The sequence below is a fragment of the Terrapene carolina genome, unplaced genomic scaffold, assembly GCF_002925995.2.
Source record: "Terrapene carolina triunguis isolate 2854851 unplaced genomic scaffold, T_m_triunguis-2.0 Scaffold66, whole genome shotgun sequence".
Taxonomy (NCBI): Eukaryota; Metazoa; Chordata; order Testudines; family Emydidae; genus Terrapene; species Terrapene triunguis.
This window is the reverse complement of record NW_020664417.1, coordinates 4,201,354-4,272,525: the sequence shown is the minus strand read 5'-3', so window position 1 is coordinate 4,272,525 and position 71,172 is coordinate 4,201,354. Positions and strand designations below refer to the sequence as shown.

At 39.6% G+C, this 71,172-nt stretch overlaps 1 protein-coding gene across 1 annotated transcript; it reads left to right on the top strand.

Annotated features, from left to right (window-relative positions):
• The first annotated feature begins 10,797 nt into the window (after positions 1-10,797).
• On the top strand, positions 10,798-39,682 carry NDNF (neuron derived neurotrophic factor). The gene is made up of 4 exons (XM_024212721.1): positions 10,798-11,251; positions 34,501-34,689; positions 36,030-36,154; positions 37,679-39,682. Exons 2-4 carry the CDS (start codon positions 34,502-34,504, stop codon positions 39,070-39,072), a joined length of 1,707 nt encoding a protein of 568 aa, XP_024068489.1. The 5' UTR covers positions 10,798-11,251; position 34,501; the 3' UTR covers positions 39,073-39,682.
• Positions 39,683-71,172: the final 31,490 nt, after the last annotated feature.

The window sequence follows — 71,172 nt, the reverse complement described above, 5'->3', positions numbered from 1 at the left end:
CTGTCCATTCCTTGCTGGTCTTTAGGACTTTGGTTGTAAGCGTGTCTACACAGATTTCCTAATATCTTTAGGAATATAAATATCAATGACCATGGGTTCTCCATAAGACCACACACACATCTTCAGTTTCTTCTCCAGTTCTCTTTGCTAACTGTCCATCATCTAGCAATCCTCACTGTTATCAGGATTTCCAAATAAATCTGTTTTGAATATCCTTTGGTGTGCTGCGGAGCTTCCCCCAGGAAAGTGTAAATAGAATTTCTCTCTGTTGTCTTTTGTTCTTTATGAAACATTAATAATAAGGGAAAACCCCATTAACAATGTTTACTAACTATACATAAACACGTATAGCTAAGCCTTGCATATCTTGTTGCTCTGGCTGATTTCTGGTGGCTCCCATAGCATAGAACACAGTGAGCTCCACTAGAGGGCTCAGGAAACTATTTAAAGGGCTACCACTCTATTCCTATACACTACACTCTTTTTAACCAAGAAAAGATTGCTGGTGTGGTGGGTATCCATAGTCTAATTTTTCCAGTTGTGTTATGATTGTGTATTCTTTGGATTTGCACATGTACCCAGGTACACTGTATTGGGCAAAAATAGGGGGAAAATATTACAAAATTAAATATTAATTATTGATTTCCTGGCCAATAAAGTCAGTGAAGTGTTTGTTTTTTCAATGTAGAATTCATTTGTAATCTTCTGCATTGGCTTTTAACTTCCATTCATTTAAGACAGGAAGCACAGATCCTTGAAAGAGCTTTTGTAAGTAGACTCAGCAAAATATCTGTAATAGTAACTAAACACTGACTCAATGTCCTATCACAGAATTCACAACTATAACAACAGTCTTAAGAACAAATTTGGAAACTCTCTCTGGAATATCTGAGTTGTCTGTTTGTCCCATTAGGTGATTCTTAGTTATATAGAGAGGCCGAATTTCTAGAGGCTAGAATAGGCAACTGGGAATGGTTTCCACTCCTGATTCTGTCACTGACTTGTGTTACCCAAAGCAAGTCACTTACTCTCTCTCTGCCTCATTTTCCCCATCAGTAAAATGATAATACCTGCCTCACAGGGATGTTGTAAAGTGTATTTAATATTTGCAAAAAGTGCTACTCTGTGCTATTTTGACCTTTTTTATGATAACCCACTAGATGGAGCTGTTGTTTTGATGGATAAAGCTCTTCTGAAGAGGTTGCTGGAAAAGCTGATAAAATAGGATGTAGAACAGATCTGCACTGAATTGTTCATGTCACAGAGCTAAACTGATCAACAGTTCTGACTTTTAGAGATGCTTGCCTTTAATGGACAACTCCATTGGGGTTAAACTTTCATATTTGAGAAAGAAATGCTTTTCTGCGGCCATCCTTATTTGTCTGCTTCAACCCTCTTTGATTTTTTTAATCTCTAGTTGGGGGACCTGCTGAAAAGTTGCTGTGTTCATTCTTCCTCAAACATATCCCTCCCCCACTTCACGGACAACAGTTTAAAACAACTTAAAACACCTTAGTTATAAAACATGTCTAAAATCTGTGCACTGAGAAAGCTTGCTTAATGAGTTAGAGAGAGAAATATACCATTGGGAAGGGGGAGAAGGAACCAACCCTAAGCTTACAGTGCTTAACAAAAAAGTTATTCAAACCTTTAAGTGTGAGAAAGAAAACAAGGATTAAGTGTGATTGTCTATTAAGCATGTTTGTCAACTTTTTCCAAAAGAATAATATTATGGTGTATTCAGAAACCACAGATACATCCACACACCACTGCCACCGATACCTCCGCATATGCTATGCGGGTACCCATGGCTGCTCACAGAACTGTCTCAAACCTTTTCAGAAGCACATTTGTTATCCAGGTAACCAAATAACTAACTTAATACATTACTGAATAGTGTAAACAGTTTGCCTGTGAGGGGGTTAAGCTTATCTTCAACATGGGTGGTGCAGACAACAATGAGATTACCCCCCCCCCCCAAGAGTATAATGTGTAGTGACCTGTCCTAAGAATACTTCACCCTCTTCAGATAAAGGGGACACCAGTTATACAACATTCTAATACGATAGTCCGGAAATACTGGCTAAATTCTGTTCTATTACCCTTATGTAACCCTTCTAACATCAGTGGAGTTGCTCTGAGAGCAGAATTTGGCCCATTGGTTCTTAGGCTTATTTTAGGCTTAGAGTTTAAGCAAGCAAACAATGTTTAATCTTTCTGTTTAACTATCTGATTCCATGGCAACAAATTTCCCTGGGACCTAGATCAGACCCAGTGCCATTCAGATTGGGATTGCAGAGCTAGGAGTGTTTTATGGGAGAATTATTTGGTACCAATAAGTAGCTTCTGCCTCATTTGAAGCTACCTAGAATGAGTTTTCTAAAACTGAAAGCTGTTAGACACAAATTCCAAAGTTCAAAAGCATCTAAAGTATCTTTCTGTAGCCCAAACTTCCAGAAGAGGCTTTCCAGAATCCGGAAACATCCAGAGCAGGCTTGCATGAATCACCCCAGGTTCTCTCTACAGTTCCATGACATCCATGACACTCTTATAACAGCAGCTCTCCTTAGTTTATAACATTTGTCTCCACTTATTTTTCCTTTTTTTAAATGTTGGATGTCAGAAAGGAACTAATATGCAACGTTTCAAAAGGAAAAATAGTAAATCCCTGTTCTATGGGGAAAGTGTGATGCAAGCCAACACTTCAGAGAGAAATGAAAAGTTTCAACCATGTGGTGAACTCTGCACAAAGCACCATGGTTTCAAAGGCACTTAGGGCCAGATTTTTAAAGGTATTTAGGCACCTAGTGGGATTTTCAAAAGCACCTAGGCACTAAAACTCACTTATTTCAATGGGTGCTAGGCAACTAGATGCTTTTGAGAATAGGGTCTAAATATCTTTAAAAAACAGGCCCTTGCTGATTATCTACTGTATTTATGTGTAATGCTTTTAATTCTTATGTTTACTTCAGTTTGTCGAGATGTTAGTCAGATGCTGCTCATAACCACCAGAAGTATGTTCATTTGGCTCTGTATTTGTACCTCTGAATTCAATCTTAAAGCAATAGCCTCTCTTCAACAATGCCTTTGCTGTAATTTGCTAACTGGTATGTCGAACCTTTCTGTCCTTTTTCTGCATAAATGAATGTCTAGCACACATGAAATGTTGTAATTAGTTGTTACACCCAGTGGGAACGCTTGGGTGAGAGAAAAAGAAGTAGGACATCTAAGTTAACATAGATGGATACACTCTTTGATCTAAGTGCTTTATAGCTGCTAGTTATTTTATAGAAGCCACATGCTCTATCATGCCTAATTTAGCTGTGTTTAGTTGCTAAAGTTAATAATGCAGAATTTGAATTAAAACAAATAAGGCTGAAGCCCAGGGGCCATTTTCTTTTATTTTCAGTCACTCGGATAACCCCTAGTCATGATACCAGCTTGTCGTCTTCTATTGTTCCATGTCAATAATTGGGGAGAATCAAATATGATTTGAACTCTTCCAGACAAAGACAATAACGTTACCTTATTTTCCAGGATCCGGCCAATAACCAACTATTTTCCTTTAGGTTCTTTTTTGGTGTTCCCCATAAAATAAGCTGTTCCTTCCAGACTGCGTGTTCAGATTTTCTCAAACATAGTTGCTCATGAATTAAATAATCCTGTCATGTGAGCTTGATCAATGTATTTTCAGTGTTATCTTATACAGTGCTATATACATTTATGGTGATATTGTATACAAATAATCCTCCTAATAATTCTGAATTTAATTACCTGTGGTCTAGGCACTAAATGATCCCTTGTGGATCCTGGTTTTTCTGGGGAAATTATGATAGAAAAAGGCCTTCACTAGTTAATTCCAGAAACTTTTATGCAGTTCTGATGAGGTCAGTTTTCAGACTGTTTTCCCAATGTCACTGGAGTTACCAAATGGTCTTAAAATGACAGTTCAAGATGCCTAAGGACCGTATATTGCCTTGAGATCAATGGAAGTTCCATGCACAAACTGAAGGCAATATATAGCCTTTAATGCCATTAACAGGTACCAGATTGATATTCCTTGGCCTTGAGAGTGTCACAAATGCCTTTGTGGTGTCATAGGTTCTATACAATAGCTATTCCTTCTGAGTCATAAAATAAAACCAAATCCCCAGTAGTTTAAAACTATTCTAATTTTATGTTTGTTTTTTACCTATACATGTTAAGTAAAACCATATATAAAGAGGGAGGGAAATGTTTAAGGGGGCCTTAGGCTGGGCCTCAGAACTGTAGATGTCATTTTCACATTTAGGATTTTTCATATGCAAAAAGTCAAACTTGTGTGTGCAAGCTGCGTTTGCACGTGTTAGGTAACGAGTTTTGCGTACAAGTTCATAACTCGGGTTTTGGGTACACAAAAATTAGAAAAAACAATTTGGGATACAATTTTAAAAGCCACGTCTGAATATCTGGCCCTTAGTGTCAAGAAATCAATTTGTTGGCCACTGCGAGAATATGATACATAAACCACTTTTGACAAAGGGCTTAAGAAGAAAATTAACGAAGGAGAAAGTACAATAGGAATCTTGGCCTGGAGTAGCTCTATGGGGGAATCTAGTTCCATCAAAATTAAAGAACAAGTGCTCAGGATCAAAGTGGCCTACACCTATTATTTAGTGCACTGAATTCTCACACCACCTCGCCTTTAACAAACTCGCATGTTTTAACTAGAGCAATACACATTCTTACATCAAATTTTAATGGGGCCATCGTGTACTTGAAATAATTTAAATGATTCATAGACAATTTATTACCCAGAAAATCGTTTAATCTTTTTTAAATAGCTTGATATAATGCAGTTCTTTTTTTCCCCTTCCCCTCAGAGTGTAATTAAGATTGAGAAACAGTGCTTGGAACATGAGGAGCCCTGTTTCTCATTACCTTGCACATGCAGATTTTGGATTTTACAGTGAAGCCACTCATCTTTGATCTGGTTTTATACTATTATTCAGATTTGGCAAGCTAAAACAAATACCCACACATTTTTTTTCACAATAGATGTTTTTCAGTTGAGATGTGACAGCCCTATGTTAACTAGTCTGATTTAATAAACCATATTTTGGTGTTTATATTAATCAGTTCATAATACAGTAGGATTTTAGGGTGAATATACTGTAGATATAAAATTACCTGCATGAAGAGACTTTAAAAGGTGTCCCAAATAAATAGTGTGTGTGTGTGTGTGTGTGTATATATATATATATATATATATATATATATATAAAATATTGTCCACATTTTATTAACAGATTGGATAATGAGTCCAATACCAGCTCCAGATAAAGAATCAAAAACAGCCCTCGTGTAAAGTGGTATAATTCCATTGATTTTAAATGTTAATATGACAGTTTAAACCACAGCTGGATTTGGCTTATTGGGTGTGTCTTAAATTTACATAAATCACTGTTCACTGCTGAGTCTTCTCATTTCATCCTGACCTTCACTCACACCAATGCATTTAAGTAATGCAGTATAAATATTCTGTTGAATCACAAGCTGTGCTCAAACTGCTGCATATGATTTTGATTTGTTTTCTTGCTCTTGTGAGAGAAAATAAAATCTCTCATTAAAATCTATACGAAACTATAATTGAAATGACAGTAGATCCAAGACAACATCTACAGAATTATTATAGTCCTGCCATTGATTGTAGTGGTTGCTGTGAAGTATTATGATCTGAGTGGAAGTGTTAGACACACTGCTTTATGCTCTTTGAGGATTGAATTGTCAAAGTGGCAGTGCAACTAATGCAAAGATTGAAATAACTCAACAAATTTACCAATCTGATTAAAACTTATGCAGTGTATACAGAGGCCATCATTTCATCCATCTCTGAAATGCAACTACCTGTCAGGTGCGTGCAAGTCATCATACTTCAAGCCGCACCCGCTTCAAGCCACACAACAGTTGAGAAAAGAAAGCTGATGTCTTATGCAATTGAAACTACAGGACAGCCTTAAGTAAGCCAATATAATTGCCAAAGTAGAATGTATTTAGGACACTACCATTAACACTTCTATTCTAGTGAAAAGTGCCATCACAAGGTCTTTCAGCTTATGACTCATGTGAAAGACAACAATAGCCAGAAGGATGGTCCCACTAAGACATACCATGGCACTAGTTCTCTGCTGAGTTAGAAAAGTGACAACTAGAGAATCTCAGGTTTCAGAGTAGCAGCCGTGTTAGTCTGTATCCGCAAAAAGAACAGGAGTACTTGTGGCACCTTAGAGACTAACAAATTTATTAGAGCATAAGCTTTCATGGGCTACAGCCCACTTCTTCGGATGCATATAGAGTGAAACTCCTAGATTTCTATGGAGGCCTCCACTTGGACCTGCTTTGCTTATGTGATGGAGTGATCACAGCCTGAGGTGGTATGGCAGCAAACCTTGATGGTCCATGAAGCATTCCCAAAGCACCTCATAATGGACTGACATAAAAATCCTCTAATTGCCCATTATGCTCAGAATTTGTTAGTCTGCCATCCCAATGGTTACTTGGGGAATCCTTAATTTGCTGAATGTTGGCACACTAGACTGTAAGTGCTTCTGTTTTGTCAACATATATTTAGAAAATTTTAATCTATGGATAATTGACATAATAGACCTTCAGTAGCTACTTAACTTTCATGTAGATGCTAGACAACATATTTTGAAAAAAAATATTGTCACTGCAAGCATGGGTGTTAAATTTCTTTTGGAAAATGCCCTTAAGGTAAATTAGCACAGAGAAAACAATTTACAATGAATTATTTAATGGATGAATTCAGCCTCTTTTTCTGCTTAATGGAATTTTCAAATGCTGATTTACATTTTCTCAAAAGTATTTGTTCAATTTTATTCAATAGATGTATTTCTGAACTCTTACTCCCCTTTTTATAACAATAATTAATACATTTTTATAATGGCAGCATCTAAGAATTCTAGTCTAGTAAATAATAATAATAATAATAATAAAAAAGTCAGTTCCTGTTTCAGAGAGCTTGTGGTCTACTCCATGGACTTATTGCAAATATTCAAGATTTGAGATGTTTATTTGCAGTTGGTCAGATAAGTCACATGGTATTTATTTTCTGTTGAATGAATGCTCAACAGCTTCTAATGGCAGTAAATGAACATGTGAATGCATCATTTGATTTCCATTAATACTTGCATGTACAACTTTGACACTTTTACTGGCAAAAATACTCACAAAAACTTGATTGCTTTAAAGTTCATAGTGAACACAAACAGGGAAGAAGAAACATGGCCAAAGTAAATTAATTTAAAAGTTCAAAAAATTTTCATAGAAAATGTTTTGTATTTTACTCAGCTCTACTGCACATACATAAATAACTGCCTTTCAAACCTGCACTGCATTGCATACCATTAGATGCCATACTCTGACTCCAATCCTGCAAAGACTGTACCTGGTGAGTCTTTGCAAGATCCAGGTGAATAACTCCCATGGTCACAGGTGCTTTAAAAGTCCCTAACATCAACAGATTTTCAAAAATCTTTGTCCAATAGAAATATTCCCTATTGTGGATTAACATCATTTAATTTTTTAAAAAAATCAAAAGTGGGTATTCTTACTGGTAGGTATTGAAACCCAAAATGTCTTTAGACTACAATTCTATATTTCTGCTGTCTAAAAAAGGTTTGTGCTTCCTAAATTTACAAAAGTATAATTGTTCTTTTGCCTGAGAAACTTCATGCCATCCTTTCCAACCCAGCAAATATTAATAGCATTGTACACATCTAAAACTTAGAAATCTTGTTCTTCCCAGCAAATCACATCCCTTGTGTGTTATCTTACTTCCACTGAAATCACAAATAGTCATACACTCCAAGAACAATAGCACTAAAAATTGTCCTCAGGTTAAAAATAGTCTGCTTGTTTGTGTTATATGCACAATCTCATGAACTGTGGTTTTTTGTTTGTTTGTTTGTTTTTTCTCACCAGCGATATTTTACAATTGACCTCAGACAGGCAAAATCAAAGCCAGCCGTAGTATTTTGGGCAGGCTCTAAAAATATGTTGCTGCTATCTTCCCAAATGTAACTGCTGCCCCTACTCTGATCAGAGAGCACTCCAGTATGTTCAGGGCTGGCCTGACGGTTTAGGAGAGGGTTAGTGAGATCATTCTTTATACACACTCCAAATTTAACTGACTCATTTTACATAAAAAGTGTGCATGCAGGCGTTCATAAGCGAGAGATCATTAGGTCACCTGAATCCCTGAGGCAGAAGTGAAGTCTGTCTGACTTGATCTGAGATTCTGGCAGATATGCCATTATTTGAAAAGATTTCTTTTTCCAAGAGCAGTTGTCAAAATAAGAGGGGGTCTTGGAGTCCCTGCAGGGCTGTGTATGAATTCTGGTGACTTTTAGGTTTTCTACAAACAGTCACAAATTAATTATGAATGCCTGTTGCCACCCACCATGTGAATCAGATAAATATTATCCCAGTTTTTAAAATAGGGAAACTAAGGGAGAAAAGATCAAAGATTTGACCAAGGCTCTCAGAGAGGCCTTTTTCTTAATCCCATATTTTGTATTTTTGAGCTACCCCTTGCAAGAATTCTACCAGTAGTAGAAGAATTAAGTCACCTTCAGGTAGCCAGGTGCAAGGAAGTTTGCAGCAGTCCTAGTGTCATTAGCAACTATCTGGCAGAATTGGCCCCCAGAGCACTGAATTTTCTATTATAATATATTCTCAGGGAGGTGAGCTGGTGTAAATAATTTACACTCTGATGATCTTCCCCTAGATTTATATTCCAATCCTCCCCCCAATCCATGGCTTGTGTACTCCAAAGGCCAAAATGTTGGAGGGCATAGGAACAAGAGTGAATAAACTGATCTTTAGGAAAAATCAGTAGCAGACTTTTATTACTAGTGATTAGTTTAAATATGTTTGCAACAGTTCATATTTTCAAAAATAAATTACCAAGAAAAACCAATACAGATTCTCTTTCACATTACTGCCCCCAATAAATAATAGTGAGCCATGTGCTTCCTTTCACAAATGCCAAAGCTGTCTCTAGTTGTGACATCAATGTGATAAATTCCATTTATCATGCACTCTTGACTACCTCACCTGCTCTTTTCTAACTCATCCATCTCTTCTGGGATGTTTCCTAACATTCCAACAACCTGAGCAGCTTCAAACCATCTCACTTGGTAAAGAAACTAGAGCAATGTTTCCTCTTTTATCCCAATTTGCAATTTACTCCCCAAGCAACTCTGGCCTGAGTTTCAGGATGAATAATAGTCCTTTTCCAGTCTGACATCTTGATATATAACAGGGATAGAAATGAGTTATATATAAGGCCCTACTTAAATTGTGGGATGACTGTCAAAAAATTGTAGCTGAATTGTGGACAAGCCATGGAAAATTGCAGAAAAATAATTATGGACCTTATTGTTTGCAGTAATAAATTCCATTATTATTTCTCTGAGATTTTTCTGCTGTTGGCTGCCTGGGGCTGAAAGCAGGAGCTCCCACTGTCAAAATTAAGATGGAAGCCTAATATTGCAGAATCTGCAATATTGCAAGTTAAGTAGGGGCTTAGTGTTATATCATTGGAAAGTAGAGATTCATATTTCTAAAAGAGCTGTTGGATTTTTTTTCCTCTGGCATATGCAGAACCTATGACAGTGTGGTGGGGTATAATTATTTTTTTTTGGCACTCATTTGGAATAACTCATTGTTTTGCCACTCTTGAGTAATGTTGCCATCCCAAGCTTTCATATCAATCTAGATCAATACAGCTCTTCTAGAGATGGGCCTGAGCCAAACCTCCAAAACTGATCAACCCAGAATACTGGGAAGGGGTAAAAGAGCTCAGATCAGAACTGAGGTCAGCTTCTAAACTTCACAGCTGGTCCCCATGTCTTTAGTAGACTGAAGTAAAAGCATGTCTCCAAACACCCACAAACTTTAATAGATTTGAATCCACTCATCTTTTTTACAAATGAGGGCCTCCTTCAATCATTATTTATACAGCGCTATAAATGAAACGTGCCTCCCTCCCTGACTTACTGTGTGACCTTGGGCAAATCACTTAACCACCCTGTGCCTCAGTTTCCCATCTAAACAATGGGGATCCTATTAATGACAATGCTAATCATAATCGTTTACCAACCTGGGAAAGGTGCAGCAAGGATACATTTAACTATATATTAGTGAGACAACAGTGGGCTGCTCTATGGACACGGGTATGAATGGCGTTAGTTAGCCTGGTCCTGCAAAGCTCTACTCTTAAGAGCAGGCCTGTTGAAGCCAGCGGAACTATTCTTGCCCATAGGCACTGAACCTGTGAGCAGTGGCCTGGAGGGTCAGCTCCTAGCTAACAGAGGAGCCGAGCCCTGCCCTGCTCCTGTTCTGCATGCCAAGTGCCGTGCTCTAGCCCGAAAAGCACTCACTCCCTAGTGGTGGTGAGGTGGGCTATAGCCCCCTCTCTCGCCCTGCCCTGCCTAGGCTCTCCAGCGGGGGGAAGCCCTGGCGCTTCTCCTCCCTGGCAGAGCCCCCACCCTTGTTCTCCAGACGGGTGGGCTGCGTTCCCTGCGGGCCGGGGCGGTGATAGGCTTTGCCTAGCTCGGTGTCCCTGCGCTGTGTGTGTGGCAGCGAGGGGAGGAGGGAGGGGAGCGGGCTGGCTGGGGGAGCGGCTCTGCGCTGCACCAGTGACACTCGGTGCGAACACGCTCCTCACCCAGCAGCCGGGGCGCCGCGCAGCGCCGAGAGCGTCACCCAGCGCTTCGCGTGGCAGCCCCACGCCCAAAGCATCTGCCGGGCGGCGGCCGAAGGACCCTGCTCGCCCAGCCTCCGCTCCCTCTGCCCGCGCCGCAGCATCCTCAGCCCCGCACCGCCGGCCGGCGCTGCCCCTCTCCGCCTCCGGCTGATGCTGCTCCGGCCGGGGGCTCGCCAGGAGTTGCAAAGACCCGAAAACACCTTGTCGCCGTCTGGTGCGGTCCCGCCCGGGCCACTCGTGCACTTCTGGAAACTTTGTCCGCCCGCCTGCCCCGCTGCTCTCTCCGGGGGGCTGAGCTTCCCTGTTCCCGGGTCGCTGAAAGGCAAAGCGGGGACTCGCCTTCTCTTGTGGCTGGGATCCTGGCTGTGCTTGGGGGGAGGGAGGCCAGAAAGCAGGAGGGACGTTCCCCGTGTCCTGTAACCAGCACCTGCGAGCCCGGGGCTTTAACACATCTCCCCGGGAGGAGCAAGACTTTTAAAGGTAAGCAAAGCGGAGGGACGTGGAGTTCCTCTTGTGTGTGTCCCGGGGGGAGCTGAGTCCAGACCCGGGGAGAGGGGGCTCATCGGGGGCGTTAGAGAGGAGGGTCCCGCATGGATGTGGGGGGTGGGGAGTCATGCAGCGGGTGTCATGCATCGCAGGGCTATGAAGAGAGGGGGACCATGCATTGGGCGCCAGGAGCATTAGGAGAGGTCCGATGTGTTTTAGGCAATCGCCCATCTCTTCCCAGCACTGCCCCCCAGTCTGTGCGCAGGGCTAAGGACTCTGGGGAGTGGGATGAACTCTTGGGCAGCAATGCAATGGGGAGTGGGGCCCCTGACTCCTGGGAATCCCGGGGCTGAGCAGCAGCGGCCCGAAAGTTGTGTTGCCTGAGAATTACCTGAATTGGGGGGTAGGAAGACGGGGCGATTGAGTACCAGGAACGTTCCCGCTTCATCAGGCACCGGTGCTGATTTACTCCAGATTTGGAATGAGCTTTGGAAAGCAGGTTGGTGGATGGGGACTGGTTGGTTAACCTTGTGTGTGTGTGTGTGTGTGTGTGTGTGTGTGTCCCACACACACACCTCTCTCTTCCAGCTGCGGGACGCTTCACATAACACACCAACCCAACCCACGGGGATCCAGTGGCAGGAAACGTTTGCTCTATGAATAGATTGAAGCAAAGCCCCCTTTAATGAGCAAAACCTCGTGTCTGTCTGCCCTGATCCTGCGTCTGCTATTTTGTGTCTTCACCCGCCGTGGCTTCTTCCCTGCAGGGGCGGAGGGGTGAGAATTAGCCCAGCCACAATTAAACCCCCTTTAGCTATTCAGAGTGCCAGCTGCCATGCTGGAAACTCTTTGTAAGGTGCTGTTGTTTTATGGGTACTTCTTACTAAGGGAGAGCGATGATACGGGTGATGAGATGCAGACAGCTCAGCTAAAGGGATCAACACAAGTTCAACCACTGGAGGCCTCTATATACCAGTTGCAGATACTTGTCTAAACGGGATGCCATCCGCTCCCCCACGGGATTGGATTCCCCCCTCTCACAATCCTCGATCCAATCCCATCCTGTCCCTTCTCTTTCTTCCCATCCTATGCAGGGTCAAATCCCTGGGGCCTCAGGTGGGGTTGTGGACCAAGCGGTCACACAGCTTCGGTTGTGGAAGGCTGCCTCCTAAAGTCACCAGGAGCATGCGGCTCTGATCAGATTTCCGCTTTTCTGTGACGTTCGATGGTCTTGTTTTGTGTCTTTTTCTACTTTCTCTAAACTCCCAGTGTCTCTCCCTGCATTTCTCTGCCGCATCCCAATACATTCACTTGAGAAAAAACACTTTGGCTCCCTATATTCTCTTTCTCTCCCGCCACCGGGAGCAGTTGTTGGGGATTTGCTGGGGTTTCCTTTTTTATTATGATTATTATCCCGAAGAATAGGATGGATGGAAAGGTGAGAAGGAAATAGGCAGGGATATAGGCCAGGGAAAGTCATGCTTTTTAATGTACTTTTATGCCCCCCCCCCCCTTTTGTCAAGCTCTGATCAAACGGTGCTAAAAGATCTCTGGGTATGACACTTTCCCACAGCTAATCGCTTGCTGCTCAGAATAAAGATCAGACAAACTGCATTTTAACGCTGAAGTTGGAGTGATTACTTGAAATGCTGGGCTAAGGTTTTCAGTGGGATCTAAATGTCCTTATTTTTCTCCTTCCTTTTTTTTTTACTTTTTATTTTAACCCTAAAAGGGACAACTACATTATTTACATTCCCATTTTCAATGTCAATGTGTTTTAGGGATTATTTTGAAATTCTTCCAATACATTTTTATTTTGAAAGGATGAGAGGAGATGGTTTAGATAAAGTTATATTCAATCCTTCTGGGAAACACTTCTATTCAAGAGAAAGAAAGCTGGCTGCTGACACCTTACCCCCCGGCCCCCGCCAACTCTAAACTATGAATCCTTACCAAACACACTAGAAACAAACATTGTTTTCAAACAGCCTATGTTGTTTTTATTTTTGTCTGCACTTTTTTAAATAGAGTGAACGGGTACATCAACTAAGCAAGCAATTCAGGCAATCACACCATTTGAATTAGTAACTATAATTTAAAAAGAAGGCTGTAGCAAGATGAAATTGCTACAAATTATGTGTAGTTTGGGTTACACATTTACTTCAAAAGAACAGAGACAAAGACTAAATAGTATCTTTTAATCACTTGCAGATACAGCTGTTATCCCTTTTAAAAAATATTTAATTGAAGGGTGTCCCTAATCTAAAAAAGCCAGTTCCACAAGTTTATTTGTTCTGGACCCTTTTAACATTCAAGTGGTAAAGCATTGTGCTTTCCCCAAAAGCTGGTTCGCTTATTGTTATGGATAAATGTAATATCCTTGCCAGTGTCATAATGACAGAATGCTGCATTAGAAATAGCCACAGTGGGTCACTCTAGGGATAAGGTAGTTTCTTTAATTATTGGTTTCAGGAACCTGCTGGTGCAGTTTTCAGTGCCTTCTTCCCCAACCAAAGAGTGGGGAAGAGTGTCTTCTTCCCCAGACTGACAGAATTATATCATTATAATTGCTTTTTTTATTGATGTCTATTAGTGTGCTAGACAAAATCTAGAAGAAGACAGGGGCCCTAACAGTGATTTGTTTGTCAGTCGATATCAGACAAGGTTTTATGACTCAAATGGAGAATCCGTTCTCAATCCTGGGATCTATGCCAACTCCCGTGTAAGGCAGTGGTTACTCCAGTTTTACACGAGTGTAATTCTGCTGATTTTTAAATCTGATGAAATTTAAATCAATAGTTATATCTGGGTAACACTGGTGTCCTGTCACAGTGAATCAGATACAAGATATCCAGTAGTAGGCTAATATTGAGCTATTATATCAGCCGCTGACAGGTAATGCTGATTTAGTCATAGTCTACCTTGCATAAAATAGCACTTAGATCTGTGGTGATGAATGCTATCAGCATGTGGAATTAGAGATTTCCAGATCCACTTTAAGCCCCATGCTCCTATTCTATCCACTCTCAATTGCTGCGTCTTACCTGTTTTAAGAATGGCAAGTTTCAATTGATTCTTGTCAGGAAAAACTTGTGCTCCCCACACCTTTCTCATATTTACTCAGGAGATATGTACCTGCAGAAATAGATCTGCTGAGGTCAAGCTCACAGTACCACTGAAAAAGCCCTTTTTATGTATTTGGAACATTGTCAAGAATTTGTTAATATTTGAGGGTGGAGGGATTTTTGACTGATGTTGCCTCCTCTTTCTCCTATAGTTTTGACCTTGTTCTTAAACAGAACTTGACACTACAGAATATATGCACAATCTTGTTTCTACGTTTTATGCTATTTAAAGGGGAACTGTAACAACGTTTCTTAGACCTACATTCTGATATGTCAAAAGATGACAAATACGTCTCAACTTGAATAAACTCTAAAATGTGTCAGAAATGTGTTGGGTTTTGTTGTTGTTGTTTGGTTGGGGTTTTTTTAGTGTCATCTTTAGGCATAGTGTCATATTTCCAAGATGAGAACTAAATGGTAGAGCTCCCAGCAAAATAAAAATTGTTTCTCTAATTTTAGGGTGGGGAATTCAGCTCTTTGTCATATGCATGTAAATGAAGTGAAGATATGTCACACATCTGTGTATAGACTGCTACGTGCTATCTAAACTGTATCAATCTTATACCAAATTAGCAGTGACATTTCATGGCATACGTGACATGTCAGAGCCAACAGCATGTGTATGACATGTTTTTCATTTCATGGAAATATACCTCATGCTACACAATGCTGCAACCAACTTTCTTTCTTTTGGAAGCTTAGCACAATGATAATAAGCACAATTTAATGGAGAACAGAAAAGTTACACGGTCCAGGGTTGAACAGCATCTATGTTGTGGAGCAGTTACTCATGCGAGTAGTTCCACTGAAATTAGTAGGGCTGTTCACCAATATCAGGAAGAGTTCCATAGTTAGTCGTGTGTGACTATTTAGTTTTGGCTGACTGCTTTGGAAAACATTATCTGAGTATGGAACAATATTTAGGTTTGCACAACATTTAGGTTGCAAACAGTCAAGCAAGCTGTTTAAAATCATGTAGTGCCTGTGCTATGTCGCCAATTAAGTTTAGATGCATTATCCACCAAATATTTGATATTCGGCTGATAATTGAAGATCCCAGCATAAAACTGTGGGACTATCTGTCCTATTTCCAGTCTTTTACAAGATGCTTCTGATTCTCATATCAGCTCCATTGGAGGTTCAGGATTAGACCGAGTCAGATCTCCGAGTATTAATTTACTAAAAGGTCTAATCCTGCAAGGTGCTGAGTAGCAACTCCTATTTAGGGCAGTAGAAGTAGAGGATGCCTAAAGTCTTTTAGGTTCAAGCTCCAAAATTGTAAAGGCAGAGTGGTGTGTTTAAGCTCAATCTGTCACCCACTATGTCCTTAGTCTTTTTTGTTTGTTTAATTAATTAAGGACCTTAAAACAGTTTACTAAACGAAATGCCAGTTCATTTCTGCAAGTGGTTACACTTCAAGATGGCATCATACAGATCTGTAAGAGACCACCTTTTATGCCTCTCATGTCAGTTTAAAAGATTGCTAGAAAAACAATCCAAAAATCTGACCAGCTTTGGATAAAGGAGAGCCAGTAATGTGTTTCACTGTATGTGGTACTTTTATGCAATGAAGCGACAGATTTAACCACAGAACATCTGGGTACTGGCTTCTGTTACAGTAAAGATTTTTAGGGGAATAACAAGCCTTGTTTGACTTTGCATTCATTTTGAAGTCATTAAACTTTACATTAATAATAAAAGCCATAAAACCATTACATCGCTATTTTCAAGGGGTAATGTCAGTCTTCCCTCAATATCTTACTTTTCAGAATCTGCATTTGTTTTGCTATGTGTGTATTTATCTTTTCACTCATTCTTCAAATTTCTTTTCAGGAGGTAGACTTTGTAATTTATGCCAGTGGATACAGTACAGATTTAGTGTTTCTACACATTTTTGCTAACTTGGCACTTTTTCTCCATTGTAGGTTGTCTAATGGAAACAGCACATTTAACATTGTTCAATACATAGAAAACTTAATTAATGTGGAACAGTATGTAGGTTCTTTGGACTGCCTTTTCAAACACTAATATTTAAAATAAAAGAAAGTATTTGGGTTGTTTTTAGCTTTCACTGCTTGATTAAGAGACAGAGCAGAGTGGGATTGAAATAAAGGATAGAGGGTGTGCATTTTATGAACAAATATACTTGTAAAAAGCAGAAATGCCTAAGAATACTCTTGAGATGTATTGTTTTTATTTAATTACAAATAAGTAATATGCAGCTGGAATAAGGGGTATATATTATAATGCATGCACTATACATATGATGTAATGCTTACAAACGTGGTGAAGCTGATAAGGTCAAAGTACTTTTAAATTGTACATTTCAATATCTTTTAGTGTGCCTTATTTTAAATGAAAATAGAAAATATTCTCCTTTCTCTTACATCAGTGCAAATCAGGAGTCACTCCATTCAAGTCCATAGAGTTACTTTATTTTTACATCTATGTAAGTAAGGCTAGAAGAGAATCAAGTCCTGTGTATTTAATGTTTATAAATGTTATATTTTCCCAAATGCACTTTTCTTCATAACTGGAAACAAACTCACTGATAACAATGTTTAGCCCTTACAAAACAGAAATATCTTCTATATGCAGATGCTTTACAAGGTGAAATAAATGATAATTTCTTTCTGAGACAAGCATTAAAATAAACTAATGATGTTATAAAGAACTGTGAAGGCTGAGGAATGTTTTATTTTTGAAAACTTGAATGAGGGGGAAGTATTTGCCCCTTAATTTGGGGAATGAGTTAGAGAAATCAAAACTCAATAAGAACATTTTAAAAGATGAAAATAAATGAAGCTCTAGGAGGTCTGCAGTTACTCTGAAATCTGTAAAGAACAAGAGTAAATTCAAAAATAATTTGGTTATTTTAGGATTAATTACTTAACCTTAGCTTTGTTAGTTCACCCACTGGACTGTAGAAGAATCAATGTTTTAGCACACTGTAGTGAAACGTAACCAAAAGAAATTCATATGAGTGACATAGATGGCTTTGATTGTACTCTTGCATGCAGGTCATGTGTGAGGTATGTCAAAAGCACAAAGTTCTTGCCAGGGACGACAACATATTTTTTCAGAGTAACTTTCTGAGTTTCAAAATGCATGTTTAAGGAAACAGGTGTGAAATCTAATACTTCTTTTTTGAGAGAGAACAGAAGTGTTTTATGGGATGGATACTCAGTGCACATAAATCAGCATAGCTCTATTAGTCAATAGATATATACCAATTTACACTAGCTAAGAATCTGGACTTCTATTAAGTATTCCGATAAAACAAAAATGTATTTATGTTAATATGTAATAGCTTGAAAACATCAAATTGTCTAACACTAAATGTTACTGTATACTTAACAGATACCCAGTATGACTTTCATTTTCTGCATCTCATGGGTACATTGAATAAATTCAGATAATTGAGATAATTTTCATTGTAATTAATAGTCTGTTGAAGGATACATGAGATTGTGATAACTGAGGTTCTGGTAATTATACCACCCTGTTTTTTGGATAATGGAATCCAGTAATTGAGGAGATGTTTGTCTGCATTATGGCTGAGATCAGAAGCAGTGGTGCTAGCCCACAACACCTGGAAATCTGAAAAACAAAAGGCAATAATTTATTTCTTCCACTTCATTCCCCTCACCACTGGTCCCGGATATGAGTGCCCTTCTAAGTATGACCCTCAGACACTTACAATGTGACACACTAATGAAACTGACACTTCTACCATGAATCATTGTCTTCTTAATTAAGTATATTATTACTTCTTTCCAAAAAATAACTTTAAAGAATATTATAATTCTATTAGGCTCAAAGTACGATACTTTTAATCTCCTTCCATTTTAAACTCATTGCTGCCAAAAGAACAGTGTTAGGGAAAGTATTTCCTCTTCTAAAAACTTTAATAGATAAATGAGTCACACTTACTAATGGGGTGTAACAGATTCCCAGGTTCTTTGCACAGATCAACAAGAATGAAATAGTCTGCCTCGTTTTCCAAAATTTCCATGATGGCGTGAGGTTGAGAGCACTTTGCATTTTTGTTTAGATAGAGTATATTTACTACTAATTTGTTTATATTCAGCCATTCTAAATTTAATTTGCATCAGGTTTCTGGATTTCAAAATACTGGGGATAAACTGTTTACAAACTGGGGTGATGATGATTGTTTAAGAAAGCCAAGTATCTTAGAACTGCCAGCTGGGGTTAGGATGCAAAGGGAAATAAAAGGAAACAGACATAAAGGTTCCTATTCTACACTAGTTCTGTTCCTCTAACAAAACATCGGGTTAAAGAAAATAATTATTCTTGAAATGGGGGATTGGCTACTAAAGCTAGCCTCAATTCTCATGGGATTATGTTCCTGAGTAGAAATTGTGCCTATGAGTATAAGTTGTAGGACTAACAGTGACTTGTATTTATTTGGGGAAGAACTCTCTCTCTATCTGCTTTTTCACCAATGGCAAATAATGAACAAAAAATGTATAGTCATATGTGATATTGAATTTCTAATTTCATAAGAAAGATTTTATGTCAGTCAATTAAAACATTTATACTAAAGTTAAGGTGGATTTGTTAAGTTTTTAAAAATTACCGTATTAAAAATAAGTATAGTTAAAACCTTTTCACCTTGCATGAATAAAGCAAACAGGATTTGGCACTATACTTCAGTGAGTTTTTTTTTTTTTTTTTACTTAATGTAACATATGGAATAATCAGGCATTTTAATCCAAAATATCACATATTCCTTGAAAACATGGAATATTTAAGATGGAATGGCTGAGAGCAGACTCTGTAAAAGAAACATATCAGTTTAAGAAAAGGAAGCATTTTCAAACTCTCAGTCAAAAATAACAAAACAGGACAATAACGTCCAAAAAAAATTGGACAATGGGCTGTTTCGATAGAAAACTCTCAAAGTTCATAACTCCCTGTATTAGAGCACGTATGTTCAATGGGCAGTAAATTGTGCTTTCATGTAAACTTATTCTCACTCAATGATTCAGAATTGTGTATGATATTGTTAAACCTCTAAGCGTATGTGTATGCTGCACACTGTGCCTGGGGCCTGTGAGACCTGGGCTTGTGAACTCGGTGTTTCCAGGCCCATGCTTGAGCGTCCACACTGAATTGTAAACCTAAGTTTACAATTGCTGCATCTGGGTCCCATAGTCATGCTGATATGTCCATACTGCATGAGGCAGACCTTCTGAGTCAGGTCTGTAGCTTGAGCTGCATCCACACTGCAAAGTGACAGGGCTTGGACCCAAGTCACAGCAGGATCCAGGCTCTAACCTACCCCCTAAGAAAGTGCTAGGACCCAGGCCTGAGTGCTTGCCAACCTGAGTCAGACTCATCTGTGTGTACATGGAAGGAGGGGCTTGGGCTCAAAATATACAACAGTCACCTCAGGAACAAAAATTGACTTGAAGTTCTTGGAGATATTTGGGGTCTGATTCTGAACTTATTATCTTCAGTGTAAATTAACAGTAACCTACTGAAGTCACATTATGGTAATACATTCATATGATAACTGAGACCAAAATCAGGTTCTTTTCTAGCTAAGTTTTTAGTCCTAAATTAAAAAATAACAAACCATGTATTAAATCTTTCCCTATTTGGCAGGATGGACTTTACATTCTGACAAATGTAACATTCTTTGACCCTGAAATCCCATCATCGGCAGCCTACTCTTTTGCTAATAGTGAAAAAACATTTAGCCAGGTTTCTGAATCTTCATGTCTGGATACAATAACAGACAGCAGTAACTAGGTCCCCTCTTTAATTTTACAGTAGCAGCATTAACAATAAAAAAATATTTTGTGTTGATTAGTAACTTTCATCCAAGGATCTCAAAGTGGTTCACAAACATTAGCTAAGCCTCATAACATCCTTCTAAGGCAGGCCTTTGGCCCTCATCAAAGCTCTCACCACATCTTCTGCTTCTACAAAATGAAATTCCCTTGACACACATAACAATCATCTCTTAATCCGGAAATAATAATGCAAGACAAGAAAGAACTGAGGCAGATCTCCCACTGCCTAGTCTCTACATATGTCCTCAAAATCCCCTGTCTTTGCCAGAAGCATGAACATCCTGAACTTTGCACTAATTAAAGCCTTTCTTCCAGAAACTGTTTTCATTCTCTCTCTCTCTCTCTTTTTTTTTTTTAAGCGATGTTAAAGCTCACAGATGAGGAGGTGGCGTGGTGAACATATAGAAGGTCTGAAGGTTTCCAAATTGTTTCCATGGCCATTCACCCAGAACAGTCTGACCTATCTGCCTGTATGTGTTCCTTCTGGTTTTGTTCAGAGTAACTACATAAAGAACTAACCTTTCACCTGCAAGGCTGGACAAATAAACACTAGACCAGCAGCAGAGTGAAGCTGATAGCTATCCCCTTGATAATCTGATTTTGAAACCCCGTATCACATCTCTGTATTTGACCATGACAGTTTTGAATACCCCTTAGCACTCATGTTTAGACCATAAGTCTTTCCAGTTTCAGCAGAGTTTTTGCAGCTTTTGATCTCACAGTAAGTACATGACTAGAGCTGTTTAGAAAACTGACACCAATAAATCAAAAAGCATCACAGTGACTCAGTCAATGTACTCAAACCTCAAATATGTCCCCATCCCATGTCACTCTTACATGGTTCTAGTCCCAAAATGACTCTGGAAGGAAAGTTACAGCATCTTAAAGTCAAACGAACTAATTGCCCCTACTTATACTTCTATCTAGGAAGGAGCACAGAGGAAAGGATGTTATTCCACCAAAACAGTGTGTGCAACCAGTGAAATGGTCATGGGCAGGGTTGGGCTTGACATCGGTGGTTCAAGCTTCAGAAAGAGCCACAGCTGCTTACATAGGAGATTTCCCTCCAGGTGCCCACTATATCAAAATTGTGCTTACTGAAGGAGCCTCATAGGGAAAATAGGATAGGTTCAAAAGATATTAAACTAAGCTAAGCAATCTAAGAAAGGAAAAGAGCGCAAGGGCATATGCAGGGTTAATGTGAATATCATACTGTTTGGTCTAGCACTGTCAGCTGTGTTCTTCCCCTCACACCCCACATGTACCACTTAAGGCTCACCCTCAAGTTAGAACTCCGAATGCAGACTGACCTGTGTGGGAGGAGTTTCAGGGTCTGCTCTTTGGGCACAGTTTCATCATATGGAGGCTAGTACCTTCTCTGCTGCCTGGATTCTTGGTCCTGGAAGCATGGAGTGAAGGTGTCTGCTTCTAGCTACTTAAGAGCACACTCCATTGCCAGACAGACTTCCTCTGGGAGTGTGGTGTGCAAGTTATTGTCTTGTGGCTCCTCCGGGAAGTGAGCATGTCTTTTTTTTCTGATAACACACTGACTTTTTGGGCAGTACAGTAGCTTGGAATACGCCATGTCTGGGGAGTAGCTATGGGAATAATATCAGTGCACTCTTTTGGGGGCTGAGCTCCCCCTTTAGATGACCAAGAGGTGCACGTTGCTTGTTATATTTCTCTCCCTTGTACAGAGTGACTAGGCAGCGAACACCAGTTCCATACATTTTAGGATTCACAACCTACAGACAACATGGCCAAGATTTTGAATGTCTAATGTTTCAACATTTCCCTACTGGGAAAACAAGAGAACCTCAGAAATATTAGAAGTTGAACATTCCGGAGGTAGAGTATGGTGGTCAGTTTCCACAGCTAAAATGCTTTGTTTCTAGTATTATTTTTTAATGCTGCTGATACATCATTAATAGAATGATATAAAAATACTGTAGATGCAGATAATTTGTATTGACAAAGAGAATATTAATGTTCGTAGCTATTGCAAGCTCTTTTGTCCTGTAGCAAGGCAATTATAGCAGAAAACATGACAATTGGGTTCCTAGGTGTTCGGGTAATACAAATAATAATAATTGCCAGGGAAAACATATTGTCAGCACAACTGGGGGGAAAAAAACAAAGAAAAAAAAAAAAACAATCATCCCCATCTGGACTAAATAGAGACAGTTATAGGAAAAAAGTCATCAGTGGTGAAACAGAAAGTAGGTCCAAACCTGCAAGTTTCACTCATGTGACTACCCCTATTGATGTCAGTGAGCCTACCCATGTGAAGAGTCCTGTGTGAGTAATGCTGAAGACGGTAAGCAAGGGCTATGAGCACAAGCAAAGCTATGCAAGACTTTCTCTCTCTTTTTAGTCCAGATGGGGATGCATGTTTTGGTTTTGGGGTGGGGTTTTTTCCAGTTGTACATATCAATGAACAAAACAAATAATGCAAAGAATCTCGCAGTGAAGCTATAGAGAATTTAATGTACAATAAACATTCAGGGAAGAAATTGCAGGGATAACAGTTTAATTTATTTTATGGACATATCTGTAAGTTAAGGACCGTGCTGTGCTCTTGTTCCATGTACACAACTCCCAATGACGTCAGCTGCAGCTGCACCTAAGGACCAAAAGCTGTATGGCCATGAGTATGACATTTTTCAGGAGTGATGGGAATCAATTTAGTGTTTATCGACCTTGACAGTGTCATGAAAAGTCTTTGTTTCTGTAACTGTGGATGATGTCTGAGTGTATAAAGAAGGGAAGCATCTCTTCGGTGCTGAAAGCATTGGTAGAGATATGTAAATAATTGTTAATATTCTTAGCACTTACATAACACTTTCCCATTTCATAATACATTCCTCCTAACAACACTCCATTTTATAGCTAGGGAAAATTAGGCACAGAGAATTTGTAACTAATAACAATAAGAAGCAAATAATTAAACCATCAGGCATAGCATTTGGTCCCATATTAGTTCAGTAAGGACTAGTAGGGGTACTCTCATGCCTGTGCAGTTGAAGGTATATAATGTTAGAGATGATCCAAAATTTGGCCCATAAATTCAAATTCAGATTAAATTTTGTAATTTTGGATTCTGGTAAATGGCTGAATTATAAAAACAAAACTTCTGTAATCCAGCTGTATCATTTATATTAATGTGCCCAGTAAAGAGACAGGTCCTGACTCTCAGCTAATGTAAATTGGCATAGCTGAGGATCTGGCCTATACAGTTCAGATATATCCAAAAATAAGGTAGGTGAAATGCCAAAACCAGTAAAACAAGGAACATTACAAATTTAAATATTTTTTCCAAAATTAAATAGTCTCGTCTTGCTCACAACTACTAAATAAATTACTGAGCCTTCCAGAATTAATAAAAAGCCAGTAGCCCCAGTTTACAGATATATTTGGAGTGGGTTGTCTGTTAAAGTTTTTGCATTGTGCTCCATGGCTAGTTCACTATTCCAAAGGACAAGGGTTCATGTGAGAGCCATAAACAAGCCGCCCATACAGGACACTGCTTCACTTGCATTTCAGTCTCTGGATCAATTACCATGGAAGCAGGGAGTAGCCTACTGGATTCATGCAGTGTGGTATGGGCCATTACAAAGGCTACTGCCCTGTTGCTTTGCTCTTACAACTGAGAGATAGCTATTAAGAGAGCTGTTGTTGTTACCACCCTGGGTGTTCTGGATGTTTGCACTAGTAGTTGTTATCTCTTAGACAGGAACCACTTGTCAACCATTGAGAAACAATAACCACAAATGCAAGGTATTGTACAATTACAAATGAGGAATTTGAGTAGCTATTCAAGGAAAACAATTAAGAAAGGAGGGAGAAATAGCCTTTGTGTGCTTTGCAGACTCTTCATAAAATAGTGGAACAACCTCTCCCTACTTCTAACCCACCAAAAAGTAATACAAAAATGTGAGGAGTTTCAGTGCACTCACAACCACTGTGCACAAGACAAGCACTCCTTTGTAGACACACATCTTTGTGGACTCAGCCCCTTTAGCAACAGGATGAGATGCAGAGGTAATTCATATCCAGATTGGCCCTGCCCTCCCCTGCCTTTGTGCCCTGCTCCTGCTTTGGGCCCTGTAAATCACAGAGTTAACCTGGAGTCACTCTCAGTGCTTCAGTGCTCGCTCTCTCATAACTCCCTGTGGTACTCAGTCCTTTTATTTTTTCCCTCTTCTATAAACAACCTCCTCAGCTGTTGGCATCTGCCAAGGCTCAGCAAACAAGTGCTCCACGGCTACTAAAAATGGTTCAAGTAACTATAGCTGCTAGTTTATACAGGTTGTTGTTTATTTATGTGGAGAGCTTTCTGAAGATCCCCTCTTACCTCCAGTCACAAATCCCAGTAGACTGATAATGGCATCCAACAAGAAGTGTAGGTCCTGTTAACTCCCCCAAATCTCTGTTTGGTTTTTCATGCTAACTTCAGACCATTCTAACCATAGTCACCATTGACAGTCCAGGGTTTCTGCAAAGGCATTTAGTCCCATCATCATTCAGAACTGCCCATATTTGTGCTTCTATAATAATAGTGACAAACTTGGTTTGATCCGAAGCCCATTTAAGTCAATGGAAAGACTCCCATTAACTTCAATGGACTTTGGATCAGACCTCAACGAAGCATTCTGAGATCAGTATTTGACATGGAAGACTAGACTTCTGTCAGGGGAGGTAATGAGCTTTGATTTTTTTTTAATTATTTTAAAAAGATGTTGAGGGCTTTTGTAAGGTTTTTGCAGGGTGAGTGAATATGATGGTAACAGTTGGACCAACCTTTATTCAGTCTGCAAAGTGAAACTCTAGGCTGCATTGGAGACTAACAATGAGCAGGCGCTCATCGTTATTACTACAGTACGTCTCTTGGCCCACGTCGCTTCCAGCAGCTCCCATTGGCCTGGAGCAGCGAACCGCGACCACTGGGAGCTGCAATTGGCCGAACCTGTGGGCACGGCAGGTACACAAACTGGCCCAGCCCGCCAGGGGCTTTCCCTGCACAAGCGGCAGAACAAGTTTGGGAACCACTGCTCCAGGGAATTAGATTCTCTCCACAGAAAGATATACAAAAAAGCCAATTCATAATTGCAGTGCTGTGTGGGTTTGCAAAGAGATTATTGCCAAACAGGAGGCCAGATTCTCCTTTCATTTTCACCAGTGTAAACCAGAAGTGACTCCACTGAGTCACACCAGTGTAAATGAGAGGAGAATCAGGAACACCGTGTGTGTGTGTGTGTGTGTGTATGTAATATATCTATATCTATAATGTCTTTCCTCACAATTTACCTTCCTGGAGCTATAGCCTTTTGCTTTTGATGGCAGTATGTATAGGCCGAAATGTGCTGGTTCACCTTTCTCTGTAGCATCAGACAAGCTGGACCAGTGGTCTGCTCCAGAATGGCAACTCCACAGTAGTCATAAACTATTGTAATTACATGAAAAGTGGAAATATAAATCTTAGTTTAGAAAACAAAATACTCCTTATAACGTTTGATATTTTTGGTACTATATTTTCATGAGTATTTCTATTTTCCTTTTCACCATGCCAACACTGAGACATTTCCTGAATATTTCTATCACAAAATCTCATCACTTTGCAGGTAACCTATCCTATTTGTTGCAATACAAGTCTCTAGTGGTGTTCAATCAATTGAAAATATAAACCTGACCTTTATTGTATTTTTATTTTTCTACAGATTTTTCTTTTGTATGCTACTGTGATTCCCTTTGTTAAAACAACACTTACAGCAAAAGAAAAACAAGGTTTGAATTTGAACTGCAAGAGAAGGTCTCTTAATCCACAGATGATTGACATGATGGACCCTAATAGCTTCAAAGGGGCCATTATAGTCCATTTTGTCAGTCTGGATTTAGGGAGCTTTAATCCATGGATTATGGAAACAATTGCATAAGTGCTCTTTCCCCCACAGTTATAGTCTGCCACACCAATGAAAGATCGGATGTTAATCTGGACACTGTGCTGCACAAGCACACTCACTATGTGTATTAAAAATCTTCTGAGAAAAGTAAATACTGTGCATGCCCTTATAGCTGTTTTCCTTTGTTTGTCTTTCTAATCTATACTTCTGGACAAAGGGGCAGATTCTGAAAGGTGCCAAGCACTTTCTTCAATAGTCTATGTGAATTGAAGTGAATGGAGTGCAGGGGGAGTAGGGAGAGAGAGTTTGCTGAGCACCTTTCACAAGACCCTGAGCATTAGGAGGATCAGACCTAAATATGCAAAGTTCAACTTTTAAAAAAACCAGATACTTGCTGGAGAAGCAAGTAACCCTTCCTCAAGTAATTTGAAAATACAAACTGTCCATTTTTCTCCCTTATATACTAATAGCCAAATACATTTCAACCAAATTTGATAAATAATTTTAAAAAAATGCTCTTTAGCTGAGACTCTGTATTGTTCTCTGAGAATTTTTTTTGCAGATGAGTTATAAAACCCTGAAAAATAGGGGTTTATAACGGAAAAGCTTGTAGATCCTTAACACTAGTGTTCCTATAGTAAGTCAGAGCCGACATAGCATGTCCTTTTATTTTCCAAGGCTATGTTCTCTTTACAGTTAAATCAGATTCTACAGATTTATTATAAGATGTGGCATGGTTAACACAAAGGAAAAATGAATGCCCTCAATTTTAAAAATAGGACGTAGATTAAAAAAAAGTTTACCATTCATACAATAAAAAGAAAAGAAACACAACACAGGAACCTCTGCGGCAGACTGTGCCTTGAAATTATCCTCACTAAATTACAATCATGCACTTTCCACTCCTTGTAATTAAACATTAGGTTTTATTTATTCCAGATGCATTTGCTTCAAGTAAACCCAGATCCTTTTTTGTTGTTGTAAATCTTTTACAGGACTCTGTGACCTACAGACAGTTGGGGAATAAAGGAAATATTTTCCATAGATAAGGCATTTGATGAATAATTTGTGTATTACAATTTATGGTCAATGCAATTTGTTGACAAATCTCTATTGGTCAATCTAATATTCATGCTACCTTGTAAGAGAGTATTGTGTGCCTTGTAAGAGAATCACGTGTATATATGCAGTATATGTACAAGGAAATCTTTTTAAAAGTATTTATTTTCATCTTTGCTCTGATCACAAACAGCAAAGCAAAATGGAATCACAAGCAAGCAAGTTTCATAAGAGCCTTACAAAAATCCAGAATGCTAAGGATAGTATAATTCATATCACTATCTCTTACCATCCTTGGTAGATTAGTGAGTTTTAATAAGTTTTTTATTTATTCCACTCAGTGAATGATGTTTTATTTGCAAATAAACATGTAGTTTAGATCTGTCTGAAAATGTTTGAAACTCAATTTTTTAGATGAAAAAAGGGACAATTTGTTCACAAATTACAGAACAAAATGTATTCCTTTTGTCAACCAGCTCTAATTTAAATCAGTATGTGTGTTGTCGAGAAAGACAATGTGATGCTATAACTAATTTAGGGATAACCCCTGGCTTTCACAGAAGCAATTCCATAGACCTGAAAGTTGGATGGGCCCAAGCTGGAAGCTAAAATATGAAACATGCACCCTAAATTCTGGGAGAGGTCTCCATATACTGGAAACTACTACCTCTAAGGTTTTGTTTCCAGGTTTGACCAAAATAGGGTGACCAGATGTCCCGATTTTATAGGGACAGTCCTGATTTTTGGGTCTTTTTCTTATATGGGCTCCTATTACCCCCCACCACCTGTCCCGATTTTTCACATTTGCTGTCTGGTCACCCTAGACCAAAACCAGGAGGAGTCTATTTTTGTATCTGGTTCAGATGCAGCCCAACATGTAGAAATTTCTTACTACCTGTGTATCCTGCAAGAATACTACCATTTTGGCTCAATATTTTGTGAGAATATCTTGTATGGTTTTGTTGCTGTTGGACCTAAACTCTAATCTAGTTTGGCCCCAAACATAAATTCAAAACACAGGCTAAACCTAAATCTAATCCAGATCCAAATACAGAGACTGATTTCTCCCATCATTCTTCCCTTCCCACTTTACTTTAAAAATACAAATTATCCAGATGTTTGTATTCAGTTTCTGAGCCCTAAATATATAGGTAAACTGCAATTATATAAATGTTTTGAAGACCATCCAAAATGTTTATGTAATTAGAGTTTTGGATAAATGAGATTGTTTGCATATGAATTTTGCATTCAGGAGACAGACATGAATTATGGATAATCACAGCCTGGATGATCAGGTTTAACCTATATAATTTTCATGTGTGTGTTTTTGTTCATAATAATACACAATATGTCATACAATATTCATTTATTATGGTATTTTTGAAGGAACAGTATTCTATCTGTCTATCCATCAAAAGGTGCCTGCCATTGTGGCCTCTAAGCTGTTTTATTTGCTATTTTGAATTCACAAATTAATAGTACTCTATGCATCCATTGATATATTTAGATAACTGTTCAGAAGCATATACTTTTAGCCCATTACACAGTGTAGCCAGATATTGTATTTCTATTAGAATGAGTGAATATTCAAACTGTTTTAAAAGCTGTTAATTTTTTCAGTGGCAATTTGTTTGGCTCTTTTTATTCTAGGTCTAGGGCCTGTGTGTGTGTGTGTGTGTTCTTTCTGTATATCTGTCTGTCTCTGTCATTCAAATGGTGACTTATTTTTCTTGTCCTTCAGTGAGCTACTTGTGCTTGCTTCGCAATATTTTTCTTTTTTGCTTTTAAATGAGGAAGATTGGAGTTATGGCGTTGTAAAAGTGACAAGTAGTCCCATTTCTTTTTGAAGTTAGCGGGAAAGGCCATGTCAGTATTTGCCCTTCTGAGGATCAGCAGCACAAGCCATGTCTCCTAATCTCCTGTCTTCCAGTTCTAAATATCCAGAATTTAGAGATCAGACTCACAGAGGCGACCAAGCATCACATTCGCATCCAGATTCAGGCTCGCAGCTGGAGAGAGAGTTGGTGGGGGGGCCAGGGAATGGGGAGAGGTAAAGATGGGCCATTAGAGGGCACTTTTGCAATCCTAGAGAAGGAAAACTGTGTTTATTATTTCACTTAGGACTGTCTACTCTAGCTTTTGCTTAAAATCAATGATAAACAGCAGGCAAATCCTTCCAGTCAGCAGGAATATATCAATAAAATATTGACTCTTGCTTTAAAATCAAACAAACAAAAAAGTAACCAAGATAAACCTGCAGAAAAGGGAATGAAAGATATTTAGGAGGTGGCACAGCCAGGAGAACAAGAAGTCACACAACATATTTCAGATAGTTGTACAGTTTCAGAGTAGCAAAGTTTAGGCCTCTTCTTGTACATATGTTCTAAAAATAAACCAGGCTCCGACCTGGTTACACAGAACAAATAAAAACATTCTTGGTTGAATGTTTCCAAGAAGCGGGGATGGGGAGGGGGTGAGGTGGTTTGGCAATAATTATGCACTCTCAAGCAGTAAATGAATTTTAAGAGAGATGTCATTGAAATCAATGGAGTTTCACCCACCTATGCCAGTGATGAATCTGACCCAAAATATATTTATAAGGAGATAAAACAAGAAGGATTTACTGCCACAATGCATATGTTGTGTGAGTAATCTGTACAGGGTGTAACTCAGTTTATGCCAAAATGTAACTGCTCTGTTGTAGAAAATTATGTTTAGTATGAAAGGATTGTGCAAAACTAGTGCCTTAAATTTTCAAAACCAAATAGTGATTTTGGATGCCTCAGTTTTTCCGTGTCCAATTTCAGAAAGTGTTGTCCATGAAAATTAATCCCCTTTAAAGTACCTCAGGTTGGGTATTTGAAAATGAAGGCACCTAAAATCACTATTCACCTTTAAGTATCAAGGCGAGGGATTATAAACCATTCATGTTCCATTTACAATTTTAAAAAGTATGGAGTGGGCCAGGGCTGTCATCCTCACTCAGGTAAAATTCCCATGGACTTCATTGGGTGTCATGCCTGAATAAGCACTACAGAACTGAACCCAACATATCTCTAGTGTTGTTTTTAATCCAAGGAATACTTTGATAATTAGATACAGAAAATGAAGGTAAAACTGAATCTTTTCTACCTTTCCAGTTGTTAATGTTGACAACCCATCCACAAAGGTATTTAAAGTGGATTATCTGGTGAAATAATTTAAGAAGTCTCGCTAATCCTATAATCAAAAGTAGTTTATTTTAATAAAGGTTAAATTGCATTGGAGCTGACACTGAGAATATACAGTATTGGGATATCAGGGGGGTTAATTTAGAGGACGCTGGCTTCAGAAACTGTCAGCGTTTCTTACCTTACCATCATCTGCTGTAATTGTTCTGGTTAAGTCAGAATTCTTCTCCCCATTGGTTGAGGATAATACTTCAAACATCAATAAACAAAGTGTTTCATTACACCCAAAACTCATTCGACATGGTATAAGGAAAGAGTTTTTTGCTGACTTTGGTGATTCGAGTCAGCAAATATTTTGATTTATGATCTTTGTTTCCAACATGTCAAATGTCATTAGCTTTGCTGATAAGTATAAATGCTTCAATCTGAATTCAAGAAAATAGGAGCTAGTTAGGATGAAAGTTGACAAATTTTGGAGAGACTGAATCATGATTTGACTATAAAAAAGACTAACATTTTGTCACAGAGGTCATGGAAGTCACGGAATTTGTGACTTCCAGAGACCTCCATGACATTTTTGCTTCAGCCCCGGTGCTGCGGGGCTGGAGCTGTCAGCAGAGACCCCCAGCAACTCCCAGCTACTGTGGGGAGGTTGGGAGGGGGGCCTGCAGCCCCGAGCCGCTGCAGCTCCCAGCTGCCATGTGCGGCAGAGACTCCCGCAGCTCCAAGCCACTGCTGGCAGGGGGATTCCGCAGCTCCCACCCAGAACGGGTGGCAGGTGAAGGACCCCGCAGCTCCCATCCACTATGGGCAGACCCCACAGCTCAAGGGGCTGCCGGTGATGGGGGACCCCATGCTCTCACCCACCATGCGTGGGGAACCCTGCAGCCCCAGCAGCAGTGGGTGCTGGCCTCTCCTCCCTCCCTATTTTCTCATAGTTATTTTTAATAAAAGTCAGGGATAGGTCACAGACTTCTGTGAATTTTTGGTTATTGCCCATGACCTGTCCCTGACTTTTACTAAAATTAACTGTGACAAAAATCTTAGCCTTAACTGTAAACAGTAATACATTTTCTTAAATAAAGCACCCATGCCTTTTCCCTACCAAAGTGCTTAGCACACTGCAGCATAATAACAATATAATTAAAAATCAGTGAAGAAGAAGAATAAAACATGCATTTTAAAATACTGCAGGTGATACATATGCAGTATTGTAAGCTCTGCGAGGGAATTGTGATCACAGAGCCTCATAGTCGTGAGGGCATGTTACTATTGTGAGGCTATCACAGAATAAATAAGGGGGCAACCTATTCAGATTGTGCAGCTGAAAAATAACCATGTCCAATACATTGACGGCTTTCCATAGAAAGGGTGTAGATGAGAGTAATGTGTAGCTTTTTAAACTTACTTTGGTGGATTCCACCCAGTTTTCTGGGTGCTCTAAAAGGGGCCTTGAGACCATACCAAGGTGAACCAACCTTAAAAAGTGGATTTAAAAAAAAGAAAGAAAGACGAATATGCAACTCTGTGAGGTGAACCTCGCTCCATTTTCTTTCCTTCAAGTCTCTTTCCTATGGATTTTCCCACGGGGTGTGGAGTGTTCTGGCCCTAACTTTAAGAAAAAAAACATGCAGAGGGAAAACAACACAATGAGGAGTAGAGGTCTTATTTGTAAGGGATGACAAGACTAAAATTAATCAGATGATGATGGGATTGGTTAGGTTTGCTATAGAGGCATCTGGATGTGTCTGATCTTTTTATAAATTTGGGTTTTGTTATATAATATTTTCTCCCTCCTCATTCCTTCTCTTCTATCCAAGCCTTCCACTTGTGGGGAAGTGCAGCGATAAGGGTAAGGAGTTGAACTGGAATGTAGGCGTGGGAGAGGATGGTAGGCAGGAGAGTTGGAGTCAAGTCCGGGGAAGGGAAGAGGAAAGGAAGATGCAAAGAACAGGAGGATACATGAAGGTAGAAAGTTTAAAAGGACAATGTGGATGGAAGGGGCAATGATATTATAGGCAGATGTAGCAATTTAGTGGGAACAAGAATAGTATCAGATTCCATGAGAGTTGAAGCAATCTATAGTTCTTGCTGTATATGAAAGGGGAGCTGACTGTATCCCAGAGAGAAGATCTCTGAAGCTGTTCTCAGGGCAGAATTGGAGAAAATGACGATGGAAAAGAGGAAGAGGCCTTGCTTGTGCTCCATATGGCGGGAGTAGAGAGGAGAGAGCTGTTGGGGACCAATGTCGCTAAGCAAGTTCTACCAAAGGTCTATGTGGAGGGAGGAGAGGGAGGCTGCCAGTCTCCTCCTCTGTTGATTGCCTGCTACCACTCTTCAGCGGGAAATGGAGCCTTTGGTAGACTGGCCCCCAGAAGAGAGAAGACGGAGACCCTGCTGGGGCTCCATAATGTGGAAGGGAGTGAGGGGGAACCCTTGGGATCTTGTGTCTTTGGTAGTCTCTGCTGAGGGTCCAATGGAAGAGAACAGGGGATGGGGGATTAGAGAGAAGGGGGTACACCGGCTGGCAGGGACCTGCATTCAGCTCCTTGCTGGCTGCTGCTGTTCTTTGGGAGCTTGTAGTAGGCCTTCCCCTGGAGTGGGAAGGAGGGGGCCTCTGGTGCTCCCATTGGGGCTGGGTGTTTATATTTTCATAAAGAAGTTGAAGGGGAAGAGTAGGTTTATTATGACTGAAATTACACACTCTGCTTCTCAAGGAGCCATGGGTTTGATATTTCACATAAGCTGTCAGAGAATGGTCAAGCAGGGGTAAAAAACACTTTGTAAGATTTGATCTAAAGAAGAAAGTGTGTGTTATAAAGATATAATCAACCTACCCTGTAGAATAGAAGAATATTGTAAATCCAAATACATAGCCCTAGTAATAGCAAGGAAAGTAAAATAAAAATGACAATACAAACTGGATCCCCAAACTCACTGAAATACACATGGTTTAGGCAGCTGCCTAGAAATCTCAACTAATTTTGTAACTTTTATCAAAATATAATTTAAATTCCCTTTACTATTCTTATAATTGGGCTGTTCTTTTTTTATTTTTCCAAATCCATTGCATATTAGATCATGTACTGTACTGAATGGGGAATTTAATTCCATCCCACTGTATATCTAGGGATAGTCATTACTGACCTAGTTGTAGACATAATAATGAAAGTCTGGTCTTATGAATTATTGTGCCTAATTTGTAAAGGATTCTTTGCCTTTGTGTTTTGGAATTCCCATCAGGCCCAAGGATTAAGCACTGCTGAATTGCATGCTAATATCAATGTGCTTTGAATGTATATGGGATAATATTTCATATTTTCCTAATTCACTATTTTTATAAAGGGTAATTTGATTGGAAATATTTACTTGTCAAAAGGATTGCTAGGAGTCCAACCAAAATCTAAGGAAAGTGAAGTCGACATAACCTCTATCTGCCATGTGTTAGTGCTCGCTCCCAGGTCCAACAAGTTATATTTCATTGTGGCAAAATGTCAAATTATAGATCTACAAAAATATGTGGAAGGCTTTGCTCACTGTTAATAAGTAGAAAGAGAGAGAAATACCAGACAGTGGCTCATTTTGAAATCAGTGGGTGGGCTCAACTTCATAGAAGTTGGAGATGGAAAAAACTTCTATTTAGATACTTTAGTCAGTCCCTCTCGTAAGATTGTTCCTTACCATATATATTACTAATACTTGTATAGTTATCCACGTGAACTGAAGGCTTCCCTGAAATATAAAGCACATGTGTAACTACTACTATTAGTGTTGTATGTGCATATCAGGAATATACTAGTCCCTTCAGTTTGTATTCTTGCTAAAAAAATTTTTTTTTACAGCTTTGGAAAACATCTACATATTCTGGTACCATTTATTTTAAATATGACTTGCTTAAGAACACAGTAGGTATAAAGGGCCAGGTCCTCAGCTGGGGTAAATTGGTGTAAGGTGCAACACCAGCTTACACTACCTAAGAATCTGACCCAAAGTCATGAGAAAAATATTGCTTTATTAAAATCTCATCTTTTCTGATTAGATATATATGCATAATAGTAAAGCCATACTATTAAAATGAAACAATAACACTGTGTATCAAAAAGTAGCAGTTACTAGTGAACTTTCCATTTAGAATTCATCAGACATGAATCCCTTTTGTTGCTGTAGGATGCTCTTGCTCCATTGGTTTGTGTTCTTGCTGGTGCTCCCGCTCAACTCCAGGACACAGAAGTTGCCAACCAGAGATGAGGAACTTTTTCAGATGCAGATCCGGGACAAAGCATTTTTCCATGATTCATCAGTAATCCCAGATGGAGCAGAAATTAGCAGCTTTCTCTTCAGAGATACACCTAAAAGGTATGTTGACTAGTATAATTTATAGGGTTGTACATGTAACTTAATATTTATATTTGTTTTGGATTTGTTAGAATCAATTTTTAGATCCAAATATGAAAAATTCAAATATTATCTTCTTGCATCAAAAAATAACTGTGTGTTTCAGTCCCAGTAGGTCACACTGACCCAGGCTGAACCCCAACCCCATCCAATTTATTTTCACTTTCTGTGTGAGTCCAGAGGCCGCACAAACCACAAAATTTTCCTGAAGTGAGGCCACAAACCAAATCCGGGGGAGGAGGGGGGCGGGGAAGGAAAGGAAACCAATTCTGTAGGGGGTCTTCCACCACCCCATTTTCATATACTTTTACTGAGACCCAAATACACACAAAACAAACCCCAATCACCCCACCAAAAATAAAACAAAAAATAACAAAGATCTTTAACAGAATTCTCTCTCTGGTATGTGGAAACCAGAGTATTAATTTTACTTTACAGTACTGAATGGATTAAACAGGCTATGTGATAAATTGAAGAGAACTAGTCATATCCTACTGAAAAACAAAACAAAAATCAACCAAACAAAAAACCCCAAATAAGTCCAGGAATATACATAATATTTAACTAACCACAAATAAAGAGTTAAGTGAACACTTTTTGCTTTTGGATATTTTGACACCCCACTTTGAATTAAATATGGAGAAGATAAATTTTCAGTTGGTCTGAAAGAACATTGAAGGAATACATCAAGTGTGAAATCAAATCTATAGGAGTTTTGCCAGTGACTTGAGTGAGGGCTGGATTTCACCTCCAAGTAAAAATTGTTGTAGTGTAAAACCATCAGAGTCTTGAGCTGATAATATACAAAACAGAAAACATTGCTTTTCAAGGATTTGTGTTTTCCAGTTTGCCTTCCCCCCCCATGTAATAATATCTATGTATAAAATAAAAGCAAAATTTGATTGTTCATTTGAAAGCACAAGTATTTTCACTCACTTTGGGGGTAAAGCAAGAACTGTTTACATGGACTTCATGGTACTTGGTATACCTCAAACAGTTAATAAAAGCACTTTAATATGCCAGAAAGAGAGAGGCAGTTGTGTGTGTGATTTTTATATATATATATGCATGCCTAGAGGGTCCCATTGTGCTAGACACTGTACAAGCACATGACAAAGAGATGGTCCCTGCCTCAAAGAGCTTTCATCTTAAGTGGTAGGTAACATCATATTTGTCCTCATTTACACCTTTCTTGATTTGTCTCAGTTACCCCATGAGCACCAGTCCAGAAAATTTAATGTCAACCGCTATTTCTTGTCATTATAGTTTATTAATGTTATACTTTTGTTAATCTTTCATAGGTATTTCTTTGTGGTTGAAGAAGACAACACTCCCTTAGCAGTTACTGTAACACCATGTGATGCTCCTTTGGAATGGAAGCTGAGCCTGCAGGAACTTCCAGAAGAGGCCAGTGGAGAAGGTTCAGGTAATAAACCAGTGAAAACTCTAATTCTGAGACTTTATGGGTCAGAGAACTGATAATGGGAGACTTTCATCTCTCCCTGATTCAAGTCTGCCCAAATCAGTAGTGATGTGATACACACAGTTTTGTGGTGTGTGTAACATTTAAGAGGATGTCTGAGTCCTTACTGTTTGAATATGAATCCCAACCTTGCATTAGTTTAGAAGGCAGGCAACATGGAGAGTGAAAGAGAGGAATACACTCCCCTAGGGTTAAATAAAGGAAAAGGTGACTCTGTCAGTCCTCCAGGTGAGTTTGACACATTGGGATGCACTAGTCTCATCTAAAGGGAGCTTCAAGAGAAAGAACTAGGAGTAAACAGATCAGAAAGTATGTTATAAATCTAAGCAGAGCAATGATCAGGGAATGTAATGGAGAGCAGAGGGAGGGAGTATGCATATTTGAAAATAAAACATCTCATTTTATATGGAAATATGATAAAGTAAAACTTTGCTTATTGATATCACGTGGATTTCATTTGTTAACAAACCACATCATTCTGAACACTCAGCCTGACCTCCTGTGTAACACTGGCCATAAAAGTTCCCCAAAATTATTCCTAGAGCATTCCTTTTGGAAAATCATCCAATCTTCATTTAAAAATTGTTAGTGATCGAGAATCTACCAGAATCCTTGGTAAATTGTTCCAATGATTACTTATTCTCACTGTTAAAGATGATTTATTTCCAGTCTGAAATTGCCTAGCTTCAACGTCCAGCCAGCCATTGGATTGTTTTACAACTTTATCTGCTAGACTGAAGAGCCCATTATTAAATATTTGTTCCCCATATAGGTACTTATAGACTGTCATCAAGTCACCCCTTAACTGTCTCTTTGTTAAGCTAACTAGATTGAGCTCCCTAAGTCTATTACTAGAAGCCACATTTTATAATACTTGTGGCTCTTCTCTGAACTCTCTCCAGTTTATCAACATCCTTCTTGAATTATGGGCACCAGAACTGGACACAGTATTCCATCAGCTGTTTCACCAGTGCCAAATGGATTTGAGTTCTCTCACTTCCCTCTCACCCCTAGTGGTGTTCCTTTGAGAACATACCTGTTGTGGGGTAGTAATATGGGGAAGCCTGCAAATGGGGCTTCTCTCCAGGTGGTAGCTGTTCTATAGAAAAAGAATGTGATATTTGGTTTCCAGAACCTTTTGTTGAAGCATTAAAAACCAAATACCTGCCTTTAAATACAAAGTGAATCAGTCTTCAAAAATGATCACGTACCGTACAATTTCTGTTGTACTTGTAAATAGAATCTCTAAATCAGTTTCACTGTCTATTTAGACTCAAGTACTACTTGCTCAAAAGTGGATTGATTTCACTAGTGCCTGATCATTATTTACGACTGGAGTATCCTATGCTCCAGAAACTGTTTCATCTGGCTCTGACATTTTACTTACAAGTAGCTATTAGAGTTTCATTTTCCTATATCATCATATATTGACACATTTTCTAACATTTTTCTATGTTCATATTCTAGGTGAACCAGAACCACTTGAGCAGCAGAAACAACAGATTATTAATGAAGAAGGCACAGAGCTGTTCTCTTACAAAGGCAATGATGTTGAATATTTTGTCTCTCCTAGTTCCCCATCTGGTTTGTACCAATTAGAACTGCTGTCAACTGAGAAGGATACACATTTTAAAGTATATGCCACTACAACTCCAGAGTCAGACCAGCCCTATCCCGAATTACCTTATGATCCAAGAGTCGATGTCACCTCTCTTGGACGCACAACAGTCACATTGGCATGGAAACCAAGCCCTACAGCATCTTTACTGAAACAGCCAATTCAGTATTGCATAGTCATCAATAAAGAACACAACTTCAAAAGCCTCTGTGCTGTTGAAGCCAAACTCAGTTCTGATGATGCCTTCATGATGGCTCCAAAACCAGGCCTGGATTTCAGCCTCTTTGACTTTGCCCATTTTGGCTTCCCTTCAGACAACAATTCTGGCAAAGAACGTAGCTTCTTAAAATCATCATCAAAGCTTAGTCGCCAAATGTCTTCGAAGCCAAGAGTTGACCTGCAGAAGATTTGCATTGGGAATAAGAACATTTTCACACTATCTGATCTAAAACCTGATACACAGTACTACTTTGACATGTTTGCAGTAAATGTTAACACAAATATGAGCACTGCCTATGTTGGCACCTTTGCCAGAACTAAAGAGGAAGCCAAACAGAAGACAGTTGAACTGAAAGATGGGAAAGTTACAGATGTGTTTATCAAGAGAAAGGGGGCCAAATTTCTACGGTTTGCTCCTGTTTCGTCACACCAAAAAGTCACCTTCTTTGTTCATTCGTGCCTGGATGCTGTTCAGATCCAAATTAGAAGAGATGGAAAACTTCTCTTGTCTCAAAATGTTGAGGAGGTCCGTCAGTTCCAACTTAGAGGAAAACCAAAAGCTAAATATCTAATTAGGCTGAAAGGAAGTAAGAAGGGTGCTTCCATGTTGAAGATCTTAGCTACTACAAGACCTAATAAGCAGTCATTTCCTTCTCTTCCTGAAGACACAAGAATCAAAGCCTTTGATAAACTTCGCACATGTTCTTCAGCCACAGTGGCCTGGCTAGGCACACAAGAAAGAAACAAATTTTGCATCTACAAAAAGGAAGTCGGTGACAATTATAGTGAAGAGCAAAAGAAAAGAGAACAGAACCAGTGCTTGGGTCCAGATACAAGGAAGAAATCAGAAAAAGTCCTCTGTAAATATTTTCATAGCCAGAATCTACAGAAAGCAGTTACCACAGAGACAATTAAAGGCCTGCAGCCTGGCAAGTCTTACCTGCTGGATGTTTATGTCATAGGGCATGGAGGGCACTCAGTAAAATATCAGAGCAAACTGGTGAAAACAAGGAAGTTCTGTTAGTGACCTTGTGTATAGAAATATATGGAACTCCAGTCTGAACATTATCCTACTTTCAATAAAGAGATTGACTACTTTCACAGCTGAGAAGTTGTGACCTGTATTTGTACTGTGTAGAAAAATATCAACTTGTATATTTATGTTTACATAAGTAATTGTCTGGAGAGACTAAGCCTGGTGCTTTCTGATGGCATCTGGCAGTTGTATTATCATGTGTTCGGTGGTCCACGTTTGATGCTCAGTAGATGTCCAAGGTAGCAGGAAACCTTGAAGGAACTTCCATTCTTTTGCTTCCATATTGCATGAACTGCTTCTAAATTATTTTATTACTTAAAAGGCTGAGACAAGTCATTCAACTGCCTTGTTATTCACACACACAACACACACATACAAACACTTCCGCTTTACGTAGATGGTAGGATTTCTGTAAATTATTTTATAAAGTTTCATTTTAAATGTTTGTTTATATGATTGTAAACTATTAAAATCATGCCCTATTAAAATACAGATTTAAACTAAGTATTAACTGGGCTGCACATGAGTGTTTCATTGCTAATGTAAATTCTTATCTGTTTGATTTTAATGTTTAAATACTGTATGTATTTCATGTACAAAGTTGTCATACATTATATTCCTGTACATAAAATTAAAAATATTAGATTATATATTGCTTCTCTTCTCTTGGTATTCTAAGGAGGAACCTAGGCACCCTGATACATAAAAGTGTGACCATGAACTAAGAGATGGGATAAAGCCGATTGCTGCAGAGGAGCACGTGGATCAGACAGAGACTTCTCTTAGAGGAGAGTCTATTGATAGAGATTCTCTAGGTTTTAGTCAGGAGGAGAGGTTGGAAGAGGATAAAGTATGGGCCAGATCAGAAGAGAAACATTCACATAAAAAAGAATCTGACACCAGAAAAGGGCAGACAAATAAACAGTGACAAGTTTTTAAAGTGCTTGTACACAAATTCTAGAAGTCTAAATAATAAGATGGGTGAACTGGAGTGCCTCGTGTTAAAGGAGGCTATTGATATAATAGGCATCACAGAAACCTGGTGGAGTGAGGACAATGGGACTGAATCATTCCGGGGTACAAAATATATCAGAAGGACAGAATAGGTCGTGCGCGGGGGGGAGAAGTGGCACTATATTCTTTGCTTCAGTCTTCACAGCTGAGGATGTTAGGGAGATTCCCAAACCTGAGCCGACCTTTATAGGTGACAAATCTGAGGAATTGTCACAGATTGAAGTGTCATTAGAGGAGGTTTTGGAATTAATTGTTAAACTTAACAGTAACAAGTCACCGGGACCAGATGGCATTCACCCAAGAGTTCTGAAAGAATTCAAATGTGAAGTTGCGGAACTATTAACTATGGTTTGTACCGTCCTTTAAATCAGCTTCTGTACCCAATTACTAGAAGATAACTAATGTAATGCCAATATTTAAAAAGGACTCTAGAGGTGATCCCGGCAATTACAGACCGGTAAGTCTAATGTCAGTACCGGGCAAATTAGTTGAAACAATAGTAAAGAATAAAATTGTTGGGCAAAAGTCAACATGGTTTCTGTAAAGGGAAATCATGTCTTACTAATCTATTAGAGTTCTTCGAAGGGGTCAACAAACATGTGGACAAGGGGGATCAAGTGGACATAGTGTACTTAGATTTCCAGAAAGCCTTTGACAAGGTCCCTCACCAAAGGCTCTTACGTAAATTAAGTTGTCATGGGATAAGAGGGAAGATCCTTTCATGGATTGAGAACTTGTTAAAAGACAGGGAACAAAGGGTAGGAATAAATGGTAAATTTTCAGAATTTTCAGGAAAGGGGTAACTAGTGGTGTTCCCCAAGGGTCAGTCCTAGGACCAATCCTATTCAACTTATTCATAAATGATCTGGAGAAAGGGGTAAACAGTGAGGTGACAAAGTTTGCAGACAATACTAAACTGCTCAAGATAGTTAAGACCAAAGCAGACTGTGAAGAACTTCAAAAAGATCTCACAAAACTAAGTGATTGGGCAACAGAATGGCAAATGAAATTTAATGTGGATTAAATGTAAAGTAATGCACATTGGAAAAAACAACCCCAACTATACATATAATATGATGTGGGCTAATTTAGCTACAACTAATCAGGAAAGCGATCTTGGAGTCATTGTGGATAGTTCTCTAAAGGCATCCACGCTGTGTGCAGCGGCAGTCAAAAAAGCAAACAGGATGTTAGGAATCATTAAAAAGGGGATAGAGAATAAGACGGAGAATATCTTATTGCCCTTATATAAATCCATGGTATGCCCACATCTTGAATACTGCATAGAGATGTGGTCTCCTCATCTCAAAAAAGATATACTGGCATTAGAAAAGGTTCAGAGAAGGGCAACTAAAATGATTAGGGGTTTGGAACGGGTCCCATATGAGGAGAGATTAAAGCGGCTAGGACTTTTCAGCTTGGAAAAGAGGAGACTTGGGGGGGGGGGTAGAGAGATTAGCCAGGGCTCGTCTCTCTCCGGGGTGGCGGGGAACCACACCGCCTCACTAAATTGGGGAATAGGTCTTGCGGGAAATTAGTCCGGCTGCAGGAGTCGTCCTCTGCAGCCTTTGTGAAGGTAGAAATAAACCCAGTAAGCCCAGGCCCTAGGTCAGGGTGGGGCACTGGTGAGTCAGGCCCTCAGGCAGGAGCTGAGCAATAACAGTATATAATAGCAAACCCCGGCCCTAGGTCAGGGCAGGGCAATGGTGAGTCAGGTGCTCAGGCCCTCAGTCAGGGGCTGAGCAGTAACAGTATTTAATAGCAATAGGCCCAGGCCCTAGGTCCCAAAGGGCCTGGGAGAGGGGGATACTGCCACCCACGAGTTGGGTGGCAGGGGGGACGCAGGCCCTCACACTCCACTGCATCCCAGCCCGGGGCCCTAGCAGCGGCAGAAGACCCGCTGCTGTGTCCGCGGGGATCCTGGCCGCAACACACTGACATGGGCTCTGGCAGTGCTGCAGCCAGACTAGGGTCGGCTGCCCCCAGGCTACTTCCAGACTCCCCCTGGTATGGTACCTGGGTCAGGGTAGCTGGCAAGGGGTAGACTTGGCAACTCCTCCGAGTGGCTGGCGCGGGGCAGGCTCGGCCACTCCTCTGGGTAGCTGGCATTGGGCAGGTCGGGCCAGTCCTCAGGTTTATTGCAGGCTACTGGGGTTTCCCAATTGCGAGCTATGCTGGAGGCGTCTGGCCTCCCCGGTGGCTGCTCTCTCTGTGAGCCCTGAAGTCAGACCTTTTTACTTCTGGGACAATGCCTGATCCTCGGGGGGCGGGCTCAGAGCTCCCTGGCTCCACCCACTCTGGTGTCCAGAGGGACTCGTCTCTCTCCGGGGTGGCAGGGAACCATACCGCCTCACTACAGGGGATATGATAGAGGTATATAAAATCATGAGTGGTGTGGAGAAAGTGAATAAGGAAAAGTTATTTACTTGTTCCCATAATATAAGAACTAGGGGCCACCAAATGAAATTAATGGGCAGCAGGTTTAAAACAAATAAAAGGAAGTTCTTCACACAATGCAGTCAACCTGTGGAACTCCTTGCCTGAGGAGGTTGTGAAGGCTAGGACTATAATAGGGTTTAAAAGAGAACCAGATAAATTCAATGAGGTTAAGTCCATTAATGGCTATTAGCCAGGATGGGTAAGGAATGGTGTCCCTAGCCTCTGTTTGTCAGAGCGTGGTGATGGACGGCAGGAGAGAGATCACGTGATCATTATCTGTGATCTCCCTCTGGGGCACCTGGCATTGGTCACTGTTGGTAGACCTAATACTGGACTGGATGGACCTTTGGTCTGAGCCAGTATGGCCATTCTTATGTTCTTATGTTCAGTTAGGGCTTGTGTGTTGTTGAGTTTTTAATGTGTTTAGAAAAGGTTGTCTGAAGAGCTCTAGAATTACTAATGCTACTGAGGAAGTTTGTTAACATTTGTAATTGAATATAGGACATTGACAAAAAGGGCAGCTGTTGCAACATTGAGATTGCCATGATATAAATATTAAAAGACCAGGACAGCAGAGAAAGTCTTTAAAATATACTTTGTGGTTGAAAATAGATTCCATTTTGTTGTGGGGTTTTGGTTTTTTTGACTACTGACAGTATGCTTGTCACTGTACATGGTCTCACAATCTAAACTGAACAGACAGTACAGTTCAAAGATATAACATGCCGGATGACCTAATGATATGAAAATGGTTGACGTATGTATTTTAAAAATATTTTTGACAGATTATCATTGAAAACTTTTGTCTTTTGGACATATAACACCTTCTGTTATAAACCGCAGAAGTAAGAAACTCAGAGGATTTTTTCCATTGATTCAATCGATGTTGCTAAAGTATTACATTTAAATGAAAATATTCTTCAGTTCATACCATGGTGAGCCATGGTTGCTAATAGGAGAATTATCTAAAACTTTCTATCACACATATTAAGCTCCTAGGTTTAACTTGTTTCCAATCTTTTTTATTCCTTTGGTTTTAAGGTTTCACTTGTTTAGACTCAAATCTTTAGGCTTGATATTAGGAAAATTTTTTAATAGTAATAAGAACTAATGGGTAGTGAAAAGCACTCCTAAGAGAGGCAGATAACAGGGTGTCATTATAGACGTCTAAGAGCAGGTTAGATACAGCATTGGTGGGAATACTACAATAAGATTCAGGGCATCAGAAAAAGCTGTCCCAAGTGGTCATTGTGTTATTTTCTGGTCCTATATTATGTATGGGTGCAAATTGTTAGGCCCAATACACGAGGCAGTGAATGCTAGGGCTCATGCAAGTAAGGTCCCTATCCCCTTTCATCTCAAATGGTTCTCCACAAATTGTGTTCCCCATCTCAGTGCAAGGAATATGGACTCTACTGAACCTTTGAGGCTCTAATAATATATATGGGGCAACCATGGGAGGAAAGAGAGGACCAAAATCCATAGTTCCTCAGAAAATTAAAACAAACAAATATTAACTTGATGGTAGTAGCCATGTTGTGTCATCATTCCTCCCCTTTTATCACACAATAGAGAAGGAAGAGTCTTCACCAGCATGGGTTGCCAGCCTTTCCCTGGCTGATAACTTCACTTCAGAGCTGAAAATCATGTATCTTTGGCTTTCCATTCTATTTCTTCCTGAGATTTCCCCAGCTGCAACCAGGCTCTGGGTCATGCATGTATTAGAGAAGGTGGCATGCGAGCTGATTTTCAGTGGCACTCACACTGCCCGGGTCCTGGCCACCAGTCCGGGGGGCTCTGCATTTTATTTTAATTTTAAATGAAGCGTCTTAAACATTTTAAAAACCTTATTTACTTTACATACAACAATAGTTTAGTTATATATTATAAACTTATAGAAAGAGACCTTCTAAAAACATTAAAATGTTAAAATGTATTACTGGGACGTGGAACCTTAAATTAGAGTGAATAAATGAAGACTCGGCACACCACTTCTGAAAGGTTGCCGACCCCTGTATTAGAGTCAGGATTTGATGCTATGAGTCTATGAATAATACACTGGACATTTCTTACAGACAAACAAAAATGGCTGTAGTCTTTAATGTGATTATATAGCATCTACAGTTACTGAAGTTTTGAGGCCTATGTAGTATGAAATCTCAGTTATTAATTGCTTCACTAAAAATTTGGCTGCCAGTTCTCCATTAAAATATATAGTTCTTGTAAGGAATAGTGTCTACAGACAGAAGTCCAAATGTGGGACTGGGATAACAGCGCTAGCAAATGCCAACTCAGTTGTTCCCAAGTAAAGCAGCATCTTTCCTATGTTCCACTGCCCAAAGAGTTTTGTGAGGGTTACACTTGCAGGGAGAAGTCAACTTTCTGCAGTTCATTAAACATTCCTTTTGATCTTATAGTGGCACTGCTATTAATAACAGAACACATAGCACTGACATATTACAACGTATATTTGAAAAGGCATTTTCATGACCATTTGGGGTCATTTAGGTACACTTGAGCCTTCTTTCTCTATTTGGACTTGCAGCCAATTCACCTTACTCTTCCATACTCCAAGCATTTCTTTAGCTAGTCAGAAAGTGGAAATTTTCACACACAAAAATGTGTCCCTCTTTTTTTACTGAAAAATTTCAAGAGTGAATTTTTCATGAAAATGTTCACCAAAAAATTGTCCCTTTTTGTTGGAAGAAATTAGTGGGTTTTTTGTTTTGTTTTGTTTTTTTTACTAGCTCTATTTATTTTTTCTACTGGGTGCAGCAGAGAGAATACTTACATTGTTAATAATCACTCTAGTATGGTCCAGCTGTAATGCAATCAGGTAAAGTAGGCATGAAGGCATGTTGGTCTCACTTTGGAGGATGGATTAGAAGAAGAGTATGGATTTTTGTATGAAAATATGTCCATAAACTGGAGGTGGAAACAGAGTGGAGAGCATTTTAATGTGAAGTAAGTGCTGATGGAAAGGTCCACTTTGGCAGTGCTGGAAAGCAAAGCCCTCAGATGTACTGTAACGGGCAGCAGAAAAAACTTTCTTACCATCGGTACACCTGAACCTTGATCTGAACTGATCACTTCTGAACCACAGTTCATGCTATGTATCTGTCCAGTCTTTGGTTTTTTGCTGATCTCTCTCCACTGAGAGCTAAAAATGAACTTCTTAACTCATTTCACACAGTCCACAAAATAGTTGTTAGATGGCAGTACCTTTTAAGCTACTGTCATGGACGGGATTTGATGCAGTCACCATTCTGGATCCTATTACTAATTCCCTGAAATCTCCAGTATCCCAATTTTTATACCAAAACCTGAATATGAATCACCTCAAAGGTATCACAGATGAGGATCTGTCACTGGAGAAGGGCATTTTTTTTAAAAAATCTACATCCTTTAAATCATATGGTTCAAGAGGGGGTAAAAAAACAGGACTCTGAACCTGGAAACAAGAAGGTGCAAGGAAACTCAGCAATCTTACTAATAATGCATGCCTTGGGGGGGAACCAATATCACATGCTGGAATCTGCTGGTGGGAAAAGAGCCAGGCTATGGGAAAACAGCATATTTTAGTGATTGTGGGTGACAGACTCTCATTCAGAAATATGTAGGGCAGGAATGTGTAATAGAGAAGATATACTGTGCCTTTTTTTCATCTCAAGACCAGTGAGGAGTCACAGAGCCATTTCACACCACATCAAGATAATCTTTAACATCTTCATCAATCAAAGCCTATCTAATTTGACTGATTTACTTACTGACAGCAGCCGTACATTTACAAGCTTCAAACAGCCCACGAGACAAAATGGTTTATGAATTACAAAACTCAAATGAAGTTTTTGATGGTAGTAGCAGTGGGAGAATAAATCAATGAGCTATAAACCGCTTTATAATTATACTTTAAGAACAGCAGCTATGAAAATTATTTCTTTGCCTCAAAGCAACAGTTGCTTGTGTAGTATTTTTATGAACTGAAGCATGCAAGGGAAAAATTCCCCCTTCAGAGCAACAAACAGTTCCCTACCATAACACCTGGCAGAAAGCATAATCTTTGTGGTTGACAACAGTTCGTTGACTATATAGCACAAAGGCCTTTTTTTCTCTCTCCACATTTCTAGTTATTCATTGATGTAGGATGTGAGAGTGAGTATGTGCTTTTTGATTATCTAGTCCAATGCATAGGTAACTGTGTAGGGTGAACCACATGGAATCCTACATGGAATCCTAGCCCCCATTTGTGGCACCAGAGAATGCAGATCATCCCAAGAGCCTTTTCGTGACTTTGCGTATCTTTGGTCCAATAAGCCTCATCTGTTTGCTCTTCCTTCCCATATCATTTAGTCAGTAACCTGCATGCCAATACTGAGTCAAATTCAAATTACTATTACACCGAATGTGTACCACATTAGAACAAGGAAAAGCATTTAAACTTACTCTCACTGAATGGTGGGGTCCAGGTAGCATGCATATTTAGTACTGGCTATAAGGACTGTTGCAAAGATTAAAGGTTAGTAGTCATAAGCTTTACTTACATATTAGTAGAGGTTTTGCTCTCTGAGGCACCCATAACCGAGTCCAACCTTCACCTACCCCCAATTCCATTGGGTGGTCAGCTAGAACTGGGTGAACAAGTTATTCTGCAAATCTCACAAAACTCATCATACCCATTATTTGATGAACAACTTTATCCATTATTGAATTAGCTTACAGAGCTATGTGAATAATTTGTGAATATATTAATCAGACCAATGTTTTGAAAATAATAGAACAAAGTATTCAATTATTCATTTTATTACTGGCATAGCTCTAGGCATGGGCAAGCTGCATAAACAGTGTGCTCCCAAAGTCCAACATTTTTGTTTGGATCCATGGAGATCTTATGCAACAGGGCTCTCTTTGTTCTTGGGGAATATTTCACTAGCATTTTGGGAAACAAATTCATCACACTTCTGCTAGTTCATAAAATATCAATTTCTGTCTGCATATTTGAAAGGCTGTTCCGTCACTTCAGAAGGTACTGCTGAAGCTGCATAAAGTGTAAGACTTATGACAGGATAGCTTTCTCTCCAGCTCCAGAAGACGTCTATACATCTTTGCTAAAACGCATTTGTTTAGTATGTTAATTGCTGCTGCTCCCCAGAAATTCCTGAATGTATTCCCCGCACCCCAAAATTACATTTTAACAGATTTCCTCATATTGATTAAAAAGTACAGAGGCAATGTAACTTATCAAACAGTGACAGTATGGTTATCTGTCACAACATAAGTTAGAACACAATGGATAATTGGGGAAATCCACTCTCCAATACATGGGCAGGATATGAGAAAACTCCATGGTCCTGCCCCTCCCACCGTTCCAGTGCTTGTGTGTTCCACAAAATGTCATGATACAGTGTGTGTTGTTTGCATCAGACATGTACAAATAATAATAATGATGAAGAAAAGAAAAGAAACAACACAACCAAACAATAACTTTGCACTTGGGATTGTAATTTTTGGCCTAAAATTTAAACTGCCAAACAATTATTATAATCTGGTAGGGAATAGCTTCTGGATTCTAAGTGCCACATTCAGTGGAATCAGTGTTCAGTGGGCCACTGATTTCAATGGAGTTATTTGAGGGAAAGCCCTCATTTTGTATCTTAAATAAACAACCAACCCCAAAAGCCACTTTTAAGGTAATGCTTACATATTGTGTCATCACACCCATGCAAGTCCAGTGATTTCATTAGTATGTCATAGATGTATAAAGTCACAGTGTCTTTTGTCTGCTTCTGCCGAACAAGCCCATTCACCAGAGGAGTCAAACACACCTCCTCAGAGCTGTGCTGGCATCATGGATGAATATCGCATGCAAACAAGACAATATGCAAGGAAGAGCCATAATGCTAACAGCTCTGGAGATTGGTTTGTATCTAAACTGTTTTGTCTGTATATTTTAGGCCCTACAATGGGATCCCCATACATTGACTGGGGCTCCGCATATGTGCAGGAGTCTGTCCAGACAGATCCAGTTACAGGATTTGGGTTTTAGATTGTAAACAGGAGAGGGACTCTGGTTCAGATCCTGAAGAGCTGGGCCTACGTCTTCTTCTATGGATTGTACAGGGCTATGCAAATTGACAGCACTCAATAAATAATAAAAGGTGTGGGAAAAATTATATGAAAATTATGTTGCATTTTCCAAGACTATATTTGACTGGGACTTTTTGCAGTAGTAAATTTTACTCTTCTTAACCCCAAAGTAATTGCTTTCTGTGAACTAAAATTGACCATTTAATTGTATTTTTCTATTCTATTTCCTTGCTCCAATTTTACAGTGCAAGCATTCCTGCAGGTCTAAGTTAAAATACACATTTAAATTCCTGGGCTATGCAAAGAAAATATTTGATAAAGTTTTGGGTGCCAAAGTATACAGGAGGGTCATGCACCATTCTGGAAAGTTAGAAAGGGAAGAAGCACCTCTGAGGCATTTTTTCTTTTATATACTATTCTGTTTCACAGTGTTAGCTATTACTTTAAAACTCTTCTGGCATTCAATGATATTATAAAGGGGATGGGGAAGTGTGAACGTTCTTTCTTGCCTCTTTTGGAATTCTAGCCCTCTGATTTTAAATCAAATACATCTACTTAAAAGTAGGAAGTAGCATTAGAAGGGGATATACCAATACACTAAACAAACTCAGAATCATTTCACCAGTGGCAAAGCAAACACCCAGCATCTTGGTGAAAGATGAGCAGCCATATAAAGGCTGTTGGTGGTGGCCTGTGAAGCCAGTTACTGCTCACAGAAAATTCAAAGACATATATGGCCTGATTCTCTGTTGTCCTGCAATTTGTATAGGCGTGTACAACAATGCAAGGTGAGGGCAAAATGGGTGTAAAATGCTACCAGATCAGAGTGGTGGTATTTCACTCCCACTTTACACTGGTGTAAATGACTATGCAAGGTGCAAGGCAATGGAGAATTAGGCCCCTCGGGCCAGATCCAAAAAAGGACTTAGGTGCCTAAAGCCCAGATTTAAGCACGTAAGTCTCACTTTTATGCAATCCACACAACCTCTGCTGGGCTGCAACCTAACTCTGTAGGCACCTAAACTCACTCAGTGCCTACTGTAAAAGTCCCCTAGCTGCCTAAGTTTCTGCCTCCGGTCACATGCACCCAAGGAATATAGACATTTCCTGCCAGTCTTGCCTGAGGGTTCCCCCCATCTCAGGCGAGTGGACTATAGTATATTGTGATGTGGACCTCTCTCCGTTTCTCTTGTTGAGTCATTCCATGTTAGTGAAATATTAAGTGGGCCAGAGAGAGAGTCTAGAGGCCAGTAGTTAGGGCATTCATTCACCTAAGAAGTGAGAAACCCCTGTTCAAATCCCTTTTCCTCATCAGGCAGAGGGGGAAATTGAATCAGGGTCTTTTACATCCTAGGTCAGTACCTACACCCATGGGATGAAGGGATGCCTTCTCCCCTAGCCAGTTTGTGGCAAGTACCTAAGCCATTCTCACAATAAACAGCTCAGCATAAGCCTAGCCTAACAGGAGCCTACACCGCCTCCAGAAGACGGGTTCCTAGTTTTGGATCACAAGCACAGATAGGCACCTTCCTTCAGCCCAGACTTGGCACTGAACTCTGTGGGAGGGGCAGAGCTTAGGACACACCCTTTTCATCAGCCTCTCCCATTGGCTAGTTTAGGGAGCTCCCTGCCTAGCATGCTGGCTTTTGTGGATCCCATTCTCAGCATCTATGTCTCCCCCTCTGTTCATTGTATAGAAGCCTTGGCACCTAAATAAGGCTTTTTAGATCCCTGTGATTTTCTAGGTGCCTAAGTCTCTTTGTGGAGCTTGGGCCCTAGTGATCAGGAGTCTACTGGAGTCTCATGGGTCTCTGGTAGTGGAACTCTTGAAGATTAGCTGGGTTTGAGTTCTTCCCTCTCCAGTTTGTCTAGGGCTAAGTGGAGGCAAGTGTGCCTCATTACTAACTCAAATAGTATGGTCAGGTGACCTTGTTTCCTCAAACACGCCTTTTAAGGTGAACTATAAAAGGTGCTTGTCCTGGTTTAGAAAGGTAGGGAGGCTGGAGAGTAGTGTTAGGTTTTATTCTGTAGGGAATGTTGGACTACAGAAGTTGTGTTCTAGTTTTTGTTTGCTATTAGTTTTGTTGGGGGGAGTATAGCCTAACTGTAATACTGTTATTTCAGCCAGGTGTTTACAAACACACTGTAAATATAACATTATTAGGGGGTTTTTTTCTTTCACCTGAAAACCTGTATCTATGTCACCTTGTCTTTTTATCCCTATCAGATCTCTCAAGCTAATCTGGGTCTCCGCTTAACTGTTCCTAGGAGAGGCCTCTTCAATGTGGCAAGTGTTGCAAAAAGTCTTTATTTTTGGATGTGATTCTCTTTCCTCTGAGTGAGTAGTGACTTAACGTCTGTGGAATGGTATATCAGTCTCCAAAACTATTGTAAACCTATTACAGAAAAGTAATTCTAACAATACACTACTCCCTAGCAGCAGGCTAGGATGCTGACTCAAAGGGTAGAATGTTACCTAATGCATATTACAATACTTCCTATAACATCTGAATCTATATATCTATCTAGGTTCTTATACTGTGCCCATATCTGAGTGCTGAATTCAGATGTCTCCCCACCATATACTGATGAGCAACCCAGATCCTTCTTAGTTGAGGGATCACAGATCTAGGTAGTGGAGCTGCAGGTCAGGCATTGGTTTATTTCTGGCTACTAAATGTTGTTTGCTTTCTTGCCTTTTCTATTTTGTTTAATTACAGTTAAGTCAACTGTAAGTGCTGGATGTACTATTAGCTTTATATCTATTAATCTGTTTTATAAACCTTAAAATGCTTTCTCAGGAAGGTATATAATTTATCTTCGTTAGCAACAGGTATGCCAATATGTTCTTTGGTGTCATTATATCCTATAAATATCTGCAGGAAACAATTTCCTGTTTCATACAGCTGGGGTGAAATTTGGCCCCAGTGAAGTCAATAGATTTTATCTCTGTTCTTTACCAATCATGTATTTGTCCAATAATAAATCTTACCAGCATAGGCAATTCTGAAAGTAACCTCTTAGATTCAACACCAGACATTAACTTATTTTTTCAATTGTAAAGCAAATGGGATTTGGGAAGTATTAAGTAGTCTTAGTAATTAGAGGAGGGGTTTTCAGAAGCAGTGAGCCCCTCATCCCATTATTTTCACTTGTGATAGTTTGGCAAATACTGAGATGTAGATCCGAAAAGGTATTGAGGCACCAACTTACACTGATGTCAATGGAAGTTGGGAACCTAAATGCCTTAGTGAATCTGGGCCTGAGCTCTTTTGAAAATTGCACTTGGGGTGTCCAAGTCAAGCGTGTATAAGTATCTGGAGAGTACAGAGCTTGTACAGCGGTTTGGCCTGACTTGGTTATATTTATCCTGTTGCACCCATCTGAATCTCCTCTCAGATTTAAGCAAGGTATAGGAGGACATCCTTCCAACAGAAACAGATATGTGCAATTGGATTAAATCTGTGTTCATTGACAACTGAGGTAAGTGAAAACTGCTTTTACGGTTTAGCTAAAATAAGTTTGCTGTAACACAATTATTAACTGTTAATTTTAATAAACTTGTTACATGTACTTTAAGTGTGCAAGAGTGTCTCTCTGACTCTAATGACGACTAAGACTCCTGTCCTGCAGTCCCCAAGAGTCTGGCCTCACAGACCCAACTGTCGGACAGGGCCCAAGATGACTCTCCTGCTGTAGAAGGAGGAGCACCTCTTTGTTAGATGATTCAGGAAGCCTCTGTATACCATGTTATCTGTGAATTTAATTAACCTGCTTTGTTTCCTCACATGTGAGTGGGACTATAAACACAAGAGAAATAAGCTCTGTTTGTTTTAAAAACAAAATGTACTTTTCAGACAGCACAAGAGCTAGGAGGACCTGAATTAGAACATGCAATATGATTAAATATGATTCAACGCCTGTTACTCATTGGTCCCATGTAAGTCCTGAAGCTTATAACAGTTTTGATATCTGTGCTCTTGTAAAGCGTGGGATTGCTTTAAATGTAACTGAACTTCATGAATATAGAGTTAAAGCTAACTGAAGTACAAAGTATCATGGACAAAAGAGCATCTATTATTTTGAGGTTATAATGCTTTGCTAAATGAAAGGTTTTCACATTTTCCAACAGCTTATTTTTCAGTTGCTCTGAATGTTTCCAGCATGCTTATTTCTATTTGTTTTGTTCACTCAAAGCTGCTGTTTTGCATATGTAGCCTTCTTCTGCTGAGCAGCAGCAGCCGTTGATGGCTATGTAATTTAAGTCCACATGTAGTACAGGCGGCTCAGTTTTCATATAATTTTCTTATTAATTTTTTTCCAGTTGTTCCATATTTATGCCTATCATTGAGGAAAGCTTTGATTAGTCTCCTTTGGCTACAATATGGATTTACAATACATTTAATAGCTTTTGGAGTAAAGCAGATATATGCTACTATTAGCAATTGGTACAATAAAGAGAAGATTTAGCCTACTAAACAAAATAGTGTTTAAAGTAATTTATAAACATACAGTATTAATTCAGCTGGTGATGATACAAATTCTTATTTGACTTCAATTATTAAACAGTTTCAGCGCAGGAGTTCCAGATTCAACTATCCTGCATCATGGTTTTTCTCTTCTATCTGCCTTCCACCTAAATCGTTATGGCTATAGGCTGCCCTCAGCCTGCGCAAACAACAACTTTTGTTGTCCATGTGAGTTGCGTGTATGGACTCTATTTCAGCATTTTTCCTTTAAGGCTAGCAAAAAATGAGTCATCTTTAAAGTTAAATGAACTAATAATGGTGATCACTTCCTAAATACAGATGGCTGTAACTCCAGTACGAATAACCTTTTAATAACAGGTTTCAGAGTAGCAGCCGTGTTAGTCTGTATCCACAAAAAGAACAGGAGTACTTGTGGCACCTTAGAGACTAACAAATTTATTAGAGCATAAGCTTTCGTGGGCTACAGCCCACTTCTTCGGATACATAGAATGGAACATATATTGAGGGGATATATATGTCTCCTCAATATATGTTCCATTCTATGGATCCGAAGAAGTGGGCTGTAGCCCACAAAAGCTTGTGCTCTAATAAATTTGTTAGTCTCTAAGGTGCCACAAGTACTCCTGTTCTTTTAATAACAGATTTCCTATCTGTAAAATGGGGACAACACCACTTACCTCAGTCACAGGATTGTCATGATTGATTACAGTCCTAGATTTTAAGGGAACAAGGGACCACCAGATCATTTAGTCTGACCTCTTGTATATCACAGGCCACTAAGTGCCATCCCACACAAATCCCAACCAACGGAACTAGACCAAAATTTTACAGCCTCAGGAAACTATTGTTTGCCACAGACAGAGAACGGGCAGTGCACCAATGCTCACGTACCCTGCAATGGCAGGGAATTGATGAAGTGAGAGAGATCCAGATGATCCTAGGGAGTGTCCTGCACTCCCTGCTGCAGAAAAAATTAAAAACAAAAAACCAAGGTCCCTGCCAATCTCACCTGGGGAGAAATTCCTTCCTGACCCTGCATATGGCAATCAGTTAGACTTGGGAATATGAGCAAGACCCACCAGCATCTGAGAGAGAATTCTCAGTGCCACCTGAGAATTCATTTTGATGTGCCTGATCTTTGCATTCCTTACACATCCAGCACTCCCACTGACTACAAATGGATTTCTGGGTGCTCAGAGACTTGCAGAATTGGGGTCCTTCTTTGTGAAGAGCTAAATAAATGCTCATGATTCATATCAATTCTCTCTCTCTCTCTTTCTCTCTCGGAGCGATTCCGTCAGTGATATTATCTGACATAAGAAATGTATGGAAAAGGGTGAAAATGTTCATACTTAAAATTCTCTGCTTATAATCATGCTTATTTTTGTTTATTAAACATCTCATTCACAGCATGGATCCTGTGAACACTTATTACTGGGTGAAATGCTTACTACTTTTAATTACTGGTATTTAATTTTATTTATTTGTGAAAATTGCTCACAGGCCTGGGTAAAGGGCCATGTGGTGCCACGGTGCCCTGGGGGAGTTCTGACTAGGAGGCAGAATTTCTCTCCCAGTGTCTCTGCTGCTGCATCCCTTCAGATGGTGCAGCACACTCTGCGGCTGCTGTTTGCCAGTGCAGTTGTGGCCTTTCTCATCCCCTTATGGGTGGATTGCATCACTTGGGGCATAGGGCTAGAACACTACTTGGGCTTCCTCAAGAATAGGATCGGCGATAATGGCAGGCCCTTATGAAAGACATAGATCCTTGTGCCTCTCCCCTCCTCCACCCCCTCTTCCCATGCACTTGTTTGAGTGCCAGCCAGTCTGGTTCTTCTCTCCCCCCTCGCCCCCCCATCCTCCCACCATTACTGTGTTTAATTTTTGTTCAGCTTCCCAGATGCTCATGATGGGCAATTTAGGAAACAATAAAATAAACACAAATACCATCTGCTTCAAGATATCTCGTATAGCATTATAATTAGACGCAAAGAAGCCAGGACAACTCTCTCCCTGGATTGTTTGGTGAGACATTGTTTTCTCCTCTGTTCTTGCTCTCTCTGTTATGCTATATTTTTTTTATGGTTTCAAGTAGTGAAAAGATCTTTAATGGTTAATGAACTATGCTAATGCATATATGTTACTTGCACCATAATTTTATTTTGCACTCTATATAAAACCAGTTTTAGTACCGTTCACAATGAGATTTTTGTTGACTACCCTGCAGATGCTGACTGAGTGCTTCCATTACTGCTCCTCTGATTCCTTTTGGCTGGTACTGGGTAATTGCTCATCAGCCCTTGGGGTTTTCTGATGTCTGGTTCCACTGGCTTCCTTTCTGCTACCCCCTGCTGCTAAAAGTGCACAGGAGGTTTGCTGGGGAAGATGGTGAGAGAGCTTGTTGTAGGCTGCAATACCATTAGTATGTGGATGACACACAACTCTACTGTCCAGCTGCAATGGAAAATATATATATATAGTGTCTTTGCTTTCCAATAGCTGGTCAAATGGGGCGTTGGGTGAGAACAGCTGGCTAATGTACCATCCAGAAAATACGTAGATGACTTTGGTAGGCTGGGGAAATACAGTTGCTTGTCTCTGTGATGGAGGGGGTTTGTCGAACAGATTTGCAGCTTGTTGGTGATTTTGGATCCCAATTGCTCCTCAATTCCCAGCTGGTATTGGTGACTGAAGTCCCTTTTTTTCTACACGAGTCTTGTAGGTGTTTGTGACCACAGCTCTCTGATCTGAGCCTTGCCTACTTATATATGACTTTGCAATAGTTCAATCTAGTGGTCACAATGCACTTTTCATGGACTTCCCTTGAAAAGTTTTGCTAACTGGAAGTTGAGAGCTATGAAATACATTTTTCTTGTTTCATCTGAGCCTGACAGCTGATTTTATACATCAATACAATGAAGGCAATAGAGTTACTGTGGATTTACAGCGCTATAACTCAAATCAGAATTTGTCCCTGTGTCTTTTCATCTTCAAGCCATGACATGGCTTCTTTTTTCTCAGATATTTGTATGAATGAAGGTGGGTAAGAAGACTTGATGGAGCTGTTTTAAAATCTTCTTTATAGTAGCCAGAGACTTTGGGAAAAATTTAAGACTAAAATGTGTATGCTAAAGTACAAAACAAACAATAAACATAACTCTTAATGTATTTTCAATTTACCTGCAAATACAGTTAACATCTACATTGTGAATGAGATGTACCATATAAATGTTATACAGTTATGTAAATATAATGTTTATATAGAATACCTAGCTGTGACCTGTCATCACTCTGGCTGGTTATGTTTTAAAGATTGCTTGTGGATTTTTCCCCGGTGTGTGTATATATCTATATATTTTTATCACCCCTTCTCTTTGGATGTGTGGTGTAAGAACCACTTCTACATTTTTGAATGAGTAGATTTTTAGAAAATCAAAAAAGTTAGTCTTTTGCAAATGAACATACTTTCCATCTCATGCAATGATCACACTATGCTCCACGTAAAGATGGATCTGTATTTTTATAGGAGCTTATGATCCTGGGGGTTGGGCACAGCATTCTAATTTGTATTGTGTCTTGTTCTAATTTGCCCATGTGAATTTAACTGATAACATGCCAGGAGGCCTTATAGAAGTGGTGAAGCTGGACTTAGTGATAAATGGTCACTTACACTAAAGATCATAATATTCAGGTTGCTTCCAGTCCCAAGAGTCCAGTCACTTAACCTAAATCAGCTGCTACCCCAGGTCTGACACCAAAGACAATGCCTGTAGCCAATCCTGTAATAAACTATTTAAAGGTTTAACAACTCATTCCCCCCCACCCTCCCGAGTTATTTACCAGATTAAAGCAAGCAAACATATACACATAAATGAGGTTACCATCTATGGTTCCTAAAGGTCCCAGAGATTTAGTAATCTACACATTCAAAATGTCTTTCAGGGCAGACCCAGGTTGACCATGGGAATCTCTACTTTCATTTAGTGTATCTGGTCCTGTGGCAGCTCAAATAGCAAAGAGAACCATTTATTTTTGTTAGTATTTTTATGTCCTTCTCCCAGAGTTCAAACCGATGAGAGGAGGGCTCCTGAACATACATTCTTCATGGGTGGATGGGGCAATCAACAAAGCTTTTTGTCCTGTATGGCCCATTAAGTCTTGATAGCCCTTCTTGAGAGGGAGTGGGAGGTGGGAACCACTCTGTCCAAGTTTACAAGTTCAGAGCAGGCATATTTACAATTATAAAATAAACTTATATTTTACCTTGTAGCATGAAATACAGACATTACAAATGAGATTAATGCATGTAGCAACTTACAAGCATTTCATAGAATCTAAACACAAAATACATTCTTATAATACTAATACCTATTTTGAACAAAACTAACATATGGGTGAGCCGGTTTGATTTCCAGCCAGGAGTTTCAGTTCTTGGCTAATGCCTATGGCCTGGGCCAGAGCTGGCACTTGATTTACCAGTGTCAAATACATGTGTAAGTGAAATCCATTTGTAAATAAACCACCACCATCATGAAAAAAATATACAAATATACAGCATCTACAACAGTTCCCACCATCAACAGAGAAATAACAAAATTGTTTTAAAATGTTATGGTAAAGATATTAAGGAGCTGAACATACATGAAAGGAATAACCAAAAACAACAATAAAACTAGTAAAGAATCAGGCTCATTAAATGAAACAATCTTAAACAGTGACCTTTATGACAAACCACAAAAGTACCAAACATGCAGCCGTTAGTAAGGCTTTCCTTTTGGATTTTTGCACACCTACTCCCCGGGAAGCTTAATTCAGTACAAATGTTTTTGCTGTTGCTGTGGTTGTGCATTTCCTCTTTGCCACATCTGTTTAGATGAACAAGGGGAGGTTTGCAGGTGATCCAGACAGTACAAGACTATTGCCTGAAGCCCCTTTCCCACCACTCCCTTTTCCATTCAGACATGAATTTCTGTTGTTTTGTTGTTCTATAGCCCCAATATTCTCTGCCCTCAGAATTTTTGGTGAAACTGCCTGGAGATGACCTATCCTCAAAAGGCGAGTGTAGCTGTGACAAGGTTATTTTACCCAGAATTTTGGGCCTACAGTCTGGAGCTGTTTTGTAGTGAGAGAGATGTTGTACTACATTTTAGTAGTATAGTACACTGGAAATAGATCTCTTGATTTTATGATGACTAAAATTTTGTTACTTTTAACTTTGCATATATTCAAAATGTTTAGTGGTCAAAGTTAAAGGTGGGTGGGTGGTATAAATTAGATGGGTTGACAGTGAGTGATGGCCAGATCCCCATGGACTAGATGGCAATGAAGGGTTCACTCCCAGATTTTCTAATATTGTTGTTTTTTTTTTAAAGGGTGTAGAATTTTTGTGAAGAAAATCATTTAAAAAAGGGATGTTAATTGGACTTTGTTGAAACACTTTTAGTCTGACTCTTCACTAGCAAAGGGGTGTTTGTTTTGTTAGAATGGTCTATCAGATCCAGTAACTGTTTGGTTCTTATGTCAGAAGGCTCTTGTGTGACTTTTACCTGTTAGAACGATGTGCATGTTAATAACACAAATTGTAAAATGGCAAAACCCAAACCTAGAACATTGTGAAGATTAATTGCATTCATCTAAGGATAGATTATTAAGGAGGAAAATGCCTCTAATATAAGATAAACATACCTCCACTATATCTGTTTAACACTGTCCCTCACTTCTATGATTTTTTTTTAAAATCTCTTACACAAATTATGCTGCTCCTGAGTGGTGTGTAGCTGTTAAACTTCAGTTATTAAAAATTCTATGGCCTTTAAACATTTTCATTAAAAATAATGCTTATACCTAATGGCTGCAAATCTGTGATATGATGAAATACATAGGTTTAGAGAACCAGGAATGATCACCACTCAAATTTAATGTCCTTATTTCAGAAAGGAAACTCCTTTCTTCCCCATCCACCTAGTACATTTGCTTACTACAGATGCAAAATAATCTTTTTTAAAGTACATTTTAAAAACAATTTTTTACATATAGGGCAAAATCCAGTGATTCCAAATCCCAGAGAAAGCAGCATGTTTCATCTATAGAGAATGATTTAAGCAACTGGAGACCCTATAGAAGTTCTTTGCTCTGTGCTGGTGGCTTTCCCTTTCGGAGGGAAGACTGTGTGTGTGTTGGGACTGTTGGAGGTGTGACCAGTGGTTTCAGTAATTCTGGTCCAGAATCAGGTTGCAGATTTAGTAGCAGCGCTGTAGTGGTTGCTCTGTATTCTACATACTCTTCTCTTCCCCCACAGCTCATTTAGGCTCTGTCTACCCTACAAGAATAACAGTTGAGGCCAATCCATGTTAGTCATGTCATAGCCTTGGTAGCAACAGAAGTTATAAAGGTTTCCGTAATATATTGTTTTTCTGTCAAAACACAAAAGAATAAACCATATTCATAATAGAATTTGGCCCCAACCATGTTTAGCCAAGGGTGTGTAACATGTTTAGTTCTGAAGTGTAGGTGGCGTTATTCAGGCTTTTTGTGGTAAGTTATTAATGCTTAATAGCAGTCACAGACTTTAATGTAAAACCACTTCAAAATAGGGGCACGTCTTCAATTCTTTGGAAGGCCCCGCTTTTAAATAAGATACAGATACGTTATATTTTCAATCCATTTCCCCCTCTTTCTTCTTTAGTTAAGGCAGTACCAAGTAGTAGTAATTGTTCAAATTTATGTGGCAACCCAGTGACTGAATGCCTCTGGGCACTTGACAGACTAACTAAAAACATAATGTTAAAAAGCAATGTGACCTAACACACAACAGAGCTGATGGAGAAACAGAAACCTAATTGCACAATAAATAAAACAGCAACCCACAAACAATATAATTTGCAGCCTGACCCAGAAGGGAATGTAATTGTTCTCTGAGAAATGTGAAGGAGAGGACTCTAGAGTCAAGAATAAGCAGGCGTTTAGGTCTTCTCGTATGATGCAGTAGAGTCAGTCATAGCTGTAGAATTTGCTACTGCAGCTTGTTTCCCTTCTTAACCTAAGAGGGATATTTAAGAAGAAACAACCTACATTTGTAAGTATTTTATAAAACCCCTTCCTGGGATACCATATTGTTTTTTGTGTCCCCTTTTCCATAAGAGGTGCACAAATTGTATTTCTTTAATTTCCACGGAGCTCTTTCTCAACAAACGTATTTGGAATAATATGTTTTAACACTTTCAAAATTACCCTGGTTACTTTCCCTCCTCTTTCTCATGTTTGTTTAATTTATAATGGACACAAACCATGATATAGTCAATCCATAGATTATTGCTGCTAATGCCTATACACCCAGAGCTGTACACTTTTTACTCTTGTTAAAGATTTCTAAAGCCAGAAGGGACCATGAAGATTGTCTGGTCTGACTTCCCACATAACACAGGCCCTGGAATCGAACTCACTTCTTCCTGTAGGGGAGGAAATTATTTTTTCCCACTACAGAGATATTGTGAAAGATTGATCTTGTGCAACACTTCTCTCTCATAATAATAGCCCTATGTTTATAGCTTTTAGTAGTGGTAGCTTTTGTTCTTGTATCTGGAAGTAAAATAGCCTACTAGGTCTTACACACAAACAGGACTATTTGCAAACAAAACCCAACCAAACAAAAAAGCATATTTCAAAATCAAATATTGATCCTGAGACATCTTAATTAAATGGCACTGACAAACAGCATACAATGCCCCCCTAAGTTCCTTATTCATAGTCTGTGTGTATGATGGTATTGGAATATGTTGTGTATCTTGCCAAGGGACGGTGAAATTCAATTAAAACATTCATTCCAAAAATGTGCACTTTCACACAGATATAATAAATTAAATGGATTGCCCAATTGACAGATTTACAACTCACTTCATTTTGCATCAGTGTTATTCAGTGGATGGCTATGAATCAAATGGCAGATTTTTATTGAAATAAGTTCCCCCAAAATGTTATGAAGTTGCTTTAAATGTTGCCAGAATATAATCTCCTTTTGTGTATGTTCTGTACACAGTGTATTTAGTGTTCTGTGCAAGTTCTAGGCCATATGGCTTCATGTAGTATTAAATATGAAGACAACAGTGCCCACTATCAAATGCTAGATTCAAGCCATGTACCTGGATGTAGCATACACCCTAATAAAGTAAGTGAAATATTAATAACCATAGCAGACACTTTGTTGTTTGGCACAATAATTTTTACTCTTGCAAAAGAAAGCAATCCATGCCACAGACTATAAAAATTCACACACAGTTCTACGTCTGCAGTTTCAAAAGGTGGCTTGTGAGTCCGAGTGCCTCTAATTTGGAGCATACCTAGGCCACAGCCTTCAGAGCTCCTAAGCACCCATAGGTTGAAATGAAATAAATGGGAGCTGTAGCTGCTCAAGCAGTCACAAGTTGAAGTACCCAAAATTGGAAGCCATTTTTGAAATGCTGGTCCTAAAAGCTTATTAAAGACCTAAAAATCATACCAAATACTGTTTTGTCGTGTATGTGAGATATATATAATGTGTGTGTGTGTGTGTGTATGTAAAATAGAATCTACGTGTCTGTGTATATATATCATTCAGGTCCTTGAACTACACAGAGGAGTTTATACCCGCAGGTACCATACCCAGTAAATTCTACTAAGATACATTACTTAAATAGTTACATAAGTCTTTATTTTAAATTGGGGTATTCAGCACTGTGCAGCCTAATTTTCCCCTTTTGGAAACATACAGGTGCAGCTGCAATTGGGGTGGTCATAGAGTGTTATGTACATCTATTCTGTAACATTCCTTTAAACAGGCCTCAGAAGTCACCATTTAAGACTATGCCATTACAGCATCAGTACTGTCAGAAACACAGTCGGTATTTATTGAGAGTTATTAATCCTTTACCTATTGTCCTCCACTAAAAGCAGTATTGCTGTGAATTAAAAATTATCCGTGCAGAAGCACCATAACGGGGGTACTCCCAATTGGCAAAACAACTTCTGCCCATCCTTAAAACTGGTAGCTCTTGCTTGGGTAATCTAATTTAGAAATTAATAAAATGCTCCAGTAACATCCAGAGAGGGTACGTCTACACTGCGATAAAAGACGCTGTGGCTGACTTGGGATAGCAGGGAGTGGGCTGCAGGGCTATAAAATTTCAGTGTATATGCTCAGGCTGGAGCCTAGGCTCTGAGCCCCTCCCTCCTTGGGGTGGGGGGGTCTCAGAGTCCAGGCTCCACCCTGAGCCTGAATATCTATATTGCAATATTTAGCCCTGTGAGCCCAATCAGCTGATCCAAACTCCCTCATCACCAGCCCAGTGGCTGAAGCCTGGAGCCCCGAGCCCCCCTTATTGGTCCCTGGAGTTTTTATAGAACGTTGGGGTTGGGGATTAGAGTAATAATCTGAGAATTTAAACCCTGCAATAATGAGAGATTTAGCAAAATAACATTGCTTCAAAAATCATTAAAAACCATAAGTCTGGCTGGTGAGGAAGTTTGATTTATACTAACAGATTTTGGACAAATAAGTTTTTTGAGGAGGATTTGAATTTTGCCTTTGGCCAATGTTCAGACAAGACTTTATATGAATCCAAGAACACTGACTTCTGTTTGTAAAGAAAAAAGATACTGATTCCTTAAGTACCTATCTGCTCCTGCTAAACGGAGATTGAGTTGGTTTTCCTCAAATCATTTATTCTGATCTTGACTTCAACAGATAGTTTGTAGTGTTGGTCCCAGGATATTAGAGAGACAAGATGGGTGAGGTGACAGCTTTTATTGCACCAGCTTCTGTTGGTGAAACAGACACGGTGACCTGAAGAAGAGCTCTATGTAACTTCAAATCTTGTCTTTCACCAACAGAAGTTAGTCCGATAGAAGATATTACCTCATCCACCTTGTCTCTTCAACAGATAGGACAGTTACAACAAGAATCTACTCCGAGTTAGAAAGCTGACATGAGAGATCAGAAATGAGACTAGAACAGGAGCAACTTTTAACTTGTGGTACAAGCAGGGCTCAGTATTAAAGTCGCTGTTGCACAAGGATATGTAAAGGCATAAAACTTTATCTACGTCTATTAATGTAAATGCAAATTACAGGACATGTAATTTTAAAAAATTAGCAACACTTAAATGAATGTGTACTAAAATTGACTTTCCTGCCACTCTTAGTGTGGTTAGCGGTATTGAGTATACCATAGGCAGTTTGTATGCATGGGACTGGCCAGAAGTTCCTGCGTTTTAATTCCAGCTCTGGGACTGTTTAGCTTTATTGCCTTGGATAAGTTATACCACAAAATATTGAGAACATGGATTCCAATAGCCCTAAAAATATCAAAGGACTCAGTTATGCTTTTGGATACTGCATACTTGAAGTCCAATGAGAGTTAGGGTTGCAAACCAGGAGGCACAGAATTGTTTTTGGCTACCTGATTTTGTTGTGTGTTTCATTTAAAAAAAAAAAAAGCCAACAAAATCACACCAAATATTATGGAAAGATATTAATTAAACACTTCATAAAGAAAAATCAGAGTTCTAAAAACATCAGAGTTAATTGTCTTTCATTGCTTCCGGTTTCCACTTCTGGGCATATTCCCTTTGAATCCAAGCTTTACACGATTAGTCTCAGTTTTGTAGCATTTCTGGTGTGGCGTACAGACAACCCTGATGTGACCAGCATACAGCAAGAAGGTTTGGAAGAAATGTTCTGAAATATAAAAAATACTGATGGGCTGGAAAAACTGTTTTCAGCCCAGCTCTATGGCTTTCCACTAAAGGAGAGAGGGGGAAGCCTTGTCCCAGGAGGGGCTGTAAGGGAAACCAGGGCAAGGTCATTGTAGGAAGTGTCCCTCAGAAACAGAAACAGGGTAGTTTTGAACTGAGGGCACAGTCCATAGTGTTAGGATTCCAGGCCCAAGGGCTTGTAGTAGAAGGAAAGCATGACCTTGCCTTTTTAAGATAAACCCACTCCTGACCTATTTCAAGAAACTCTCATTCTTATGCTGTGTGGCACCAGCTGCAGGGGTGTTGTGTAATCTCAGCATCCCTAATCATCTCAAAATCATGAGACTGGCTTAACTTTTCCTAGTGTTTTTTTTAATAATGAATTTTGCAGTTTTATTTGCCTTCTGGTTTCTGAACCTTTAGGTTGTTCTAAGGTCACATTTTCATGCTTTTCTCTGCTACCATGAATGAAATGAAAGCTGAAAATCTCTAATCACTTGATTCCAGAAGCGGGGGCTTTAAGAAAAACACCGGCATGGAAAGAATTGCTCGAGTTAGCAATTCCACTGTTGCCATCTGTTATTCATGGTGGACTTGCCGAATGGTAGAGTTGCAGGGCCCGTACGTCCTGTCTCTAGAATGGTCTGAAAAGGCTGGGGGTGTTAACCAGCTGCTCAAAGCAACAGAAAATCCTCCCTCCTTCTGCTAGGCAATAGGCAGCTGAGGTACAGTGATGCTCCATAAGCCCTTGTAAATGATTGCTAGGTAAACCCAAGGGTTATGTTCCTGGAAAAATAAGGTACTATCTTTTTTTTTTCTGAATGGCTTAAAGAAAACACTCAAAATGTAGCAACACCCTCTAAGAAAATGCGTCCAAATCCCTTCTTCTAACCCACCTAATTACATGCAGTAGGGTCAGCCAAAAAAAGGATCAAAAGGAATACCATGTGACTTCCACTATGTAATTAGTCCTAGCTCAACTTTTGAAATTTCCCAGAAAAAGCTACCTTGGAAAGTTTTGGAACATCCAGGGTGTGCAAAATAATTTATACTCTAGTCTTCCACTTCTTTTGTGAACATGAAATCCTCTGCACAAATCACTGCAATTTTGCTGAAGGCTCTCATCTCAAAGTTAGCAAAGTGTGAGCCAGATACCTGGCCTCACATTACCAGTTCAGTTTCCCGCTTGCCTTTGCCATTTTAAGATAAATCCCTCCCGCCCTATTTCAAGATACTCTCATTCTTATGCTGTGTTTGCATCAGAGCCGATATGGGTATAGATACATTGAGACAATTTATTTTAATGCCAATATAAAACTATAATTTTGATGACTGACCATAACTCAATCTAGCATTTACTTCAAAAATAAAACTCAAACAAAACCCCTCAAGTACTACTTTGGAAGGAAGCACCATGAATGAAAACTTAGCATGCAGACAGCATGGAATTGAAAGGGCAAGTTGCTATATTTTGATGTAACCATTTGATTAAAAAAAAAAAAAAGAATGTCAATGTATGTTCTAGGAACCGATTTGAACCTCTTCAAAGTTCAAATTTCTGAGCAGTAAACTTCATGCAGCTATAACTAAAATGTGAAAGCAAGTGATTTGAAAGCAGAAAACTAAATTTTCTTGGATTTCAAGTGAGGTAGCAAATGATATTATAACACAAGTTTAATAAGCAGTCCACGATGATTTTTTCTTTAAAAAAGAAACACCCACATTGAATACTTTATTGATTGATTGGGAGGGATTTTTGGGGGTGATAATCTACTCTGAAATGTTAATTAAAGCCAAAAGGCTTCGAAAGAAGTATTTTTAAAAAAATGCAACTCTTTTTAAACAAAAAACTTTAAAAGGCATTTGCTTCTAGCAAATCAAAGTATAGTAGAGAAAGAATAACATATGTTTTTCAAATCACCAAAAATGTAGACAAAGCAAACAACATTATAGATCTGAAAAAACGGAGACACTTCCCTCTAGGGCAGAAGGGGTTTGCTTGAATCCTGACAAAAGGCCTGTTTAATTGTTTACGAAAGTAGATTACGTCTTTGATTTCTTGTACGGGATTTAGAGTTTAGAATCGGTAGTGTAACATGTGGTTTGTGTTGAGTCCATGTCAACACAATTTGTTCCAGGTCTCCTGTCTATAACTGTCCTGTTGCTATCAACACCAGACTAAGACAGAAAAAAAGAAATCGAGGAGCTGAGACAAAATGGTGACTTAAAAGACATAGTGTTCAGCACAAAAAGTCCTTCATGTGACCCTTTCTGGTTGTGCCCTGAAGTGATTCCACAGCTTTTAATCCTTTCCCCTCCTAATGCTGCAGGGGGAATCCCCCATCATGAATAATTAGTGCAAAGAGACAAATAAAAGTGTCACTAGTAATTACTGTAAAGTGGCAGTGTCACTTCAGCTGGGAACTGTGAGGACACTGCCATAACTCTTACCCACTGATGCAATGTTCTCACCTCTTTTATTTTTTTAACCAAATGTTCTCTTTGCTTAAGTGGATGTCTTAAATATGTCTGGCTCTAATTTTTTTCCTTTGAAAGTAGGCTTAAAATAATTGTTTATTTCATTCTTACAACTTCTCTGATTTTTTTTTTTTTTTAATTTGTGTGATTTTGTTTTAACATGGTCTGGATCACAACCCTACACTGAAGGGAATTATTTGAGTGTTAACAGAGAATATTATTTAAGCTGTTAAGAGCAGTCCTACAATATTTCATATAGTCATCAACCTTGGCTGTGAATGAAGTGACTACGTTACCTTGATTCTTGTTGCCTCAGTTCTACTAATACAGTAGAACCTGAGTTATGAACACCTGGGACTGGAGGTTGTTCATTGTAACTCTGAACAAAATGTTATGGTTGTTCTTTCAAAAGTTTACAACTGAACATTGGCTTAATACAGCTTTGAAACTTTACTATGCAGAAGATAAATGCTGCTTTTAACCATCTTAATTTAAATGAAACAAACACAGAAACAGTTTCCCTCCTTTGTCAAATCTTTTTTTAAACTCGCCCTTTATTTCTTTAGTAGAAACACAGTACTCTATTATATTTGCTGCTATTTTTTTTTTGGTCTCTGATGCTGCCTGATTGCATACTTGTGGTTTCAAATGAGGTATATGGTTGATCGGTCAGTTCATAACTCTGGTGTTCGTAACTCTGATGTTCTACTGTATATCTAATCTGTAGAGGATGTGTCTAGTTCTCTCTGCCAATGTGTGAGAAAGGAACATGAATGATGGGAACAACAAGGAGTCTGGTGGCACCTTAAAGACTAACAGATCTTAGTTAGTCTGTTAGTCTTTAAGGTGCCACCAGACTCCTTGTTGTTTTTGTAGATACCGACTAACACGGCTACCCCCGATACATGAATGATGGGAGGAGCTCTTAAATAGGCTCTTGGGGCCTGATCCTTCACCGTTAAGTCAATAGGAGCTGGAACAGTCACACAGCCAGAGACTCCAGCCAGTAGGAGCAGACACAGAAACAGCCAAAGAAGGTACTGCTACACTGGTGGGGGAAAGGAAGTACAGTACGGTCCAGCTGGGGCTGCTCCTTCCCATAGCACTCCCTGGACCCCACACTGTGAGGGGGACACTAGGACCCACATGATGTCAGTCTCGGGTGACCAGAGAGCAAGTGTGAAAAACCGGGACGGGGGTGGGAGTAGTAGGTGCTGACAAAGCCCTGAATATCGGGACTGTCCCTATAAAACTGGGAAATCTGGTCAGGTCACCCTATGACAGTCTCCCCTACATGTTGTGGCCTTAAGTGGAAAACTGCAGAGAGGAACCAACCAGAGACTCCATTTGATAGGAACAGAAACAGCCAAAGCAGGAACCTGGACACTCAGAGAACTTTCTACAGTTTCCTCTGGACTTTCTCTGCCCTGGGTTGCTTTCTCCCCCCCAAGTCTCATTACCTCTGCTTCACTCCATACCTGTCCCTCTTACCCTCTTCTCCTCTGTCTGTCCTCTCTCCTTTCCCTTCTTTTTCCATTCAGCTGAACCCCTCCCAACTAACCCCTTTCCTCATCAGTCACTGTTGTATTTTAGTGCCTTCCAGGAGTGCCTTAAGCCATGTGACACTGATCCTTGAACATGGCCAGAGCTCCCAGGGACAGTGAGAGTTCGACTAGCCCCAAAGTGGGGCAGTGCTTGAAAGGCAGAAACTGGCTCTTTCTAAGCTGTGGTTTTTGCCTTGAAGTCTTCTGTTTGTAAAGGTTTATTTTCTAAAAGTTAATATCTTTGAAAAAGAACTATTGTGTCTGTGTGCTGGGCAGAGGCTTGGGCTCCAGGGCCCCCACGTTCAGCTAGTCGGACACGTTTCAGCCAGAACTTCTGCTGCTCGCTCTAAAAGAGTGTTCTTTCTCTACGTATTTGACTGCAAACTCTTTTCTGTTCACCAGTATGATTGTGGGGAATAGCTAAGACAAAATGAAAAAAATTGGACTCTGTTTTAAACCACACTCTGCCTGGCTGAGCAGTGAACAAAGCACAGAGGGCATGTCTACAGTGCAGTTGGGAGTGCACCTCCCAGTCTGGGTAGACAGACTTGCACTGGTGGGGCCGGAGCTAGTGTGCTAAAAATAGCAGTACAGTATGTTTGTTGTGGCTTGGGCTACAGCTCAGCCTCTCAAGCCTAGGGGGTCAGGTGCATTTGTCTGAGAGTTATGCTTACTCACTGGTTTTCAAGACCTTGATTAGGGCATGGATGCCACTCATTAGTTTAATTAAACAGACCACATAACAAGTTCTATTTTTATGCAAGGAAGTTCCCTCCTCTGTAATAAAGCATGTGCACATATGCCTCTATACTCAATTGCACCTGTTGATCTAAGGGCCAAGAAAAGAATACGTGAAAAATGGAGGAAAGAAACAGACATATTATGGCTGCCAAGATGAGTTGCTTAGCAGTAGATTCCTTGAAAAAATATGAAGACCACTAGCAATGGGGGAGGGTGAAGGCAATTACTGAATTCTACAGAACTGGTAAATCTTGCCTGCAGAGACTACATGTTTGAGTAGTCTCATTTGTGAGATGAAAACAACCAGGCAAAGTGATTCATAATCCAGAGCCTAGAAATACCGATGGTCAGGAATAAACACAGACCGTGCTTTGTCTTTCCCTATTTACACTCTGAGACTCTGCAAGTGGGCTAATATTGCTGTCCCTTCCTGATTCGCTTAGCAGAGTCAATACAGGGAAGTGGAGAGTGCTAATGAACTGTTCCATACTAGTTAGGAGGGGTGTGTGTGTGGGTTGTATTGTCTAAGTTCACAGGAACTTTTGATGCCCAAACCTGAGTTAGATTCCTGGCAGTTGGACTGTAGAAGATGATTCAGGAGAATCTGTGGCTTACACTACAGATAAGACTTTTTGTCAAACCATACCTCTATTCAGTCAGGGGTTTTATGATCCCAACAACCGCTTTTTGGCTTCCTTGAGAGTTATCCATCAAATCTGGATGGATGCTCCTCAAACATCACTTTTTTCTCCCTCCATAGAGAACTTAAAAAATAAATTTGGTGAATATGCTGTGGTTTTTACATAGATTCAAAAGGTCTGCAGTGTATTGCTCTGAGTTGTAACGTTTCCAGATTTAACATGATGGAAGTGCCCTGGTAGTTAGGGTTGTGTTCTAAAATAGTCTTAAAACGGGGCATAAATCACTGTCTTTCCTCTTAAAGTAGATGGCCTTTTGGTGTGAAATTATACACAGGATAAATTTTTAGACCCTTTGAATTTTCTGAGTAATTTTGGTTTGGTTTCTGCTCATGTTTTAATAGGAAGGGTTAGAACTTTGGTTCAGGCTGAAACACTTAGGGCTGGTCCACACTAAGCCCCCAGTTCGAACTAAGATATGCAACTTCAGCTACGTGAATAACGTAGCTGAAGTCGAAGTATCTTAGTTCGAACTTAAAGGTACTTACCGCGGGTCCACACGCGGCAGGCAGGCTCCCCCGTCGACTCCGCCTACTCCTCTCGCAGAGCAGGATTACCGGCGTCGACGGCGAGCACTTCCGGGATCGATTTATCGCGTCTAGACAAGACGCGATAAATCGATCCCAGAAGATCAATTGCTTGCCGCAGAACCAGCGGGTAAGTATAGACGTACCCTTAGTTATGCTAGCCTTCCATGGCCACGTTTACCAAACTGCCTTAGCAAACCACTACTCCCAATAGTGTAACAGTGTTAGGTGGTGGGGGGAGGGTAGATTGGTAAACGTGTATATGGAGAAGGGAAGCTTGAGGGAGGCAGAGTTAAGGATGCAATGTCTGGCTGGTGGTGCATCGGAGTCATGGCATGATGAGGGGTTTGCCTGTGGGTAAAGGAAAAGAAGAAATGTACTATTAGGTGGCTTAACTTTTCACTTCCTTGCATCTGTGGGTTTGTATCAGGTATGTTGTATGTAGGTAGCCGAGCAAGCCTAATTATTTAACACTAATGGCAAGATGGGTAAGTATTTATTATTAGCCTATCAAAAAAGTTAGGAATAGAGAAAGTGAGATCAACATTTTTAAACAGCGGTGACTAAAGGTAAGCACTTTGGCCTCAATTCAAGAAAGTATCCCTTCTTGAGAAGATCAATGCTGGACTGTATGTCAGGAGAGCAGGGTTCTATTCCCAGCTATGCCACTGACCGGCTGGGTGACTTTGGGCAAGTTGCTTCTCTTCTCTGTGGCTCAGTAGCTGCAGCTGTAGAATGGATATTGATAGTGACCACCTTTTGTAAAGTGCTTTGAGATCTGATTATAGCTCTATATAAGAGCTAAGTATTACTATTAAAATTAAGCATGTGCTTAAGTGCATTTCTGAATTGGGACCTTTGGGCCTGGTTCCAATAAAGGCAATAAGAATGTAGCCATTGCCTTCAGTGAGAGCAGGGCCAGCTATTTAATCCATGTTTAGGCAGTTAAAAAGGTCCCTTATTTTCAAAGGTGCTGAGAAGCCACAGCTTCCATTGACTTAAATTGATTTAGACACCCACATTTGAAGTTCTGGTTTCTATTGACAGCAAATGAGTGGCAGTTCTAGAATTAGAACTTGGGTGTCCTCAAATACTGTTTCCAAATCCATTTCTCTAGACATGCTGCATATAACAGAAGCAGCCACCTCCCAACCACACCCTTCTTCCCCTCCCCCCCCCCATGTCCAGATTTCCCTTTGCAGCAGCCTCCTTCAGATCTCCCTCTTGAGGCATGCCTACACTGCAGTTAAACAGCCTTTTAGCCCAAGCCAGCTGGCACAGGCCAGGCTTGGGTATCTAATTGCAGTGTAGACATACCCTTAGGGTATATCTAGATTGCATACACA

Bases quoted from the DNA above. Each gene is read 5' to 3' on its own strand.
- NDNF (XM_024212721.1), top strand. From the start codon at position 34,502: ATGCTCTTGCTCCATTGGTTTGTGTTCTTGCTGGTGCTCCCGCTCAAC. The intron at 34,690-36,029 runs GTATGTTGACTA...AATCTTTCATAG, and splicing joins TTCAGAGATACACCTAAAAG to GTATTTCTTTGTGGTTGAAG. The intron at 36,155-37,678 runs GTAATAAACCAG...TTCATATTCTAG, and splicing joins GGCCAGTGGAGAAGGTTCAG to GTGAACCAGAACCACTTGAG.